General features: G+C 33.9%; 5 protein-coding genes and 1 long non-coding RNA gene across 6 annotated transcripts; 2 read left to right on the forward strand and 4 right to left on the reverse strand.

Annotated features, from left to right (window-relative positions):
* Positions 1-8,913: 8,913 nt before the first annotated feature.
* Positions 8,914-13,674, reverse strand: LOC116133648 (receptor-like protein 13). The gene is made up of 3 exons (XM_031419332.1): positions 13,524-13,674; positions 11,403-11,555; positions 8,914-11,187 (listed from the first exon to the last, which is right to left on the reverse strand). The coding sequence occupies exon 3, from the start codon at positions 10,866-10,868 to the stop codon at positions 9,012-9,014; it is 1,857 nt and encodes a 618-aa protein (XP_031275192.1). The 5' UTR covers positions 10,869-11,187; positions 11,403-11,555; positions 13,524-13,674; the 3' UTR covers positions 8,914-9,011.
* Positions 13,675-18,710: 5,036 nt separating this feature from the next.
* LOC116133688 (nuclear pore complex protein NUP107-like) lies at positions 18,711-22,275 on the reverse strand (the record flags this gene model as incomplete). Its single annotated transcript, XM_031419372.1, is given in 9 exon segments — positions 18,711-19,464; positions 19,604-19,764; positions 19,879-20,020; positions 20,759-20,957; positions 21,149-21,303; positions 21,411-21,585; positions 21,880-21,967; positions 21,970-22,067; positions 22,172-22,275. Coding segments are annotated over 9 exon segments (1,200 nt in total), but the record flags the coding sequence as incomplete, so codon positions are not given.
* Positions 22,276-24,622: 2,347 nt separating this feature from the next.
* Positions 24,623-27,159, reverse strand: LOC116133689. Its single transcript, XM_031419374.1, has 2 exons — positions 27,071-27,159; positions 24,623-26,961 (listed from the first exon to the last, which is right to left on the reverse strand). The coding sequence occupies exons 1-2, from the start codon at positions 27,081-27,083 to the stop codon at positions 24,623-24,625; spliced, it is 2,352 nt and encodes a 783-aa protein (XP_031275234.1). The 5' UTR covers positions 27,084-27,159.
* Positions 27,160-29,976: 2,817 nt separating this feature from the next.
* Positions 29,977-31,932, reverse strand: LOC116133690 (putative disease resistance protein At1g50180). The gene has a single exon (XM_031419375.1). It carries the CDS (start codon positions 31,930-31,932, stop codon positions 29,977-29,979), a length of 1,956 nt encoding a protein of 651 aa, XP_031275235.1.
* A 6,593-nt stretch (positions 31,933-38,525) lies between these two features.
* Positions 38,526-41,113, forward strand: LOC116133691 (probable disease resistance RPP8-like protein 2). The gene is made up of 2 exons (XM_031419376.1): positions 38,526-38,670; positions 40,224-41,113. The coding sequence occupies exons 1-2, from the start codon at positions 38,526-38,528 to the stop codon at positions 41,111-41,113; spliced, it is 1,035 nt and encodes a 344-aa protein (XP_031275236.1).
* A 127-nt stretch (positions 41,114-41,240) lies between these two features.
* On the forward strand, positions 41,241-41,817 carry LOC116133727. The gene is made up of 2 exons (XR_004128603.1): positions 41,241-41,283; positions 41,493-41,817. It is a non-coding gene; the product is annotated as an uncharacterized LOC116133727 (long non-coding RNA).
* Positions 41,818-72,089: the final 30,272 nt, after the last annotated feature.

A 72,089-nucleotide genomic window follows, 5' to 3' on the forward strand; every position in this document is an offset into this window, starting at 1 on the left:
TTCAATATTTAGATTTAAAAAAAAAAAACACCACCTTAGATTTATAAGTTACAAGAAAAATAAAAGTTGTATAATTCTATTTTTAATCGTGAATTAACTCATAAATGATGGAACAGGAGTAAAACGTTTTAAATTCATTGATTTTAAATATACCCTAAATAATGATGGAACATATAAAATAATCCTTTTAAATTCTCAAAATACAAAATATTGAATAATAAAGTAAAACCTTGTTGGTTCCATGATCACTTGAATACATACAGAGATTAATCCATTGATTTTCATTACTCAATCAGATGACGAACCCCTTGACCTATATATACTTATATTATTTAAGTTAAAGTCAAATACATGAATTATTAATTTGGGTATAACTAAGAGACTCACTCTAATTTTATTTTTCAGAAAAATCTCTGAGGGATCCAAAAATTTGGTCAATTTTGATGGACAGTTAATACAAAATCCCGAGAGAATGACGTTTGCAGTGACTCAACAAACCAATATTTGCCAAACCAAGATGCCTAAAACGGCCACTTCACCAAATTTGCACTATAAAAATCTTTTTGAATACTGCACAAGGCTCACGTTTGTGTATTATAAATATCCCCAGTTGCCCCCAATAAACCGCCTCAAGCTTTGGAATCACCGGTGTTGTTCTTGGTCCAACTACAAAACCAAAGCAGTCAAAACCGATTTACCCGTAACGACGAAACTGTTCCCTGATGGAGAGGTCTTCCGGGTCCAGGAAGCTAGAAGAGGTCTCCATATCAACCACCATTACGCCGTGACATCAGAGTATTGAAAAATCCACTGTGAGACTGTAACTTCAACTTAAACCCTAGAGGAAAGCTTAAAAAGCTCTTTGGCGGGGGTTTCGTTTTATATGCTAATAGGAGAGGATGAACTAAACGACATCGTTTATAGCTGGTTCTTCCATATAAAAACGCGGCGTTTTGCCCTCGACAGGTAAGTTTACAAATTTGGGTTATTTGTAACTTGAATTTTTATAATTTTGTAAATTATAGACTTAATAACAACAATCTCCATCACATATATTCAAAATAATTGAGTGAATATTTAAAAACATATTAGATTATAAATTTTAACGAGACATTAATGATTAACTATCGAAAAAGAGTTATGATATTTTTAAAATTTCAAGAGAAATTTCGTTCTTTGATTGAACCTTAAGATTGAGAAAACTCTTAAAATATATATAAAAAGTATGTTGTAATTTATCAATAATATTATTTTCTCTATTACCCTAAAATCAAAAGTTGAAATTCTTAATATTTAGTAAGTTAACTCTATGACAAAACAAGAAGTATTTAACTATTTAAAAAAAATGAAAATACGTGGTAAGTGATAGACTTCTAATAAATTGACACATGAAAACACGTGACGTATGCAAGTCTTCTTCAAAACACTGATCTATCTCCTGATATATCATCGGATAATTAGTCTTTTTCATTGGATAATTAAGTCTTTTAGGGAAATGGGTTGTTGAGAAAAGGCTATAAATTTAGGGTCTATTTAAACATTTTACAAGCAACACAATTGGGAGAAAAAGTTAATAAAAAATATCATTTCACCCCTCTTTATTTTGTTCTTTTTTTTCAGTCCCTATTAGTTTATTTTATTGTAATTACACAACTAAAATTATAACAAAATATAAATTATTTTAAGTTTTTTAAGTATGAACTAAGAATTACATATTAATCATAAATTTTGTACAAACTAATTATCATTAAGTTTATGAAGTTTGATGGTAAATTTATTGAATAATTAAACATGAAGTGCAATAAGTTATAACTATGTAAGACAAATTTTTTTTCAAATTAATTTGTTTGTATATCAAACAAATTATATTTGTTTCAAATCTAATTTGATAAGTTTTTATGGTGTATATATGTGGTCGGACTCCCTCTTTCTTTAAGCTAACTTTCCTTCATGTTTCTGATAACACCGTTGGCACGTGAAGCCTTTCTATCCATCGATATCCCGATCTAAGTAGAGACAAGTCGTCGACTACCAGTGTATGGACGTCAATCGCAATAATGGAAGATATGATCACCACGCATGACGTCTAAACATCAATATTCGATGGTCAGTTTCCCAAATCAAAGTATCAACACATGGAAAGTCTTCACGTGTNGATTAAACCTTAAGATTGAGAAACTCTTAAAATTTATATAAAAAGTATGCCATAATTTACCAATAATATTATTTTCTCCATTACCGTAAAATTGAAAGTTGAAATTCTCAATAGTTGATGAGTTAATTCTGAGACAAAACAAGAAGTATGTAAATATTTAAAAAAAAAATGAATATATAATAGAGGATTCAAAATATGTTGTAAGTGATAGACTTCTACTAAATTGACATAAAAACACGTGACCTATGCAAGTCCTTTTCAAAACACGGATCTATCTCATAATTTATCATTGGATAATTAGTCTTTTAGGAAAATGGTTTGTTGAGAAAAGGCTATAAATTTAGGGTCTATTTCATTCATTTTAGCAACACAATTGGGAGAAAAAATTAATAAAAAATTATCATTTCAGCCCTCTTTATTTTATTCTTTTTTTTTCAGTCCCTATTAGTTTATTTTATTGTAATTACACAACTAAAATTATAACAAAATATAAATTATTTTAAGTTTTTTTAAGTATGAACTAAGAATTATATATTAATCATAAATTTTGCACAAACTAATTATCATTAAGTTTATGAAGTTTGATGGTAAATTTATTTACTAATTAAACATGAAGTGTAATAAGTTATAACTATGTAAGACAATTTTTTCAAATTAATTTGTTTGTATATCAAATATTATTGGTAGAAGTTGTATTTGTTCCACATCTCTAATTTGATAAGCTCTTATGGTGTATATATGTGGTTCGACTCCCTCATTCTTTAAGCTAACTTTCCTTCATGTTTTCGAATATTACTGTTGGCACATAAAAGCTTTCTGTCCATTGATATCACGGTCTAAGTAGAGACAAGTCGTCGACTACCAGTGTATGGACGTCAATCGCATTGATGGAAGATATGGTCACCGCAAATGACGTCCAAACATTGATTTTCAACGATCGGTTTCCCAAATCAAAAGATCGATGAATGAAATCCTTCACATGCGAGTGGTGACATCGGAAACACGAAGGAACATTGTCATTCGTCAACTTTGTTCGGTATTAATGATTGATTCTAAAATTTTGAAAAAACAATATTTATATTTACGGAATAAAATAAGTTAATAATACATCCGTTTTATTTATAATAATTAATTTTATTTATATTTTTTTGAAATATATTAAATTATAGAGTGACTTATGTTTAATTAATTTATATTATTTCAAAAATATATTTGTATAATCATTTAACAGTAAGGATAATTTTGCCAAAAAGTATAAATCTTATTCCATTTCATTGTTGTTACAAGTGAACAATATAATCATATTTTAGTCTCTTTTACAGATTTTCATTCCCGTCCCCATCTCTATTTCGATTCTCATGCATTCTATAAAGTAAACACCAGTTGAGAGTCTTTTCCATTAGAAAAATAAAAATTATAAAAGAATGTCCAGAGCCTAGCAGGTTTAACTTAGCTTGCAGATATGAGCGAAGGAGACACGAGTCGCAACTTCATACAGTCTCATATCTAAGAAAAAAAACATAGATCGAGAATCCATGGCTATTGAAGCAATTATTTGGCTAGCAGGTTTGGAACCTCAATGATGCATTGAGAAATTCTATTTTTCCAATTACTGCCAACAATGGAGGCAACATACCTAGAGTTCACGGATAAGCTAGAAGATTCTCTAGAAATCTTGGAAGGTACAAAGGATGACAAAGGAAGTGCTTTGATAGTTGATGACTGGAAGATCAAGCTTCTACAGGCTGTTTATCTGGCAGAGGACGCCATGCACACCTTAGTCCGTACATCTAAGTATAAATTTGTTGAAAGTTTTTTTTTTAGGTCATTCAAGGTGCAATTTCGTTTCAGCAACGAGATGAAAAAGTGTTTGGATTAGCTTATTGACTCGGTGCAATTCGAGTTGCGCAAAAGAACTTCTAATGAAAACCCTGAACACAATTTCCAAGGGTACTATGATACTAGCATAAAACGTTGTGTATTTTTGGATGAAATAAATAATGAAGAAGATATTGCGATTCTGAAATTTCGAAATTAAGAAGATTAATTCTGACTAGTGAGAAGCTTATGATACCCGTGGTGGGTGTGGGAGGCTCTGGCAAGACAACTCTAGTGAAAAGAGTTTACAACCTTTCCACAACCGTGCTTGGGTTTATGTTATCTCCAGATTTTAAAGAAAAAAATCTTTTAGTTCAAATATAGAATTTAGCAGTGCTGCATGGTTAGGAGGATACAAAGGAAAAGAAAAAAAGGAGAAGAAAGAGAGGTTGGTGATGATAGCAGAAAAATGAAACAAGCAGCTGGTGGAATGAGTGAGCAAACTCAGCATGGAGCTGATGCAACAGGGGAAGAAAATCACTCAGCTTCCTTAGATGTACCCCATCCTTCAAATATTATGGCTTTGGCCTATCATGGCCTACCTTCTCCTCTAAGGCCATGTCTCATATATTTATGTCTTTTCCCCAGATCATATGAAATCCCATTAGAAGGTTACTTCTACTATGGATTGCTGAGGGATTGATGAAAGAATCGTGGGAAAAACCTGAACATCTAACGGAAAATTGTCTTAAAGAGTTGAGGGGTAGGAACTTGATCGAGGTAGCAAGTTGGAGGTTATATGGAAGCCCCTAAACATGTTTTATGCTAAGTATTGTATACGATACTTGTTAGAAATCAACCTTAATACTAATAAACAACCTTTTATCGTGATTCACTTGTTCGAGATTAAACAAGTTACGTTCATATTGAGCTTTTAATGAATCACATCGCAAACACCAAAAGAATCACTCTCAAGCACCTGTTCCTGCTTCTCTACCTTTGAAAGAAACACAACTTCCAATCGCATTTACAATAAGAGATGAAATAGAATCAAGAACCTAGCAGAGAGAATACAATCGCGAAAATACACAAAAGAGCAACTGTGCAAACTTGGGCGATTAAGCTTCTTTTATACCGTTGACCATCTGAGTGTTTTCAGCCGTTGGATTAGTCACAAATCAAGGGCCAAGATTGCAAAGGATTTAATAACCAAAACTGCAATTACAAATCAAACCTAGGTCTTCTGCAAATCTTCTCTTCTCAATTAAGTCGGTCTTCTTCAAATCTCCTCTCAATTAAGGTTTTCGCAATCTTCACTCAAATTTCCTCCAAATCTGATGGCTCGTTACCTCTTTCTCTCTTTAAACAAATGCATCTCCACCGTCCATATCCACCCACGCCACAAAAGCATCACCTCCTTCACCTCAACCCATCGTCCCGCCTCAATATCTCTCCGCAATCAATCCAACCAACCCGACCTCTCCGACCTTTCCACTTCTTCTGACTCCACCACCGACTCTTTGCTCTCCAATCTCGAGGACGCCAGCCACCTTCTCAAACCCAACTAACAAACAAACCCTAGAAACAGCCATCAGCCATGGCCACCACCACCACTTCTACCTCCTTGCCATCAGAAGGAGACGCTCTTTTCACCTTTAGAAAAGCTTATCAGATCCAGATAACGTCGTTCAAAGTTGGGATCCCACGCTTGTTAAGCCCTGCACTTGGTTCCACATCACTTGCAATCAAGACAGTCCATTTTTGGTAAGGTGGGTTTTTAATTTCTGATTTTAATGATGCTTAAATTGCTGATTAATGGGCTTCAACTGAGGCAATTTCCATTTCAATTACATATTACTGATGAGCGTAGATAAAGTTATGCAGGGATTTATGTTTAATTCAAAGGTCTGTCTGGAACATCTAGTTCGGCGGTAATATACGCTCACCCATGTCTGCGTTATGGCAGTCGAAGCTTGTAGCAAACTGAAGCCACAGATTGAGGAGCTGGAGAATATTCTGCTCGCCCAAAGGTTTTTGGCGAGAAAGAGAACTGAATCAGAGAATAGATTGGATGGCACATACAATTACAAGAAAATCGTTCATTATTTTTGATAAGAATCTCATTTTTATTTTCCGGGTAAACTCACTTGTTTAGCTCTCGTTTTCTATCTACAATAATCTCTAGAACACATAACCAAGAACCATAATTTTATAATTTTTGGTGGATTTGGCCCATAGATTTATGTGGTTTCTGTCTCATTTCGATTTTTCTTTTGCTGTGCTCCTAGTTTGTGTTGCTTTGTGACAGCTGCTTAGTTCTGATCTCTGGTGCTGCTTTGGTAGTGGTTTTGGTGCTGCGGGTTTTTTTTGTGTTGGCTGCTGGGTTCTTTGCTTATCCTTTGTGTAGTTGCTGCCGGTGTTTTTTTTTCCTGGTTTTATTTGCTTTGTTTTGCTCGTTTTGCTCCCCTGCTTTTGATATGCTTTGGTTGAGTTACTTGTAAAGGTTGAGTCTGGTACAATGAGGATGGGAGTACTTGGTACAGAGAAAGGGGGAAGGACTTGGCGAGACTGGATTTCACAAAGAACAGTCTTCAGTCTTTGCGATTGAAATCAGTGGATGACAATAATAAACTTCACAGCTCCATTTCCATCCATGTGAGTCACAATGCTGTTTAAACTTGTATTTGATCAGAATGTCATCAATCGATCTTGACATAGAAAACTTTACCAAAATCTCAGAGTCCTACATTGTCGGTCGGTCTCATGTATGCAGAAGACCCAATGCAGACACTAGAAGGGCTGGAAGTCTAGGGCTGTTCAAATCCGGTATCCTAGCCGAATGGCCTTATTTATGATCCGATCCGGATTTTCGGATCAGAATATACCTGATCCGAATCCGATCCGAAATATGTGGATATCCAGTTTTTTCGATATCCGATTTTTGGATCAGACAACTGGATATCCGAATCTATCCGAATTTTAGAAAAATTCTTATTAAAAATTTGTAAATCAAATAATTCTTCTAATAAAATTTGAAATTACAATGCACGATTATCAACAAATTAATCCACATTTGTTTATGCCAACTTAACACAGAATCTATTACCCAAATTACAATTACAAATTTAATAAAAAGACAAACAAAAAGCCAATTTTAATACTAATTATTTTTTTATCTTCATGCCAACTTCATCACACCGACTTTCACTCTGTTAGGGTATACATTTTCAGGAGTAGGATTCACATGTCACTTGTCCATCGGTTGTGTCGACGTATGAACGGCATTTGAAGTTCCACAAGTATACTATTATTTTCAACCGTAGATGACATCTATATATCAATACAACAAGAATATATCAATTAAACACTTTGAAATAAAAATCCACAAGGTAATCCCATTTTATTTTTAAGTGATACTTACATGATTTAGATGAATCTTCTAAGATTATCATTATGATATCAATAAATTGAATGCACCATAAAGATATAATTAGCACATTCTCAAATTAGTATACACAAAATAAATGTATATTAGGGAAAGGTTGTGTATGATTAATCTTCTAAGATTATCATTCTGATATCAATAAATTGAATGCACCTTAAAGATATAAATGTATATTAGGGTAATGTATATAAATTAAAATTGTATGGTTATTTGAAATTTGGAAGGGGTGTGCATAAAAATCAAAACGGTATAGTTTTAGTAAAATCCGGATCGGATACGGATATCCGCTTTTTTAGCAATCCCGATCCGGTATCCGATCCGAATATTCGGATTTTCTAAAATTGTGATCCGTATCCGATCCGAATTTTTGGATATCCGGTTTTTTCGGATAGGAGCGGAGCGGATTCGGATCGGATATCGGATTTTTTTGAACAGCCCTAGCTGGAACACCTAAAAGTGCTCAGGCTTTTCGCTAATTCCTACTCGGGGAAAAAGATGCATTGTCGTATTGGCAGCCGTATATTTCCCCAACTCCAGGTATTGAAGTTATGGATGCTAACAGAGTTGATAGAATGGACTATCGACAAAGGAGCCAAGCCTGCCCTATGAGATTTAGAGATTAGATGCTGCAAACAACTGGAGAAGTCAATTGGGTTGGAGAATATGACAACTTCTCTAAAGGAATTGATCTTAACTAGTACGAACAAGGATTTTGAAGATGGAATTAAAAGAAGCGTTGGCGAAAACGTAGTCGTTATTGAAAATGACTGGAACTTTCAACCTCTATTTGTGAGTAGTTTTCATCTTTTAAAGTTTATTGTCTTGTTCGTCTGACATTGTTCATATTATTGACTTTATCTTCTGTTTTCATCTTTTAAAGTTTATTCTTCTTCATCTGAAACCCGATGTGAGTTTCTGGGTTTCTTGTTCCCATCTCAGGATTAAACAATCACCGATGCAAGGAGTCTCTGTCGAAATGCAATGCTGTTTGAAGAATTCCATTAGATAAATTTCTTGACTAATTATACAAGTGTAAGTTTATAACTGCGTAAGCCAGATTTTTTCAAATTAAATTCTTAATTATTGATTATTAACCTTCATCTAAATCCTGTAATTATAATCAAGAGGATTGGGATAAGGATTTACACAGTGGAATCTAGGGTTTCTTCAATAAAATTATATTTCAAAGAGGATCCAGGAAATTAATTAATATAATAATTTGAGTAAATTAAACATGTTAGAAAGAGGATGAACAATTGATTTGGTATATTCCATAGCGAGATTAGATGTATAGTCAATTCAATTTAAACACATGATTTCAACGCCAAAAACAACATCATCACATCTTAGATTTCATAATTTTGTCACCCATCAGTCATACGAAAATATAATTCATTAATAAAAAATAAGATAAAATCTCTAAATTTTGTTGTCATCTAAAGTATTGCTCGGTAGGCTTTCTTCAAGCACTAACATTATTCATTAATAAATGCATTATTTGAAATTACAAAACATTTGGCATGAAGAGAACATCAAAACATGCAATTTTGCAAGATATTTACGTATAATCCGACTAACTATTTCATGATCAAATCACTTATGTAGATGATCTACAACAAAATAGTAACAGGATGTTGTGCACAACTCAACAATATAAAACCATCTACGACGCCAATAAGGGTTTATCAACAAAACTGCAACAATCCCTAAGAGCATAACTATGTAGGACACAACAAAACTGATATAGAAGACATTCATATCAATGAAATCATTGTCTTCTCCAATAATACTTGAATCTTTTGGTTGTGATTCAATTGCATTGCAACTTTTGGGCAATGGTTGTCCACAAAGAAATGGATTTCCCTCATAGCTACTTTCTTCAAAGGTTCCAAATTGTGCAATCCTATCAGGGAGTTTGCCTGATAAATTATTGTGTGCCACACTAAAAACAGCCAAATTATTTAACTCAACAAGCTGGGGAGGGATTTTCCCAATCAAATTGTTGTATGAAAGATCTAAACTCTCGATCTGCTTGAGATTTGAAAATGTCGATGGGATTGGTCCTGTCAAGTTGTTGTGAGAGAGGTTAAGTGTATGGATTCCGACAAGATTTCCAATTTGATAAGGAATCACACCAACTAACTTATTGTTGGAGAGATCAATTCCAGACATGTAGCTAAGAATTCTTCCTTGGTAAGAGTAAGATCTAGTCTTCGTTGTAAACTCTACAGTTTCTTCCTTTGTAAGAGGCACATTTTCAAGCTTTTCAAAAATAGCTACATAATCAGATGCAACAGTGACTGTTGTGATATTTAAACAATGAGGGATATGCCCAGAAAGCTTGTTGTGAGAAAGATCTATCAAACGTAATTGACTTAACTTACACAAACGAATCGGCACTTCACCTTGAAAATCGTTTTTACTCAAGATAAGGTAATTTAAATTCGAAAGTGTACCAATCCAATCGGGAATGTTGCTTTCAAAGTGATTATATCCAATATCTAGCGTTGTCAGAGAAGAACTATTGGATAATCCATCACTTAGTTCTCCCTGTAACTTATTTTTTGACAAATGAACTTGTTTAATTGAGGAAGGTGGAAAGCAAGACGGTAAACTCCCATTAATATTGTTCTCTGAAAGGTCTAATATTTCAAGACTTTCTAGTTGACAAAACTCCAATGGGATTGGACCTTCAAGATGATTCTTTGACATGATAATTTCCTCCAAAGATGACTGATTTCCTAACCACCTCGGTAATGTGCCAACAAGATGGTTACCACTTATATACAACCCTTCCAAGGAGCAATTGGACAAACCATCTGGGATCTTTCCAGTGAAATTATTGTTATCCAATTGTAAATATAACAAGCCTTTTAAGTTAAAATTTGCAGGGAATATCTGACCTTGCAAACTATTGTTTGACAATGCAAGGACTTTTAATGAGACGCAACCCATGGCCAAATGCTTAGGTATTCCTCCAGTCAACAAATTGTAAGACAGATCCAAATACCTTAACGACTTCATGTCACCAAACGAAGAGGGAATGCTACCATTTAAAGCATTTCTAGAAATGTTTAAAGTTTGTAGCATTGGTAGATAAGCTCCAAATTCCGTTGGAATATGCCCATGGAAGGAATTGATGGATATATCTAATGTTTGCAAAGACATGTGAGGATGAATTGGTAATTGCAAAGGCTCTAAAAGAGAATTATTAGCTAGAAAAAGCCTTTCGAGCTTGGTATTGTTGTTTAACAACCAAACTGGAAACTTTCCCTTCGAATTAAAGTCAGAGAGATCAACCACTTGTAAGTCATGCTGACTGTAGAGAAATTTGGGAAATGAACCATTATATCCACAATTGGATAATGAGATGTCATTTAATTGAAATTTTGGGGCCAGATATTGTGACTCAATTCCTGCATATATTTCATTACTATCACCATAGAACATCTTAAGCTTTGAGTGGTTAAAAAATGGTTCAAGGGAAACAGGGATTTGAAAATGATTGTCTGAAAGGCTTAATTCTTGGATGGATGTCAGCACCTTAAGGGGAGATAAGGAGATATTTCCGTAAAATTATTTGATGAGATATCTAGATATAGAAGGGAAGTCAAGTTTGCTAGAAACCAAGGCAAGGTACCCGTAAAATCATTGTATGAGATATCTAGATATTGAAGGGAAGTCAAGTTTGCAAGACAACAAGGCAAGGTGCCCGTTAAACCATTGTCCCACATGTATAAGTGCTGAAGATGAAGCATCTTACAAATTCCTGAAATAAAAAATGTTCCTTAATAGTTACTATATGAAGCACAAGGGTAATAATAGTCATGCAAATGTTACTTAATCAATATGCTTAATAATTATTGTAGTGCACAAATTTAATAAATATACTAGCTATGTGTGCTATTTCTTTTTTTTCTTTTTAATAGAATTATATACATAAATTATAAATTTTACTTGTAAGGAGAGAGAAAAGTTACTAACCTTTGTCAAATAGAGTGTCGCTGATGTTGAGGTTACTACTTGAAATTTCAATAAATTGAAGAGAAGTCATACCCTCAATCATTTGAAGAAAATTGTTGTTAAAAACAATGTTGTCAATAATTAAATTTGTCAGATTCTTGAACGAAGGCAACTCTGCAAAAGCACAAAAGTAATAAAATATTGTTCAATAATCTACACTAATTATTTTAATATTTTAAATTAGAAAAGAATATTCAATATGGTATAGGGACTAAACTAGAATAAAAATTCAGCAAGGTTAAATAAAATCGTAAATACAAATATATATGTATATTTCAAGGTTTTTAAAAGACTTTTGACAATTTCATGTGAGTACTTAATAATTGTAAGAGATCTTTGAGACATCTAAGACTTTACCGTCTTTTAAGTTGATCGTAAATCATAATCTTTCTTAATTAGTTTGATTTTGTTGCTTTAAACAAAAGGGTAATGTTGGTTGCAATTTCTTTTGTAATGTGTGGTTGGATATCCAGTAAAGAGGAGTCATACATTTTATCTAGTCTCCATCTTTCTTTGTTTCTTTAGTCTCAAAATCAACCTTTTTAGACTTTCTATGGGACCTCTCAAACTTTACCAAATCAAATAAACAATGCACCACTTTAAATTCTCAAAAAGGACATTTCAACTAAAATTTACATAATACGGCACTGCCCAGTAGCGGCTTGAAAAGCCCATGATTTTGGAAAATTGATTTGAGCTATAAGCACCTTGGCATTTTAGTGGACGGCCTCCTTGGAAAGTAAAACGGTTCTTTCTCATATCTCTTTCTTACATTTTCTTTCTACATTATATAAGATATTTTTCCTCATATTTTTTATGCATCGAATAATATATCTATGGGAGGCTCGTTACTTTTTTAATTAATAGATTTGGTACTTTAGTACAATAATAATGTTTATTTATGTACATGACATTATTAATTATTAATTATAAATTATAAATTTTACTTGTAAGGAGAAGGAGAATGAGAAGTTACTAACTTTGGTCAAATAGAGTGTCGTTGAAGCTGAGGTCACTATCCGAAATTTCAATAGATTGAAGAGAAGTCATACCCCCAATCATTTGAAGAAAGTTGTTGTAAAAAACCATGCCGAAAATAGTTAAATTTGTCAGATTCTTGAATGAAGGTAACTCTACAAAAGCACAAAAGTAATAAAATATTGTTCAATAATCTACACCAATTATTTTAATATTCTAAATTGGAAAAGAATATTCAATATGGTATAGGGACTAAACTAGAAAAAAAAAAAAAAAAATTCAGCAAGGTTAGATAAAATCTTAAATACAAATATGTATGTATATTTCAAAGTTTTAAAAAGGCTTTTGACAATTTCATGTGAGTATTTAAAAATTGTAAGAGATCTTTGAGACATCTGAGACTTTACGGTCTTTTAAGTTGATCATAAATCCTAATATTTCTTAATTAGTTTGATTTTGACATTTTGTTGCTTTTAACAGAAAGGTAATTTTGGTTACAATTTGCTTTGCAATTTCTTAAAGAGGAGTCCGTACTTTTTATTTAGTCTAAAAAACAAACAACACCTTTTTAGACTTTCATGGGACCACTTTATTCCCAAAAGGATATTTCAACTAAAATTTACCCATGAATTTTAGAACCAATTTCAATAAAATATTTTACTACTTTTATATCCTTATTTAAATATGATATAAGGGTTAACCTTAAAAAAAAAAAAAAAAAAAAAAAAAAAAAGGCTAAAAAGCATACTTTTATTTAATGCATCACGGCCAGTAGTGGCTTGAAAAGCCCATGATTTAGGAAAATTGATGGGGGCTCAAGCACCTTGGCAAATCAGATAGGGCCTCCTTAGAAAGTAAAACAGTTCTTTTTTCATATCTCTTTCTTATATTTTCTATTTGCAATATATAAGATATTTTTCCTCATATTTTATATGCATTGAATAATATATATATACTTCTTATGGGAGGCTTGTTACTTTTTTTATTAAAAGATTTGGTACTTTAGTGTAGTAATAATGTTTATAATTAAAAAATAACAATATATAAGACATTGTTATTTTTTTTATAAATTATAAATTTTACTTGTAAGGAGAAGTTACTAACCTTGGTCAAATAGAGTGTCGTTGATGCTGAGGTTACTATAATCAATTTCAATAGATTGAAGAGAAGTCATACCCCCAATCATTTGAAGAAAGTTGTTGTGAAAAACAGTATTATAAATATTTAAATCTGTCAGATTCTTGAACGAAGGCAACTCTACAAAAGCACAAAAGTAGATAAAATATTGTTCAATAATCTACACCAATTATTTGATATTCTAAATTGAAAAGGATATTCAATATGGTATAGGGGCTAACCTAGAAAAAAAATTCAGCAAGGTTAAATAAAATCTTAAATACAAAAATAAAAGAAGATAAAATTACATTAATAAAGAAAGAAGAGAAATAAAGTTGTATTAAATTAAATAAGTGTGAAAACAAGAAAATGTACATTTAAAGAGAAAAAGGTTAGACTAAAAAATAACTTTAATTAATACATCCTTAGTGTTTCGAAAAATAAATGATCTATAAATCAATTTTCAATTCATACAACTAATCAATTCTCATCAAATCCTTTAATAAAAAACAAAATTCAATTTTTTTTTCATTTTATTTTGTGGAAATTGTAAATAATATGGAATGAATCCTAAAAATTGTCTTTTGTCAATGAATGCATTAGACTAGAGTTTTAATTCCACTTTTCAGTTTTCTTGATCATTATTTACAAATTATGCAAACTTTTAGGTGACATAAATGCTCCAATGCTTCGAAGAAAGTTTATATGGAAAGTAGAATAATAGAAGATGAAGTCTACTACTATGTTGAAAAGGCAGAATAAATTTTAGGAAAGTTATTGTGTAATTATGACAATAATTTAGAGGCAAAACAAATTAATGTACTTATTTTCAATATTATTGTAACTTACCGTTAGTAGTAACTGCTCCACTAAAGTTGTTATACTCGAATTCAAGAGACTTTAGGGATGGGAATAAGCCCAATGTCTGTAAGAGACTGCTTCCATCACTAATGCTCACATTTCTTAGACTAAACCAAGTCAACTTCCTCAAACTTGTTTCACCTGTGTGTTTGTGAAAGTATTCCAACACAGATATTTTCAATGCTTTCTCATATTGAAAAATAAAGTTCTTTAAATTTATTTGATTTAATAATTAGAATAAAAATACCTAGTACGTGTGTGCTATTGTGTGTCTTATAAAGCAGAGCAATATTGGTAAGGGATAAGAAATGTAAGTTTAAATATCATTAACCATCAATAAATACCTTTGGAGAATACAATTTTTTTAATCTCATTTCCGCCCATGTACAACTCCTCTAAGTTGCTCAATGAGTCCAATTCTGGCAAGAGTTAAAACAGAGAGATTAAAACTAATAAAAAAGCATTTAAGAAGACTTTTAATTTCGTTGAAGGCAATGAGAAAGTCTTTTAATGATGAAAGACCAACTAGAGATATGATAAGATACTATTAAAACATTTTTATCATCAACACTTAATTAAAAACTTTCCTTAAGCCAACATTAATTACTTCTAGATATCCCTAGCCTTCAATATTGTCTTCCTAAATGAATATAAGTTTTATCCCTTTTGGCAAATCTCATTTCTGCTAACTACTCTACCTTCTTTGTGTTGGTCAAAGAGTTTAATTATAAAGTCAGCTAAAACCATGAGAAAATGAAGAAGATGTTTGGACTGAGTAAACTAAAGTTTCCGAAAGAACCTTATTTAGAGCTTTTAATTTACTTGACAAAGCAAAGAGAGAGAAAGAGTCTTCAATACAAAATAAATTGTTATACATGAGAGAAATTAAAGATGAGAAGCAAGCTTACCTTGAAGATCAACAATGCCTTTCAATCCAATGTCATGCACAGATAGTCTCGTTAATGATGAGAGAGTAGACACATATGATAATATGCTATTGTTGAACATGTTACTGCTTAAGCTCAAAGACTCCAANAGCTAAAACCATGAGAAAATGAAGAAGATGTTTGGACTGAGTAAACTAAAGTTTCCGAAAGAATCTTATTTAGAGCTTTTAATTTACTTGATTGCAATATCTCCAACTCTAGTTTGACAAAGCAAAGAGAGAGAAAGAGCCTTCAATACAAAATAAATTTTTATACATGAGAGAAATTAAAGATGAGAAGCAAGCTTACCTTGAAGATCAACAATGCCTTTCAATCCAATGTCATCCACAGATAGTCTCGTTAATGATGAGAGAGTAGACACATATGATAATATGCTATTGTTGAACATGTTACTGCTTAAGCTCAAAGACTCCAAGTTACTCAACCTTGAAACTGAAATCAGTCCAATAATAATAGTAATAATAATAACCGCACATAGTTTTGTGTATCAATCTAAATATAAAAATGATAATAAAAGTTATGTCATTTAAAAGAACATTACCATTAAAATGGTTTAGTTCTCTAAACCGATTATAATGTAGACTTAAATTCTTGAGAGATGAATGTTGGCTCAAACCTGATAAAACGTGGCTGTCATTGAACATATTGTTGCTAAGGTCGAGATCCATGAGATTAGTCAAGTGTGATAATCTTTCAAAACCTACAAGCAATTCTTGTTAATAAAGACATGGAAGTAAAATTTCATTATTTAAAAGTGAGGATGGAAAAAACTTCGTTCTCAACGCAACCGGCTATGAGATTGTAACTTAAGTCAAGTCTCTCCAATTCTTGGAAGGGAGAAAACAAAGAAACATTTAGATACCACTCTCCTAATTCTAGATTTCTTGTAGCTCCAAGAAAAAGAGTGATCACTCTACCCGTTGTGTTATTGCAAATAACACTTTCCCAATCACAACAGTTTGAATTTCCATTTCCCTCAAACCAATTTTGAAGACTGTTAGGATCATTGAAGAAATGTTTAAGTTGCAAGAGAGCAGATCTCTCTTGCTTCAAACACCCTTCAATCCTCCATGCTTGTAAAGAAATAAATATCAAAATCAACATCAACCACATCCTCACACATTTTAACCCCATCTCTTAATAACACACTAATGGCGTTGCTTCTATGACTACTAAGGGATTAGCTTTGTGCTATTTATAATATTATTGGATCTCAATATTGTATAGACTAAAAACATAGAAGTATTGCCTTTTCAGTGAACAACTTCGTTTGCTGTAGGACATAAAAGAGATCAATAAGGGCAAAATTAATGCTGGTCCCCACTGTTGTGGAAGGAAAATTCCCATTGACTGCAACTAGCTTGGAAAAATCAAATTACGTGGTTTGAGATTGCTTCCATTACATGGTTTGAGACTGCTTCCTCTACCATATCTAACAACTTCATTTGCTGTAGGACATAGAAGAGGTCAATAAAGGCAAAATTAATGCTGGCCCCCACTGTTGTGGAAGGAAAATTCCCATTGACTGCAACTAGCTTGGAAAAATCAAATTACGCGGTTTGAGACTGCTTCCTCTACAGTAACTAATTTAATTAGTAATATTATATTGTTAAATAAATTATATAAAACATTTTATTTTTATATTGTCATATAGTGTGTTGTTGTTTAGTGAATCAATTTCTTTATACTTAATAATTTTAATTTATATACATCTAGATAGTATATATGAAAAGGCATGGGCACATAACCACTTTTGAAATGAAGTTAATTTTTAACCAATTTTGAAGATAAATTACAAAAACAATACTTCATAATATTTTTTATGAGTCAAGGTCAACCAAAGTAACAAGTTTCTTAGAAAACCTCTATACATTATTGCTAGAAATCTTTTTCTACCTAATTGTTTTCTTCAATTATAATTGATGAACAATTCAATTTAGGTTTTTAATCCTATTACATTGGACAGATTAGTATTCATGAGATAGATCGCTGCTTTTTTCCAAAGATTTATTATAAGTTTATATCCTTGTTTCCATTGTGTATGAAGTAAGCTCAAATTATCTTATTCCCTCTTACTTAATTTTATTGTTTTTTGTTCTTGGAGGTATTAGCTCTTACAATTTTCAATTTCTAAATGGTTTTTTATTCTTGTACGACCAAGTTGTGGAAAAAATGTTTAAGTTGTGGAAAAACCAATTGTCACGGTCATAACATCTATTTTATGAAGACTTACTCAAATACCATTGACTCTTGAAACTTGATGCAATTTCCATACTTGATTTTCCATAACATCATAAAACAAGCACAGTTGCAACCACATGCATGCTTGCCAGAAATGTAGCCTCAGTAGTATTCTTTGCCTTTAAAGCCAGCTGCCATCACAGGACCAAGAATGCCACCATCATTTAGGTCATGAGACCCGAGTCCATCACCCTCTACTGCCAAACAGCGAAGCACAACCTCGATGCAGTAATTGTTGCTCGATGAAATAGAAACATTCACCTGAACATAAAAATTTAATCACAGACAAAGGAAAATATATCATAGAGTGGACTTCCAGAAACATTGATACGTAACCAATAAAAATAAAAATAAACATTCACTGTGCTACAGAGTACTTGTCGAACTCCACTCCTGCAAGTCTTCCGACAACAAGATGGTCTTTTTTCCATTCTTGCCCTCTTTAAGGTTCATGTGTGACTATTAAAAATATGAATTTAAGCCCCGTGACTATAGTTCTCCAACAATACCACTCATGTATTATCCTAGCGACAAAGACACACAAGAAAGGCTACTGGGTAGAAGAAATAAAAGATTAGATAACTAAAAGAAGATCCTATTCTTAACATATTTTCAAACATGCCATATTTTAAAAATTCTACATCTCTTTCTCTCCCTTAATCTTCTCATTAAATTATTTTCCTATTATTTTCTCTAGAATACTTACTTAAGGGCAAAATTAGTGTTGGCCTCCACTGTTGTGGAAGGAAAATTCCCATTGACTGCAATTAGCTTAGAAAAATCAAATTGCTCAGTTTGAGACTGCTTGCTCTACCGTAACTAATTTAATTAACTAATTTTATTTTTATATTGTCATATAGTGTGTTGTTCAATGAATCAATTTCTTCATACTTAAATTTTAATTTATATACATCCAGATAATATACATGAAAAGGTATAGGTGCATAACCACTTTTGAAATGAAGTTAATTATTAATCATTTTTAAAGATAAATTACAAAAACAATACTTGGTAATATTTTTTATGAGTCAAGGTCAACCAAAGTAACAAGTTTCTTATAATGTTCTCAAAGAAACATATCTGTACAAAGCACTAATAATATATCCATAAAGTTCATAGAACAAAATAGGGCATGAGGAGCATAAATCCACCTCAATCAAAAGAATATCTTGTCAATTTAATATCTCTCCATGTCTGAGCATGTGCTTGTTAAGTGTACATGAATAGAGATAGACAATGTTACTCATGTGCTTTGTAATATTTTTTATGGGTCAAGGACAACATCTATTTCGTGAACATTGACTCAAACATCTTGACTCTTGAAATTTAATGCGATTTCCATACTTGATTTTCCAATGGGACAAGAAGTCTACAAAAAAATTTTAATGTAGGGCCAAGTCATGGAAAAAAGGTTCAAGTTGTGGAAAACCAATTCTCACGGCTCATAAACTTCTATTTCATGAACATTGACTCAAACATCTTAACTCTTAAAACTTAATGTGATTTTCATACTTGATTTTCCAATGGGGCAAGAAGTCTACACAAAAATTTTAAGGTAGGGCCAAATCATGGAAAAAAGCCATACTTGATTTTCCAATGGGGCAAGAAGTCGACACAAAAATTTTAAGGTATGACCAAATCATGGAAAAAAGGTTCAAGTTGTGGAAAACCAATGGTCACAGCTCATCAACATCTATTTCATGAACACTGACTCAAACATTTTGACTCTCGAAACTTAATGCGATTTCAATACTTGATTTTCCAATGGGGCAAGAAGTCTACAAATGTGTAAGTCATAGAAGTCATAAATTACTCCAAATTTCAATCAACTCATCATGGCTTTCAGGTTCATTACCCGGCTCCACAAGTGAAACAGAAACCTACAAGAGAGTGAATAATCAAAATGCTGAAAGTTGTTGATATAGAAAAAAACAGAGAATATCTATGAAAATGTTTCTATATATTAAAATAGACAAATCACACATGAATAAGGGACTTCTTTGAGTGAAAAAGCTGTACCTGCATACAGCGAAAAATGATTTCTGGAAGACAGCACCTACGACAAAGTCCCCGTATAATATATGTCGCTGGACCTTCCTAAGAACCATCTTCACTTGAATACCAAGCATCCAATCGACATATCTCCATTGTAACTCCTGGTTGGAACCGAACAAGCTCCCCTGCATTAAATGATTACAAGTTCAATAAGCACTTAAATAATACCATCATAAAACAAGCACAGTTGCAACCAAATGCATGCTTGCCAGAAATGTAGCCTCAGTAGTATTCTTTACCTTTAAAGCCAGCTGCCATCACAGTACCAAGAATGCCACCATCATTTAGGTCATGAGACCCAAGTCCATCACCCTCTACTGCCAAACAGCGAAGCACAACCTCGATGCAGTAATTGTTGCTCGATGAAATAGAAACATTCACCTGAACATAAAAATTTAATCACGGACAAAGGGAAATATATCATGAAGTAGACCTCCAGAAACATTGATACATAAAACAATAAAAATAAAAATAAACATTCATTATGCTACAGAGTACTTGTCAAACTCCACTCCTGCAATTCTTGCGAAAACAAGATGGTTTTTTCTCCGTTCTTGCCCTCTTTAAGGTTCATGTGTGACTATTAAAAATATGAATTTGTGCCCCGTGATTATAGTTCTCCAATAATAATACTCATGTATTATCCTAGCAACAAAGCCACACAAGAAGGCTGCTGGGTAGAAGAAATAAAAGATTAGATAACTAAAAGATCCTATTCTTAACATATTTTCAAAATTCTACATCTTTTTTTCTCTCTTAATCTTCTCATTAAATTGATTTTCTCTAGAATACCTACTTAAAGAAGATCTAGTTGCAATAAATAAGATCATCACATTAAGGTTGTGCTGATCCATCATTAAGTAAGCAAATCCCTTTTCTTTTTGCCCGGGAACTTTAATCTGTAACTAATAATTAATAATAATAAACACAGTTTACATCCAGAACTTGAACATTGCATGACAGAAATCCAAAGCCATCCTTCATATAGAAATATTCAATTAACACCTGAACTCAAAGAAACGTATCTGTACAATTGTACCCAAATATCCTAATCATTATGCTAGGCATATAAGTATTTCTTTTTCCAATTTTTATTTTACACAACAATAATAAACATACCATTAATCAGCGATTTAGCACAACTTCCTCACTCACTATAGAATAAAGAGCACTCATTACTGCAGCACATATGGTGGCATCAGGACACATACATTCGCCAGTAGGCAGGCAGAGAATTGCAGCATCATGCAATTCAAGGAATAATGGTTCAGTTGATTCATATATATGGTCTTCAAGGGAAACCAACCATGGATTTTCTCTTCCCGTATTAAGAATTTAAATCATCAAATATCAAAGAACTAATAATATATCCATAAAGTTCATAGAACAAAATAGGGCATGAGGAGCATAAGTCCACCACAATCAAAACAATATCTTGTCAATTTAATATCTCTCCATGTCTGAGCATGTGCTTGTTAAGTGTACATGAATAGAGATAGACAATGTTACTCACGTTGAAGCAATACTAAGGATAAATTCAGTGTCTCTTGGGCTGCTGCAACGGCTCTTTGTTTTTCCTCAAATGAGAGTTCAGGGACATCAGCATTCTCTAATTCAATTTTAAGCCAGTTCTGATACGTTGCATCACAGCAATAGTACTCCCTCTACATAAATTAGAAAATACATATTTTTATTCATAGGTAAATAATCAGATCACAGATGCTAACCAAATTTCAAAATATAAACAGCACACATACAAAATGAAGCATACCCAGTCCTGGAACTCTTTTAGATTCTCAGAAACATAACACTTAAGTGTATCAGGAGTTTCTGAAAGCTGCTTCAAAGGTTCAGCAAGGAAACTAAGTAATGCATATGCACCTATAGGCATTGCTGGCACTCTCAACACAGAAATTAAAGCAAACTCCCTGAATAATATGTTGTATCTGAAAGTGAATAAACATGCACTAAGGGTTTATTCTAATTTGAGCTTTTCAAGCATGCATAACCAAAATGCACTAGAGAGAACCTTCTGAACCAGGGGAGAAACAAAAACGAACAACTTTAAATGATTCATCACTATGAGTGTTGAAGATTTGAATGCAATAAGAATAACAATCTTTTTCAAACCAGTAAGCACTGCCACAACCTAATACTGGCCATTTTAATGAAACTATTGCAACTACTCAAAGTTTCGAGATTATTAAACACTAATACTACAAACATAGGACTAGAATTACCTGCGCATCAATGCTCGCATAAGAAGTTTAGCACTGATATCTGCAACATCAGCAATGGTGGATGGAGGTGTAAAGCATAACCATTGATTACCATAGCCTTTTGAAGACTCTGCAGCCGATGCTGCTCTGCAACATCAGTTACTTTGTCATATTTCCCAAGTTTGATTTCCCGAGATCTTGACAAAACCCTCTTAGATTATATCATAAATACATCAACTCTTCATCAAAATCCTCATTGACTTTGCCACTACCTCGAGAAAGAAAACATATGCTTCAGAAAACATATAACTACCTCTCAATAATTTCTTCAAAACTGCCTTTTGAATCATCTCCTGGAGAAAATGGCAAATACTCCATAGCAGAGAGGAAGATTTTATATTTCACATGCACACNGATTCAGATACATTCCGGCATGATCTTTCAAACCTTAAAATCAGATCTTGTATAGGCATTAACCCTGCACAACACAAATTCAAGTAAATGTATACTGAAAAATGCTACTCTGAGCTATGGGCAGGGTGAAAAACCACAAACAATGTGAAAGTGAGCAGTTGAGAGCAAAAAGAATATAATTTTAACCACAGCATCTCCTGCATAAAAACAAATGTGCTTCTTTGAATAATTTCCTTATACTCTCTACAATTGTCTACCATTCAATCAAAAATAGAAACACCAGTACAGGAACTTATAAACTTAATATAAATATATATCCTCAGGAGATTAGGATTTAAATTATCTAAAGCCTGCTGTTGATAAAATATCCCCTCCCCTAAAACAAATGAATAAACCAGAAATAAAAAGGTTTTTCAGAGAGTTTTTCGCAGAAAAATTAAAGGAAGACCAACACGAAAATGTTTATGAAAAGAAGGAAAAAAATATGCAGTCTAAAAAAGCTCAAAAGATAAATGTCAATCTGCATAAACATTTTCTGCAATCAGTCCAGCATTTCCTAGAACTCACACAATAAGTTTTAGTGTAATAGTTTAACAGACTATTTAACAGCGCGGGTTCATTGATCTTCGAAACTGAAAGTTGTTGGTGAGGGGATATGCTTGAAGCTGAGTGCCTTTTCCTGCACATGCGGCATGCTTGAAAATGATTACAAAACAAAGTACAGAGAGTTAAGAAAAACTTTTTAAATTCTAAACCTCAAAAATTCCACCTCTTCCCCTGACCAATTATAGAACAGTCAAAAGAAAAGAGAGAGACCAAACAAAATATGGAATATACTAGTAAAAAAAAAGACAAATTCACAACTACATACTACAAGACAACCAATGAATAAGCTGAGACAAAGCAAAAATAAACATTTTCCCATAAATCATGCCCCGATTTCAACCCATTCTTTTTTTCTATTTTTTTTCTATTCGTTCGCTTTAATTTGAGGATTTCGTTTCCGGTTTTTCCAATTATCACTCTTGGAGGCTTCAACTTTCATCCTTTGCCTTTCTTTAAGAGTGTTATGACAAAGGAACAGTCCATGGTGATCGAAGCAAAGAAGAAGTAGAACACTAAAGCTGAAACCGCGAACGTTGTTTTCTTCTACAGCTGAACGAACTTAAATTTTATACAACTCAACTCAAAAAAATAATCTACACTCTCCCAAAAAAAAAAAAAAAAAAGATTATTAAAAAATTTTACCCGTAACGACGAAACTGTTCCCTGATGGAGAGATCTTCCGGGTCCAGGAAGCTACAAATGATTGGAGCCCTACGTTAAAGCCTATTTAAGAGGGATAATCCTCCCAAGGCTTTATTGACTGAGGATTCAGACCTATCTCAAATTCTATTATAGTCTCACAGCTTAAGTCTGTACTCTAATAACAGGCATAACTCAACATATAAGTTTGAACTAGACATATTCTATCATAATATCAGAACTCAGGTATGTCCTCTGATAACAAGCATAACTCAATATATGAGTTTAACTGTAAGAAGGGTGTTAAAATCCTACACCAACTAGACATGTTCAAACCTATTAATTTATAAAAAGGTTAATTCTCTTATTTAACGAGGCTTTTTTACGTGAGGAGTCAAACCCACCTCAAATTTTATCAAGAGTTCTCCGATGTCAACCTCCAGTATGCCGAGACGAAAAGACAGCGTCTCAGAGTTTCAAAAAAACCGACTGTAACTTCAACTTAAACCCTATAGGAAAGCTTAAAGAGCTCTTGCCGGGGTTTTCGTTTTATTAGCAAAAGCCAAACAGAAGACAATGAACTCAAACGACAGCGTTTAAAGGTGGTTTTACTATATAAAAACGCACCGTTTTGCCTGGGAGAGGTAAGTTTACAAATTTGGGCTCTTTGTAACTTGAATTTTTATAATTTTGTAAATTATAGACTTAATAACAATAATCTCCGTAAGATATAATCAAAATAATTAAGTGAATATTTAAAAACCCATTATATTATAAATTTTAACCATACATTAATGGTTTACTAATGTAGAAGAGTTATGTTATTTTTGAAATTTCAAGAGAAATTTAGTCCTTTGATTAAACCTTAAGGTCAAGAAAACCCCTAAAATTATAACATAATATAATTTGACTTGCCCCTCATGAGTTAGCCTTTTAGTTTTGAGTTCTATCCAAACGCGTTTGTCAAGTTATTATAACGGTGTAAAACAAATTCTTTCAAATTAATTTATTTATACATCAAATATTACACCAAAAATAAAACCAAAAATGCAGAAATTATTAATATCTTATCTGTATATCTTACAATGATTTAGTAGCATAAAAACTATTTCAAAATCAGAAAAGGTCTCCCACGGTTATGAGATATCTGATATTGTTCGGTCATGCCAAAATGAGCCATAAGAAACCATATATGAGAAAGAAGCTCTCCCCCTCGTCTAAGGTGATGAGCATGTTCACTTCCTCTACCTTGACTTGCCGCATAACATACCATTTCAACCCAAACATCTCTAACTATCTTCCACTTATCTGATATTTTCATTAACTCTGATGCAAGCTTGTGCGCATAATAGAATACGGATTTGATTGCATCTTCTTTCACTTCAACGCTGAGTTCAAGTAAATCTATCCAAGCTGGAATTCTTTTGTCGTCATTATTGTCGCCATTATCTCCAGTGCTGTGTTCAGTTTCGTCTGATGGATCGAAACGTTTAATGGAGATACTGTGTTTCTTGAAATATTCGCTGACCTCAGAAAGAGTATCCCGACGCCTGAGTACACCTCCCACTCCAACTGGCAACAGTAAAGGATTCTGAACAAGGAGAAACATCATATATTTTGACAACACCATGCCCATTTCAGCAACAGTACTGTTATTTTCAGTTTCGAAGACTCCTGAGTATTTGTCCTGATAATAACAAAGTTCTGTTGCAATGTGCCAGATAAGGATACTTTCGTCAAAGTCCATCTCAACACTCCATTTAAGCATACTATGGTTTTCAAGTGCACGGCTTCCCCTTGTCATCCTGAGGTTTCCTCTATTCTCCTTAAATTCATCAACATCCTTCTTGACATGGTTGAAGATCAGCTCTTGCAATTCTCCGACATTCGTTTCGCTTCCTCTATGTTCGTTAACTCGATCATGCTCCCTCTTCACATGATTGAATATCAGCTCTTGCAATTTTGTAAGATTCGTGTCGCTTCCTCTATTCTCCTTGAATTGTTCATATTCCAACTTGACATGGTTGAAAATCAGCTCTTGCAATTCTTCGGTCACCTGTGTATAGGACGTTTTATATCGACGATTTTCTAGTAGTTTATCCCTGTACTGGTTCATTTTCAGTAGTAGTTTATCCACAAACCGTTGTTTTTTCAGTAGTCTGACCATCTGACAGAGCCCCGGGATTTTACAGTCAGATTTTTCTTTGATGCAAAGACTTGTAAAACTGTACTGCCCAATGGAATTTGACCACCGTGGTAGTGAAAGCATTGGTTCCAAAAGATACATGGGTTGGAGGATGGTATTGCTCTTCTTCCGCCTAATGAACCAATGTCTAGATTGATCAGAGAAGAACAGAACAAGAGCAGCATATATATCCAGAACGATAGCTATACCCAGCAACAAGAAGGCTAACCAGACATCAAACCTGGAATATTTCTGCTTGTCAAGAAAACAGAAAATGAGCAACACGAGGCTGGTGAGACAAGTAGTGATAACCCGGCGAATTAGACCCCAACGAGTATGAATTACGATGGCCTTGGTGTATAGCAGATCATACATGAATCCTAGTTCGATGGCGATCACACTGAAAACATCTTTATGAGACATATCCTTTAATAAAGGCTCAATGCTTTCTCGCTCGATGTCGCTGGTGCTCAAATCTGCAAAGAGACACTTGAATATATGAAATAAAGCATAGGCTAATATGATCTTTTGATCAAAATTGAATTCTTTTCCAGACTCAGGCATGTTTATTTTAAAAGCGGGAGCATCTATCATGAAGTCTCTTTCCACTTTGTATCCCTCGGCAAGATACAACGGGTACTCATCCAAGAATTTGGGGTAATTGGAATCAGCAGCAGCCGAAGAGAGCACCGATTCTCTAAGTTGATTACTGCTTGCTGACCAGAGAGTCCATGTCCTCTCTCCATACTTGATAAACCCAACAATAATCATTGGTATTGCAAGAATTGAAATCCGCGACCCATTCCATGCAGTTAGAAAGATCAGTACTGTGGTTAGTGTTTGGAAAAGTAATTGAAATGCGTGCCTCAGGTACAACTCGTTGTCTTCTAAAGAGTATGCTGTAATAGTATCAGGGCCACCCAAATGCAACAGAAAAAACGGTGCCCAAAACGCAGCAATCTCGCCATTGGAATCAGGAACACCACCATTGTCGTAGATTTCTCCAATGTTATTTAAGAGTACGCCAAGGGCCATAGTTGCTACAGCATCCGCCAGCAAGTAGGCAGACCAGACCACAACTTTAATCCAAGTTTTGGGAATGTACTTCCTGCGGTTGCCCAGAAAAATTAGAAGCATTTGTGAGGCGAGGCTGAGGAAAACCAATGACCTTAGCTCCCATTCCTTCCACACTTTTCTTATTCCTGGAGGAAAAACCTCCATCATCATCCTCTTCTTCATCAAGATCAAGCCGCTAACAACTGAAAATGTACATGAAAATTAATTAAAATGTGTACAATGTCATGGCAAAGTTCATATATATAGAAAAATAAAAAGGAAAAGCAAGTAGAAGATCAGTTACACATGCACCTGTGAGTATCATCGGAGAGATTTCGGTTCTTGGACTAGTTTTCAGGAGAGATAAAGAAAGTTTATCATCGGAGAGATTTTTTTATCAGTTGGCGCAAGAGTTGAAGTTTCCAGGATGCTGCTCAGAAAATGGGTTGGAGCCGTTGGATGATTAAGTCACTTTGAAATAATCAAGGCGCTGTTTCTTGATTTGGCGCAAGTGTTGAAGTTTCTGGGGTGCTGCTCAGAAAATGGGTTGTGGTCGTTGGACGATGACTTCTTGAAGATGATTTGTTCGAATCAATTTGAAATAATAAAGTTCTGTGAGTTTCTTGATATGTCATTGTGGGTTTTTGGCGCAAATATTGAAGTTTCCCGGATGATAAATGTATATTAATTTTATGGTCAAAATGGCTAATGTTTCTACACAAGACCAGCCTGCTGACAACTTTACTAAAGCTCTTGACAATAAAGCTCATTCTCATTTGCTTGTATCTTTCACCGTCTAACTTTTTTTTTCCCGGGGGTAATTTACTGTTAGGGCTCCTTTGGATCAGGTTGAAATTAAAAAAAAAAGGGTAATATTGGTTTAATTGACCAAATTACTGTGTTTGACATTTTTATACAAAAACATTATTGAAAAATAAGATAACAAACAGTGTCAAAAATGGGGTAAATCATCGGGAATAATATTACCTTGGAGGAGGGTGGTATTAAAATATTACTTCGGTAATGCAAATTTCTGTCCAATTTTGCCCCAAAACAGTGGACAATGTGGATGAAAATATCCTTGACTTTATTAATAATTACAAAACACCTAATTTATAAAATGATAAAAACACCCCCACCACTACAGTGCCAGATTCCGGCTACCACCGCTGGAATCTGGTTGAAATTTGTCGTTGCAACTCAGACTGGTTAAATCTGGCCGGTGGAGTGTCGATCTACGGCCAGATCTAATCGTCAACGATCGTAAAAGACTAGATCTGGTCGTCGTTGACCATCAATGACGGCATTTCTTTGAGTTTCTTGGTATGTCATTGCTGGTTTTTGGCGCAAATATTGAAGTTTCCCGGATGCTGCTCAGAAAATGGGTTGGAGTCGTTGATAAATGGATATTAATTTTATGGTCATTTTCGCTTCATATAACTCAGAACACACGCAATTGGTTAGCGTAAGTAAACCGACCCAACCACTACTTGAGAATATGAAATATAAATAAATTAAAAATATTATATATTTAAAGAAAAAGACACTGGCTATTTATATTTCTGAAATAAAATAAGTTCACAAAATAAGTCAACATCGCTGCTGTCCGTCAACTTTGACCGGTTTTAAAATTTTGAAAAAAAAATTATTTAAATAAAAAATAATATTTATATTTATGAATTAAAATAAGTTAATGATATATCAGTATTATTTATAATAATTAATTTTAATTTAATGGACTGATTTATGTTTAATTAGTTAATATAAATTTCATTATGGAGTGATTTATGTTTAAAGTTTAAACCAAAAATGGATTATGCGAATGGTAAAAGCTTGAGGTCAAATGTTTATCGAATCACAAGAACAGNTTTTTTTAGTTCCCTCTTTTTTTTCTTATAAAAATTTATACTGTTTTTTGGCAGAAGAGTTGAAGTTTCTCTCGCCCTGCTCAGAAAATGGGTTGGAGTCGTTGACCGATGACTTTCTTGGAGATGATTGGTCTAAGTCATTCCTTTAGACAACTCTGCTTTCTATAGAAAAAAGAAAAACATGGCTACCTTACAGGAAAATAAATTCATAAAAGAACAAATATTTAATAGAAACAAATTAATTTGAAAAATATGCCTTACACAACTAAAATGGGCTTCCACATGATTGCATTTCGACCGAGACTCTTCACATTGTTGATTGTTTAATCCTGAGAGGGAAACAAGAAAATCAGAAACTCACTTCGGTTTTCAGATGAAGAAGAAAATGGACAACAAAAGATTAAGGCAATAATATGAACAATGTTAGATGAACAAGGCAATAAACTTTAAAAGATGAAAACTATGAAAATTGCTCACAAAAAGAGGTTGAAAGTTCCGGTCGCTTTCAATAACGACTACGTTTTTTGGCCAACGCTTCTTTTAATTCCATCTACGAAATCCTTCTTCATACTAGTTAAAGGTCAATTCCTTCAAGGAAGTCACACTCTCCAACCAAATTGGGATGTCTAGACGTTTGCAGCATCTAATCTCTAATTTTGTAAGGCAGGCATGGCTCCTTTGTCGATAGTCCATTCTATCAACTCCGTTAGCATCCATAACTTCAAAACCTGGAGTTTGGGAAATGCATGACAATATATTTTTTTCCCTGAGTAGAGATTAGCGAAAAGCCTGAAGACTTTCAGGTGTTCCAACCCTTCTAGTGGCTGCATTGGGTCTTCTGATAGTTGTGACCCTCACAATGTAAGTATTATGAGATTTCGGTTAAGTTTTACTATGTCAAGTCGATTGATCACAAATACAAGTTTGACAGCATTGTGTGATTCAACATGGATGGAAGATGGAGGTTTGAAGGTTTATTATTGTCATCGACTGATTTCAACCGCAAAGAGTGAAGACTGGTCAGTTTCGAAATCCAGTGAGCTATTTTTGTAATTGAGTTTGTGTGGCATGTCAGTCCCAATTTCCTAAGACCCCTCAATCTATTCAACCAGTTGATTGTGCGCCTGCTATCGCCTATGAGAAAGCCCGATAAGATTTGAAGGTTAGATGGAAACTCATTGTCAGTTATCGCAATTTCAAGAAAAATGCCGTTCATATAGAGATGCCGAAGGTTCTTTGCCTTCCAGATGGAATTAGGCAAAGTGGTTATTAAAGTGTGCTTCACATCTAAACTCTCTAGGCAGCGAAGATCACCTACTGACTTTGGAATTGAGTTTAGGAAAGTTCGTCTCAGACCAACGTACCTTGATCACCTTCAAGATCAAGCACTGTGAGCAATCCAAAACCTCTAGTGGTTACCTTGTTGAGGAACTTTCCTACTGCATCTGAAGGTTTATCTTTCTTTTCTTGGTTAAAGGATATATAAGAACATAGATGTTGAGTTTCTCTTTCTGAAAAAGAATTCTTCTCAATGTCTACACATTCTATAAGCCTCCGGATGTTAAAGTAGGGTGATCTCGGCGTAGAATATGAGCTAGAATGGACATGAAAATATCCCATTCTCTCAGCAATTGGAAAGAGAGTATCATACAGAGTACTTGTCACAAAACATGTTTTAGGGCTTCCATCTAACCTCCAACTTGCTACCTCGATCAAGTTCCTATCCATCAGCTCTTTAAGACAACTTTCAGCCAGATCTTCAGGATCAAGATCGATTCCCACCGGATCTTCAGGATTCGCATATAGGCCTTCAAGCGGTCTCATCAATCCCTCAGCAATCCATAGTAGAAGCAACCTTCTAATGGGGATTTGATATGATCGGGGGAAAAGACATAAATATATGAGACATGGCCTTAGAGGAGAAGGTAGGCCATGATAGGCCAAAGCCATAATATTTGAAGGATGGGGTACATCTAAGGAAGCTGAGTGATTTTCTTCCCCTGTTGCATCAGTTCCATGCTGAGTTTGCTCACTCATTCCACCAGCTATTTGTTTTATTTCCCCGCTATCATCACTAACCACTCTTTCTTCTTCATTTTCCTTCTGCTCTGTATCCTCAATCACCCCTAACCAAGCATCAATGCTAAATTTTATACTAGACAGAAAGCCAGCCAGCACACATATTGCAATAGGCAGACCCCCACATTTTTGCAAGATTTTCTCCCGAATCTGTCCCTGATCAGAAAATACTTGGCTTCTGGGGTCTCTTCTGACCTTTTTCAAAAACAAACTCCAACTCTCATCCTCGGTTAGTAGACTTACACGGAGAAGAGGAATGGTTGGATCAATATGGTTGGCTACATCAGGATCACGTATGGTTAGGATCACCCTGCTTCCATTCGATGAGTTTGGAAAGACCACTTGGAGTTTCTCCCATATAGCAGGTGCATGGATATCATCCAAGACAATTAAGAACTTCTGCGTGTTTAATAAATTACGAAGCTTCTCCTGCAATTTCTCCAGTGGCAATTTCTCTTCATCTTTAACCTCAGTCACCTGCTTCAATATCTGAACTAAAAGATTTTTCTCTTTAAAATCTGGAGAAACACTAACCCAAGCACGGTTGTGGAAAATTTTCTTTATCTCTGAATGGTTGTAAACTCTTTTCACTAGAGTTGTCTTGCCAGAGCCTGCCACACCAACCGCTGATATAAGAAGTTTGTCACTAGTCAAAATTAATCTACTTAATTCCGAAACCTCGTAATGGAAACCTACAATATCTTCACCATAGAAATGATGAGAAGATGTTTGCAAGTGGTGCTTTTCATTTAGAACTTCAGAAAATTTTATTCTGATATCATAGTTGGCCATTAACCAATTTAACTTGTGTGCAGCGATTTCATCAGAAGCTCTTGTGCGCAACTCAACGGGCATAGAGTCGGTTAGCTGACCCGTACATTTTTTCATCTCGTTGCTGAAACGAAATTGCATATTTGATGACCTCAAGAAAAGCAGGAAAAACTTGATGAAAATCTTCTGTTTCTGCAATTCTTTAGTTAGGAAGAAGGCTTTCATGGCGTCCTCTGCCAGATAAACAGCTTGCAGAAGCTTGATCTTCCCATCATCAACTGTGAGAGCCGTTCCTTTGTCATCCTCTGAACCTTCTAAGATTTTCAGAGAATCTTGTAGCTTATCCATGAACAGTCTCAATGCTGTATCGGCTATAGGACCAGTTGGCAAAGTAGAATATGTCCATGCATCATTTAGGTTTGTTACCGCAAGCCAAATGGTTGCTTCAATAGCCATGGATTCTCGATCTCCGTTTCTCTTTCCTGTCTGTTGTTTTTTTTTTTTTTTTTATCAGATATGAGACTCTAAAAAGACGTCGTGGTCTGTGTAACTCCTTCGCTAATATTTGCAATTTGGTCAGAGCTGGTGGGCGAAGGACAGATGCATTGGTCTTCGTTGATTTAATGATATATAATATTTTGGTGAAGTCATCGTGACTTTATCTAAATGTACTGAAAACGTTCATTAAATTCCCCTTTATGGCTGCCCTTTTTTTTTTTCTTCTATAGAAAACAGAGTTGACTAAAGGATGGCTCCCCACCCATTCTAATGACTTAAACCAATCATCTCCAAGAAAGTCATCCTGCAACGGCTCCAACCCATTTCGGAGCAGCATCCGAGAAACTTCAAAACTTGCGCCTAATCAAGAAACAGAGCTTTTATTATTTCAAATTGATTTAACCATCAAACGACGCCAACCCATATTCTGAGCAGCATCCTGGAAACTTCAACTCTTGCGCCAAAAACCACCAATATTATATCAACAAACTCACATAGTTTATTATTTCAAAATTACTCTTGAGTAAAACTTCTGTCATTTTGACTTCATGACTTGGAATTGGGAGATAAGAGCTTGATCAAAGCATTTTTGTTCTCATGTAAAATTATATGTTTTTTTAAGGAAAAAACTATTTAATAAAGAATATAATTATAAATAAGAATAAAATTATAAAAGTTCTATTAAAAATTGAAATATGAATCGTATTAAAAATAAATTGTCTCTTATATTACTTATAAATATAAAGATAAAAATCAATTCACGGTTATGAAAAAATGTGAAAGTACAAAGTATTTGATGTAAGGGACTAAGGGTTATTAAACATCATGGATAGAGTGTATTAAAAACTGATATTGTTTCCACTCTTAGGCTATAAGAGAATGAGAACCCAAAGTTATTAAACATCATGGGTAAAAGTGTCTTTTGAAACTAGGATTGTTTCCACTCTAAGTACTAGATTGAACATCAAGCTTATAATTAAATGATTATTTGCAGAAAATTTATAAAAGATTTCAAATAAAATTAAATCAAGTTATGACACTTAAAACAGGTTTTCGAAAATAAAATGCTGAAACCTTTTGTTTTTCAAAAAACAAATGCCATATGTTTCCGGAAAACAATTCTACAATATGTTGCCCATGCAAAACAGTTTTCTGATGGAGAGATCTTCCGGGTCTAGGAAGCTAGAAAAGGTCTCCGTTTCAACCTCCATTTCGCCTTGATGAAGCAACAACATTTCAGAGTTTTCAAAAGCCCTGTGACAGTGTTGTACTGTCAGCTTAAACCCTCGAAAAAGCCTAAAGCTGTTGGCTGGGGTTTCGTTATTTGCTAAAAGAAGATGATCAACCGAAACGGCGGCATACAGTGACAAGATTTGAAATAACAAAACCGAGAAATAACGGTTTCGTTATTTCTCGAAACCGTTGTTTCGAGAAATAGAAGATAAGAAGTGTGTCTACATTTGTAAGTGACAAGATTTAGGTTTGTAAGCAAGAACTGACACACTGTAAGCTCCTTTCTTTGAAGAAAATAAATTACAATAAGCTTCTGGTAATGAGTTTCTTGAATTCTCTCTCTAACTTTGTTTAATGAGTACTATAGGGAGGTTGAGATTAATTACCAGTACTAACAAAAATAGAACTTTATTGCCTTTAAAAATTATATAAATAGATAAAGAGTTTAAAGACAAACACTGTTTACACCATTATTGTTACTATATTATGTTGAAAAAAAATTTGGCAACCAGATTTCGGCACCGGTGACCGGTTTCCGACAGGTCATTCCAGCCATTGTGTCTGCATTATCCGAGAGATTATAAAAATTTTAAAATAAGTAAATTTTAGATCTTATTTAATATTTTATATAAGCTTATATTTATTGTGGATAAGGGCATATGAGATAATTTGATTAATGTGTTCTTTAAAAATTTAAGTGATTAGATTTAAGTTACAAATGTTTACTTTTCTAACAAGTGATTTTATTTGAAAATAACTGATAATTTGTATTTAAAAAAAAAAAAAAAAAAAATCAAAAGACTTAAAACTAAATAGATTAAGTGAAAAGTGAGAAAAACAAACAACACCTTAGTTAAAATATCAGCAATTCTCAGATTCAATGAAACATATTGCAAGATCAATTTCTTAAAATGGTTTTTCATTGATTTAAATGTTCTTTTGATACTCTCATCATTGTAAATCTTCTGTAACGGTTCTCTCTTAGAACCATATTCCACCACTGGAATGTGAAAATGTGAACGGTCTCCATTGAGGATTAGTTCAGGTAGCTCCTCCATTCTATATTTTGTATTGGAAGTACTAGTTTTTGACAGATTGCTTATCTTACCCAGTAATTTTTCCAGATTTTTCAAGAAGGAAGATTCAAGTGCACGTAAGCTGTTGGTTTCTCTTTCTGAATTGCAATGAAGTTGTCTATGGCATCTTCTGCCAAGTAAACAGCTTGCACAAGCTTAGAATTTGAGCTGCCATTACTTGAATCACTTTTCAAGAGTTCCTCTACTTCTGATAGTTTCTTAATGGACCGACGAAGTTGAGTCACCTCCATTGGCTGAATGATTTGACTACCCTTAGCAAGACTTCTTAGCTTCTCCTTCAAGAGAAAAATGGGTACTTCCGCTGCCATAGATTCTGAAGTCTGGACTTCCTTGTTTGATTTTTTCTGACAAATTTAAGCAACCAAATTCATTAGTAACAGCTGATGTAGAACAAGAAAACAGAGGGATAAAGTAACAGACAAGGAAAACAGAATAGGTGCAGAAAGAAATTTAATTCATACCAGCATTTAGACTCACCCTAAAAGTTACTTAATAGGTGTATAGCGGGAAGATTCTAATCAGAATAGTTTAATAACATAAAAAACTATACATTGTTTATAATTCCCTTGTATCTCTGATATTAACTTTGAATTGCCTCAAATACCTAGACATGATTGGGATGAACTTGAATTAAGTCTGAAAATAAATCAATAATAGTAAATGTCAATAGTCACAAAAGAAGAACCTAAGGAAGTGTTAAATTTTCTCAGTTTTCTCCCACCAAACACTTAAACATTAATTTACATATAATTACTTGAGGGAAATCCAGAAAAACACCATATCTACTACTTCATTGCACAAAAAACATCCGCCCTTAAAATTTAGAAACAGATATCCAAATGTAATATTGACCTCACCATTATATCTCTCAACCAGTGAAGGTCAGTATGCTATAGATCATGTAATCAATCATTGTCCCATACGCCATAGCACATTATTTTTTTTTAATTTAGATCAGATATTCAAAGGTGTCAAAGAACTTAATGACTATCTAAGAGATCATAATGGTGGTGAAATGAAGATATTGATAATAAAAGTTACCATGAAGATGACATGAATACAGTTTGTAAGGTGGGATCACTTGCCTTGATTTCTCCTTTGTTTAAGAAAACTCCACAGAGGAAGTAGCTGATGACATTGCCTGTGCTTGAAGGTCTTGTCAATCTATGTGCCTGCGTCTTCAACAGTGGCTTCTTGGTTACGTGGGAGCTTCCACTTCTGGTATTTTGGCCTTGCTGTTACAAAACTCAAGCTTCTTTTGCTTTATCAGCCATCTTGGCTCCAACATAAAGCAAACAGAGGGTGTTTCACTTGGTTAAGACAATGAATATATTCAAATCAGGTAATACATTATTTTCTCTTTTGTTTATGTAATAAACTATCTGATTAGTGATTTTTAAAATGAATATTTACCTTACATGAATTCATTGATTTGCTAAAGGACTGATGCATAGAATACTTTTCCCATTTACAAGACAAGAATAGGGTGCTAATAGTAGAAAACAAGTAAAAGAAAAGAAAAGTAGATTCTTAACTGCAAAACCTAGTTGAAACTTGATATTATTATGTTATCCAAATATAATAATAATATGAACATGAAATCCTTCATGTTGATCTACATATGTGGAATCCAACAGCCTTTCTTTGCGGCAACAATCTCTTTTGTTTATTTCAAATCAATGATTCAATTGTTGATTGCAGATAGCATTGAAATAGAGCGCCTAAACTATTAAATGTAGATATTAAACCCATCTATGATCCAAGGCCTCAGAACTTGTCTAAGCTTATCGACAAATTCCTGATGTTTACACCTTGTAGCTCCATGGATGAATTAACAATGCTATTAGCAAAATTAGGGTTGCAATCGAGTCGAGTATTGAAAAGCTCAACCTCAACTCGGTTGGAATAGTCGAAGCTCGAGTTCGAGCTCGACCGAACTTCAATTGTTGAGCTCGAGCTTGAATCGATTATAACTAAGTCCAAATCGAGCTCGAGCTCAACTTAGTTGTAATCGAGTCAAAATGTTGAATATGAAAAAGTGAATTAGGAATTTGAGGTTTGGAATTTTTAGTTATTAATTATTTTAATTTTTATATAATTAAAATATTATATAATATGTTGAACTCGAGTAAGTTCACGAGTTGCTCGAGTATGTTCACAAACTGCTCCAAGTCAAATATTATTAAGCTCAAACTCGACTCAACTCAACATGCAAGCTACTTGAGCTCGAGCTTGACTTGAATAAAGCCCAAGCAACTCATGAGCAGCTCAGCTCGTTTGCAGGCCTAAACTACAGAACCAAGGGTCTGATAGCTAAACTGTGAGTTAAGGAAACTATACATTTCGAGGTTTTCAAAATTTGAAACTCAAAGACTTACAAATATTCATACCACCATCAATAAGTAACCTCAATGCCTTTAAAGTCATCATCGATAGAAACAATGTTGAGACAAACCAATAGATTTTAACCTCAATGCCTTTAAACAAAATTCATAAATGAAGGAATTATATCCTGCAGACAGTCCTTAACTTGGAATATAAACAAAATTTGTTTTGTTGTGATTCTTGGTATCAACTTAATTCCAAAAAGGTAAGCAGGACACCTAATGCATATTCTGCCCAAAATCTATTGGTTTGTCTCAACCTTGTTTAAAGGCAAGTCAAACCATTAGTAAGAAAGCCTTCCCAATTTGGGGTGGTAGAACTTTCAACATCCGGAACTCCACTTACTGTAGCCAAAAGTTAAATGTCGTATAACAAATCCAAGACATAATATCCTCCACTGCATTCTCCAAAGACATCCCAAGGCGTATTTTAAATCTAAATCTTGTACCAAAATATTTATCTTCAGAGGCTTTGCCATAGTCTCCATTATCATTAAAATCTGGAGAATTTNAAAAGCGGGAGCATCTATCATGAAGTCTCTTTCCACTTTGTATCCCTCGGCAAGATACAACGGGTATTCATCCAAGAATTTGGGGTAATTGGAATCAGCAGCAGCCGAAGAGAGCACCAATTCTCTGAGTTGATTACTGCTTACTGACCAGAGAGTCCATGTCCTCTCTCCATACTAGATAAACCCAACAATAATCATTGGTATTGCAAGAACTGAAATCCGCGAGCCATTCCATGCAATTAGAAAGATCAATACTGTGGTTAGTGTTTGGAAAAGTAACTGAAATGCGTGCCTTAGGTACAACTCGTTGTCTTCTAAAGAGTATGCTGTAATAGTATCAGGGCCACCCAAATGCAACAGAAAAAACGGTGCCCAAAACGCAGCAATCTCACCATTGGAATCAAGAACACCACCATTGTCGTAGATTTCTCCAATGTTATTTAAGAGTACGCCAAGGGCCATAGTTGCTACAGCATCCGCCAGCAAGTAGGCAGACCAGACCACAACTTTAATCCAAGTTTTGGGAATGTACTTCCTGCGGTTGGCCAGAAAAATCAGAAGCATTTGTGATGCGAGGCTGAGGAAAACCAATGACCTTAACTCCCAATCCTTCCACAGTTTTCTTATTCCTGGAGGAAAAACCTCCATCATCATCATCAAGGCGCTGTTTCTTGATTTGGCGCAAGTGTTTAAGTTTCTGGGGTGCTGCTCAGAAAATGGGTTGTGGTCGTTGGACGATAACTTCTTGAAGATGATATATCAGTATCATTTATAATAATTAATTTTAATTTAATGGACTGATTTATGTTTAGTTAGTTAATATAAATTTCATTATGAAGTGATTTATGTTTAAACCAACAATGGATTGTGCGAATGGTAAAAACTTGAGGTCAAATGTTTGTCGAATCACAAGAATGATTGTTAATATTGCTAGTCACGGACCGTAAGATTTGTCCTATTTCAGAAACTTTGTTGGAGTCAAGGGACTAGTCAAGATGTATGTAAGCTGGTCCGGACACTTCCAATAAAAAAAAAAAAGAAAATTGTATATGTATAATCATTTATGCATATATATTTTTTACTTATGTTAAGGATAATTTTACCCAAAAAGTATAAATTTCATCACTATTTATTATTAAAAGTAAACGACGTATGTGGAGTTTCTTGTGCATTATATGAAGTAATCACAACCGTAAAGTCTTTCCATCAAAAGTAATAAAAAATTAAAAATTATAAAAGAATGTTCAGAGCCCGCTATATTACAGTTATAAGCGAAGTAGACACATGAGTCGAAACTTTATACAGTCTACGGAGATCGAGAATCCATGGCTATTGAAGCAATCATTTGGCTTGCGGTTAGGAACCTACATGATGCATGGATATATTCTAATTTTCCAATTAGTCCAACAGTGGAGACAACATTCGGACAGGTCATGGAGAAGCTCGTAGATTCCCTAAAAATCTTGGGAGGTACAGAGGCTGACAAAGGAAGTGATCTGACAGTTGATGACTGGAAGATCAAGTTTCTGCAACTGTTTATCTGGCAGACGATGCCATACACACCTTCTTTCTAAGCACAAATTTGCAGAGACAGAAAGTTTTCATTAAGTTTCCTTNAATAATAGAAGTTGCCTTTACCTCATGTCAACATCGCTGGCCATCTCTAAATTGAATAAATTGAAACTTATGTCCCTTTTTTAAATTTTATGAAAAAAATTGTACCTACATCAAAAGATCGAAAGATGGAAAGCCTTCACGTGCCGATAATGACAATGGAAACGTTAAGGAATGTTATCGTCCACAACTTTTGTTAGTGTTGATATGTTCTAAAATTTTGAAAAAAAAATTATTTAAATAAAAAATGATATTTATATTTATGAAATAAAATAAGTTAATAATATATCAATTTTATTTAAAATAATTAATTTAAATTTAAATTATATTTAACTAGTTTATATTAATTTCATATCATGATAAAAATATATATGTACAATCATTTAAAGTTAAGGGTAATTTTATTAAAAAGTAAAATTTTATTCCATTTCATCATTGTTACAAGTAAACAATATAATCATATTTTATTCGTTTTACAAACAAATCTTGCAAAGATTTATGTGATAGAAAATGAATGAAAGAGTGAATATAAAAAGTCAAACTTATCTTATTTATTCTCCTATTCATTTTCTGTCATATCAGTTTGTATAAAAACCTTTATAAGATTTTTTTTTTTTATGTCTAGCATGATTGTTATTTTTATTACATTCCCATACCCATACCCATTTTTATTTCCACACACATGCATTCTGCAAAGTGAACACCACTTTGGAGTCTTTTACATTGAAAACATTAAAAAATAAAAAAATCATAAAAGAATGTCCAGAGCCCACCAGGTTTTGTTGGAGTTGTCGACTACTTCAGCATTAATGGGTAACGGAGACGCCCGTAGGCGGTTTTGGGCTTTTCCATGTATAACCGCTGTAGGATTCCTTTTAAGTTATTAATTCCTTTTTGGGTTGGGCTTAGGAATATGAATTCTTGTAAAACTAGGTTTAATCTCTTAAACCTAGTATATAAACATATTTTTCTCTTGTTATGGAAGTGAGAACAATTCATTCATTGTAAACGAGAGAAGTGAGGCATATTGCAATAATATTGACTCAGCTGGACGTAGCCTACATTGGGTGAACCAGGGTAAATCGCGCGTATTACATTCTTTGTTTACTGTTTGTTTTGTTTAATTATTATTATTTTGTTCCTGTTGCTTCTCTATTTCGTTCAGGTTTGACTACATCGCAGATCTGAGCAAAGGAGCCACATGAGTCGCAAGTATTGAGAAAAAAAAAAAACAGAAAAGAGAAACGGAGATTGATAGTCCATGGCTATTGAAGAAGCAATCATTTACCATGCGGCTGAGAACTTAGTTGATGCATGGGTATGTTCTTATTGTCCAGTTAATTCAAGAGTGGATACAGAATTCAGACAGTTCATGTAGAAGCTTAGAGATACTCTAAAAATCTTGGAAGGTACAGAGGATGACAAAGGAAGTGCTCTGACAGTTGACAACTGGACGATCAAGTTTCTGCAAGCTGTTTATCTGGCAGAGGAGGCCATACACACCTTCTTCCTAAGTACAAGTTTGCATAAACAGAAAGTTTCTATTAAGTTTCCTTCTTTCTTGAGGTCATCCACGGTGCAATTTCGTTTCAGCAATGAGATGAAAAAAAGTTTGGATCAGCTCACTGACTGGGTATCCGTCGAGCTGCGCAAAAGAACTTCTGATATTATCATAAAATGTTGTGAATTTTTTGATGAAAAAAAGCAGTGCTTGCAAACAGTTTTTCATCAGATAAATAATGAAGAAGATATTTTTTGTTTCGATTCTGAAATTTCGGAATTAAGTAGATTAATTTTGACTAGTGAGAAGCTTCTGATATCAGTGGTGGGTGTTGCAGGCTCTGGCAAGACAACTCTAGTGAAAAGAGTTTACAACCATTCAGAGATAAAGAAAATTTTCCACAACCGTGCTTGGATTTGTGTTTCTCCAAATTTTAAAGAGAAAAATCTATTAGTTCAGATATTGAAGCAGGTGACTGAGGTTAGAGATGAAGAGAAATTGCCACTCGAGAAGTTGCAGGAGAAGCCTTGTATTAATTTATTAAACACTCAGAGGTACTTAATTGTCTTGGATGATGTCCACGCACCTGCTATATGGGAGAAACTCCAAGTGGTCTTTCCAATCTCATCAAATGGTAGCAGGGTCATCCTAACTAGCCGTGACAATAATATAGCAACTCATATTGATCCAACAATTCCTCTTCTCCGAGTAAATCCACTGACTGAGGACGAAAGTCGGAGTTTGTTTTCGAAAAGGGCCAGAAGAGAAACAGGAGACGAAGTGTTTTCTCAGGGATAGATTCGGGAGAAAATCTTGCGAAAATGTGGGGGTCTACCTATTGCAGTATCCGTGCTGACTCGCTTTTTGTCTAATATAGAATTTAGCACTGCTGCATGGTTAGGGGCGATTGAGAATACAAAGTGANCGTCGTGGTTATTGAAAATGACTGGAACTTTCAACCTCTATTTGTGAGTAGTTTTCATCTTTTTATTGCCTTGTTCATCTGACATTGTTCATATTATTGATTTTTCTTTTCATCTGCTGATTCTTTTCTTTCAAAGAAGTTTCAAAGGCAATCTTTTTTTTTTTTTTCATTTTCCTCTTTATCTGAAATTTGTTTTTTCCTTTTGTTTCCCGAAGTGAATTTATGAGGTTAAATTTATTGTTTCCATCTCAGGATTAAACAGTCATTGATGCAAGGAGTCTCGGTCCAAATGCAATGCTGTGGAAACCCATTTTAGTTGGCAACATTTGTTGTATGCAATTGGAAATCTTAAGTGCTCTGCTTTTAATTTCTTTCTTCCATTTTATGTGTGAAAGAAATGGGGGAGAGCTCCTTACTCGTGTTTGTTTTTTTATGGATCATTTTGACATGACTAAGCAGTTTCAGATATCTAAAAGCCATGGGAAACCTTATCTGATTGTGACATAGTTTTTTGCTTCTGCCAACTGCAGATGTTGTAATTTTTGCTTCTTATAATATATGTTTATTTCCTTTGGAACTTCAATCCAAATCTTAGTTTAGCAGCCGCATTAGCGACAAAATTACCAAATGCACGGCGGTTTTACTTTTTGGCTTATTTCCCAGCGAATGGCAAATGATTTAAACCTAATCAGGGGAATGCATATTGGCTGGGTAGTAGTTTGATGGTGAAGGAATAGTAACTCGGTTGTGTGAGAATTAAAATATATAAGGGTATTCAATTTAGTCGCTGGATTTCGCACTGGTGAAATGGGCGGCAGCAATGAAAATTGTATAGGAGAAACTTTAACCGTATCATTTAGATTCATTGCATAATATGAGATTCATGGATGAGGTTCTGTTTTGATGAATATGGGATTTTGAATATGGTTTTCTGATTAATGTCCACCAGAGTCTTCAGCAGTGGTGGTGGTGCACGAAACCAATGACAGTTATGTATTTTCTCAATAATTAGATGCCTGAATCATCCATCCAACTCAACGGGCATGGAGTCGACTAGCTGACCCGAACATTTTGTCATCTCCTTGCTGAAACGAAACTGCATATTTGATGACCTCAAGAAAAGCGGGAAAAACTTGATGAAAATATTCTGTTTCTGCAATTCTTTAGTTCGGAAGAAGGTTTTTATGGCATCCTCTGCCAGATAAACAGCTTGCAGAAGTTTGATCTTCCCATCATCAAACCGTGACAGCCCTTCCTTTGTCATCATCTGAACCTTCTAAGATTTTCAGAGAATGTTGTAGCCTAACCGTGAACTGTCTCAGTGTTGTATGGGCTATAAGACCAGTTGGCAAAGTAGAATATGTCCATGCATCATGAAGGTTTGTTACCGCAAGCCAAATGGTTGCTTCTATAGCCATGGATTCCCGATCTCCGTTTCTTTCTTTATTTATTTATTTTTTTTTAATCAGATATGAGACTCTAAAAAGAAATCATGGTTCGTGTATGAGTGTCTCCTTCGCTAATATCCGAAATTTAGTCAAAGCTGGTGGGCTCAGGACATTTTTTTTTTTTCAATTTTAAGTTTTAATGTTTTTAATGGAGGAGGAAAGATGTATTGATGTAATAATGTTCTAAGCTCGTCTTCACCAACCCACAATGAAGACAGCAAATAGAAGAAAAAAAAATGCGGCAATCTTAAATCAAGTTATGACACTTAAACAGGTTTTAGAAAATAAAATGCTGCAATCTTCTGTTTTCCAAAAACAAATGCCATATGTTTTCGGAAAACAATTATACAATATGTTGCCTATACAAAACAAAATGTGCTTCAATAATTCTTTCCCGTAATCCTCTTATACATGACATCAACAGAGTTAAATACAATTTGGTCCGTGAGATTTGAGGTATATATATCGAGCAAGAGTCATTTAGGCCCACAAGTGCAAGCCTCGCCCATGGGCTTTAATCTTCTCATGCAAGTTTGGAATCACGGCCTAATGGAACCAGTCAGAGCAGCTATATAGAAAAGGCAACAACACTATGACTAAAATAAACCCAAAAAGAGTGAACGGGTATCACCATCACAGAGAGAGCAAGATGAAACAGATTGTTTGTGTTTGTACTTTTGCTTGTTTTCAGGTTTGGGAAACAGAGTATGGAACTTACTGAATTACTACAACAAGAACAATGACTTCAAATAACAGCCAGTTTCAAGCTTTGTACCATGTATACTAATTGCCTAAGTCACGAATTAGATTCTCAATATAGTAACATGACAAATTAAACATCATCCTGTCTCTATAGAGACACTAACTATCTATCTATGAATCTCAATTTGCTCTAGTTCTTGCTCAATTAGGTTACCTTCTACTTTAAGTCCTTCAACCTCTTTACCCACAGCAAAAGTTAATTCTTGATTTTCTTGGTTTTGGTTTACCAAGTACTGAAGATAGTAGGAAGTGATGGTAGAGTTTGAAGAAAGCAGTTGAAAAAGCATTAAATTAAACTCCATAATAGTGCATACCATAGAAATATGATAATGAGAAACAAATAGGCTATCAAGAAATGTGAGGGTGGTAAAACGAATAACACTAGGATTGACAAAGCTAAGAGAAGATAAAATTTTTCAGGACACACAAAGATGAGACGACTGGTAGTAAGAGAGAGTGTGATAGGTGTGAAGAGGAAAGTTAGTAATAAAAGAAGAGTAAGAATAAGTAACATGATAAATAGAAATTGATATTGAAGAATGTTTTCCGCTTGGAGTTTCATTAATAGAAAGAAAATAAAAATATTTAGCAGAGGTGGGAAGAAAAGCCTCAAATCAATGGAGAAATGCATGGTTGTCCATCTTTGAGTAAAGAAGCAAAAGGGGTTTGGTTTATGAGTAATGCTATAGTCATCGGGAGTAATACACCGAATTTGTGCACAGAATGATATAGCGAAATCTTGACCGTCGATTAATATTAAATTATAATTAATCAACGGTCAGGATTATGTCATGTCATTCAATGCATAAATTCGGTGTATTACTCCTAGTGTCTCTATTATTTTCCTTGGTTTATATAAGCAGATATGTCGTTAAGAATGGGGAAATTACGAAGCAAAAGCACCCATTTCTCTGCATTTTAATTCTTAAGAAGAAACTGCAGGATGTTCATATATTAAAATACTAAAATCAAGATTATTAATATTTTATTTAATCTAAATGGCAGAATGAGTGATGAATAGTTGATTTGGGCATGCATGTACTGTAGTCTGTAGGGATACTCTAGGCTGTAGCCTGAAAATAACTCTAAAGTCAACCTTTGGCATTTTAGAGACACGTAATATACTCAGATGTGTTACCAACGAATAATTCAGAATTCAAACTTGATTGCATAATTAATTTAATTAAACTTCTCTTTGTGGTCACCACAGATTGCTCAAATAAGGAAATATTATAAAATAATAAATAAAAAGTTTGAATGACACAGAGTTAGCGTAAGAGGTTGATGAGTTGTTAGTATTTCGTTAGCATTTTAATATAATAAATAAATATATATCTAATAGCTCATTTGTTGTTTATTTTATTAATCCATACATTAGGTATACATTAGACATACAATGTTAATAAATATATATCAAAAGTATGTATATATAATGTGTATCTATCCAATCGTGGATAGTTCAAATGATTAGACAAATTAAGAATAATGTAAATAAATACACAGTCTTAGGTTTGATTTTCTATTTAAACACACATGATTTAAATGGACATTGTGTAGCCTAATATGATAATTTGAGGTTAAAGAAAGCTTTCATGACTACATATGCTCAAATTGGCTTCTTTGAAAAGCTTTTAATTAAATGATTACTGGCAGCAAATTTATGAAAAGATTTCAAATAATATTAAATCAAGTTATGACACTTAAATGGAATTTAGAAAATAAAATGCTGCAATCTTTTGTTTCCCAAAACAAATGCCATAAGTTTCCGGAAAACAATTCTACAATCTGTTGCCTATAAAAAATAATTTTCCGATGAAGAGATCTTCCCGGTCCAGGAAGCTAGAAGAGGTCTCCATTTCAAGCTCCATTTGGCTGTGATGAAACATCAGCGTTTCAGAGTTTTCAAAACCCCCGTGATAGTGTTGTACTTTCAGCTTAAAACTTGGAAAAGGCCTAAAGGCTCTTGGCGGGGGTTACGTTATTTGCTAAAAGAATATGATAAACCGAGACGGCAGCATACAATGCTTGCTATTTCTAACAAGAGTAATACTATAATTATCGAAGGATGCATACCAAATGATGTGACATAATCTTGACCGTTTATTTATTATAAGTTAATATTAATTGACGGTCATGATTTTATCATGTTATTCGGTTCATGAATTTAATATATAATTTTTTATAACTCTATCATTTTCTTTTTAACAAAATACATTGTTTGGTCTCGTCTGTAACCCCAATAGGATTAGGGAGTTGTCAACTTGTCAGATATGCGAAATGGCTTGGTGTCCATGGGCCTAGTTTTCTGATGAAGGGCCTGACAAAAAATTACTCTTAAGTAAAACTTTTTAATGAGATTTTGGTAATGAGTTAGAGCTTTTGTAATGAGATTCTCTCTCTTACTTTGTTAAATGTATTAGTTTTGAGTTTAGTTTTATTGGTTTAAGCCGTTAATGGATCAACTCGTTTGTAATTCATTTTATAATTAGTAGTGTTTAGTTTCATTTTATAAACCGCTTGATCTGTTTAATTATTTGACTCTTTCATTAAATATTTTTTTATTAATTTTAGTTTACAATTTTTTAAATGAGCATAACAAATAAGATGAATATTTTTATCATTTATTTTCTTTTTTAAGATTGTTACTCAATGGCAAAAAGGTCTCATTCTCTCAAATCCTAACATGAGGAGTGCTAGCTGGCAGCCACCATCTCCCAGTACACTAGTCGGGCCAGTCGCTAGGCTCCTCTTGGCCACGTGGCTGAGTTTGTTTTCTATACCATAGACAAACAGTATTGCTATTTGCACTAATCACTTTTTTATCCTTTAACCATATTTAAAAATTCACACGAAATTTATAAAATTTTACTTTTACACCCAACCAACTTTATAAAAGTTTCTTAATCACCCCAAATAGATTTTGACCAAAATTCTGATTTCATGGTTAAAATTAACAAAAAGACACTGACTGGAGAGAGTTGAGAGTCATTATTAGTACTATAGGGAGGTTGAGATTAATTACCAGTACTAACAAAAATAGAACTTTATTGTCTTTAAAAATCATATAAATAGATAGAGTGTTTAAAGACAAACACTTTTTACACTATTATTGTTACTATATCATGTTGGAAAACTTTTTGGCCACCGGATTGCGACACCACTGATCGGTTGCTGGCAGCCCATTCTAGCCATTATGTCCGTATTATCCAAGATATTATAAAAATTTTAAAATAAATAAATTTTAGATCTCATTTAATATTTTATATAAGCTTATATTTATTACAGATAAGGGTATATTAGGTAATTTGATTAATGTCTTCTTTAAAAATTTAAGTGTTTAGATTTAAGTTACAAAATTTTAGTGTCCGTTTGGTTCATTATTCTGATACTTTTTAGAATAATATTTTGAAAAAAGTAAAATTGGGTGGGTATTATAATGTAAGATTTGAAAATAAACAAAAACATCCCCCTATGTTTGTTTATTTACAAAACACCCCCATAATAAAATATTAAAAATTAACAAAAACACCTCCAATCCACTCATTAAATACAGATAGTCGGCTACCACCGCTGGAGGGTGGCCGGAGTCGCCGTATCGACACACAATCTGTTGGATTTGGTCGGTTGTGCGTCAATATGGCTTTTTCTAGCCAGATCTATGGCTAGATCTAGCCATTGATGGCCAGATTTGGCTGCATTTGGTCGTCAACGACGGCCAAAGATGCGGCCTTCGTTGATGATTGGTTACGACCAAAGATCTGGCCGTACATCTGGCATTTTCTAGCCAGATCCACTGTGGATCTGGTCGGAAAATTCTAGATCGGCGCACTACCAGCTAGATTCAGCCGGTAGTGCGCTATTATACCAGATTCTGGCCAATTTCCAGCGGTGGTGGCCGGAATCTGGTAAATGTAGGTTGCTGGGGTGTTTTTGCCAATTTCTAAAACTTTTTTTTTTTTGCGGTGTTTAGTTAAATTAACAAATTTAAGGGGTTTAAAAGAAATTGAATAATATAGAATAATATTTTGAGAATAAGAGAATAAATGTGTATTTTGGATAGAATGGGAAATAGAATACTGAAAAATTCTCTACCAAACGGAGCTTACTTTTCTAACAAGTGATTAAAATCGAAAATAAGTGATAATTTGTGTGTATATATATATATATATCAAAAGATTGAAACTATATAGATTAAGTGAAAAGTGAGAAAAACAAACAACCCCTTGGTCAGAATATCAACAATTCATACATTCAATGAAACATATTGCAAGATCAATTTCTTAAGATGGTTTCTCATTGATTTTGATGTTCTTTTGAACTAATTTTTTCCGTTGTTATTTCCTTTGACGGCTGTTATATATTTCCTTTATTTTAATCAAAGAAAATAATATATAATTAGTTATTTGGTATCAATAAGCTAAAAATCCCTTCAAAAAGGTGGAGAAAAATATCCTTAGTTCTACTTTTACTTTTTATATAAAACTATTAAATAAAGAAATTCTACAAACAGATTTAATAGAATGATTCACAAGTTTAATTTTGAGAAAAATCTAAATTTTAGCAAACAAAAGTTTTTGAAATGCTTATATGAGACTAAGGTGGCATTTGGTAACATGTCTGATAACTATATAATGTTGATTACTGAATAACTCTGAATGAATAAGACTAAATTAAATATTTATGATATGTTTGTTTGTAATTTTTGAAAATTTTGATTATAAGTATCAAGTGTTTGTTTTTACAAATTTTAATATTGTTCTTGGAAAAGTCTAATACTTCAAGACTTTCTAGTTGACAAAACTCCAATGGGTTTGGACCTTCAAGATGATTCTTTAACATTATAATGTCTATCAAAGATATGATTTATTTCCTAACCCTTCAACAAGATGGTTATCACTTATACACAAGGCTTCCAACGAGCAATTAGACAAACTATTTGGGATCCAATTGTAATATTGACAAGCTAGTGAGGTTAAAGTTATCTTAGAATATCTGATCTTGCAAACTATTATTTGACAATGCAAGGTGTTGTAATGAGATGCAACCCATGGCCATATGCTCAAGTATTCCTCCAGTCAACAAATTGTTAGACAAATCCAAATACTCCAATGACTTCATGTTACCAAACAAAGAGGGAATTCCACCATATAAAGCGTTTCTATAAAAGTTTAAAGAGTATAGCATTGGTAGATAAGCTCCAATTTTCATTGGCATATGCCCATGGAAGGAATTGATGGATATATCTAATTTTTTCATTGACATGTGAGGATGAATTGGTAATTGCAAAGGCCCTAAAAGAGAATTATAAACTAGATAAAGGCTTTATAGCTTGGTATTGTTGTTTAACAACCAAACTGGAAACTTTCCCTTCAAATTAATGTTAGCGAGACCAACCAGTTGTAAGTCACGCTGATTGTAGAGGAATTTGGGAAATGAACCACAATATCCATAAACGAATAATAAGATTGAATTTAATTGAAATTTTGGGGCCAAATATTGTGACTCATTTCCTTCATATATTTCTGTATTCTCACCATCAAAAGGTATTAGCTTTGAGTGGTTAAAAAATGGTTCAAGGGAAATAGGGATATGAAAATGATTGTCTGAAAGAATTAAGTATTGGATGGATATCAGCACTTTAAGGAGAGATAAGGAGATATTTCCCGTAAAATGATTTGATGAGATATCTAAAAATTGAAGGGATGCCAAGTTTGCCAAACACCAAGGCAAGGTACCCGTAAAATGATTTGATGAGATATCTAGATATTGAAGGGAAGTCAAGTTTGCAAGACACCAAGGCAAGGTACCTGTTAAATCGTTGGCCCAGATCTCTAAGTGCCGAAGATGAAGCATCTTACAAATTCCTGAAATAAAAAATGTTCCTTAATATTTACTATATGAAGCACAAGGCTAATTATAGTCATGCAAATGTTACTTAATCAATATGCTTAATAATTGTTATAGTGTACAAATTTAATAAATATACTAACTATGTACACTATTTCTTTTTTTTTTTTTCTTTTTTAATAGAATTATATATATAAATTATAATTTTTACTTGTAAGAATAGGGAAAAGTTACTAACCTTGGTCAAATTTAGTGTCGTTGACATTGAGATTACTTTTTCTAATGTTAATATATTGAAGAGAAGTCATACCCCCAATCATTTCAAAAAAGTAGTTGTGCAAAATAGTGTCGTAAATAAATAAATTTGTCAGATTCTTGAATGAAGGCAACTCTACAAAACCACAAAAGTAAATTAAATATTGTTCAATAATCTACATCAATTATTATAATATTCTAAATTGAAAAGAACATTCAATATGGTATAGGGGCAAACTAGAAAAAATTTTAGCAGGGTTAAATAAAATCTTAAATACAAAAATAAAAGAAGATAAAATTACACTAACAAAGAAAGAAGAGTAATAAAGTTGTTTTCAGTTTAATAAGTGTGAAAACAATAAAATGTATGTTTAAAGAGAAAAATGTTAGATTAACTTTAATTAATACATCCTTAGTGTTTCGAAAAATAAATGATCTATAAATCTATAAATCAATTTTCAATTCATACAACTAATCAATTCTCATCAAATGCTTCAATAAAAAACAAAATTCTTTTTTTTTTTTTAATTTGGGGGAGAGAGGAGATGTGATTTGATATTTGAGAGTTGGAGATTACGTGAAATTGTATCAATTTTCAACGGAAAAATAGCCGCCAATTGTGTTTTAAATAAGCATGGTTGATTGGACACGGTGAGATTGATGGGAATTGATAAATTATGAATATATTAAAATACTCTTAAAAAAAAAATCTTGGGTATTGATAAGAATTAAAAAATTATAAATATGTTTTAATATTTTAAAAAATAATTTGAGGCCCTCTTTTTTACCCCTTTTTTGGGGGGCCCTAGGCAGGGGCCTCACCTGCCTAGGGGTTAAGCCGGGCCTGAGTACACTAGTCGGGCCAGTCGCTAGGCTCCTCTTGGCCACGTGGCTGAGTTTGTTTTCTATACTATAAACAAACAGTATTGCTATTTGTACTAAGCACTTTTTTATCCTTTAACCAAATTTTAATAATTCACACGAAATTTATAAAATTTTACGTTTACACCCAACCAACTTTATAAACGTTTCTTAATCACCCCAAATAGATTTTAATCAAAATTCTGATTTCATGGTTAAAAGTAACAAAAAGACACTAACTGGAGAGAGTTGAGAGTAGAGGTGGGCAAGGGACCGGTCCCTTGCAGGCCCAGGCCTGAGCCCGTTTGGGACTGGTTCCTTGGGACTGGTCCCAAATGGGACCAGTCACTCATGGGCTTGGGACCATGAGAAAAACCAAGACCCAGATCAGGCCCTAGGCCTAGTCGGGACTGGTCCCATGGGCCCAGGATCGGTCCTAGGACCGGTCCCATGGGCTTGGATAATTTCATTTTCCCTCCTCAATTTTTTTTTTATATTTTGGGGGCAAAACAAAATTTTATAGGGGGTTTTTAGTATTTTTTAGGGGTAAAATTTATAAATTTTATAAATTTTTTGGACCTAGAAGATTTTTTTTTTTTATAAATTTTGTAAAATTTCATTTTAACCCTCGTAATTTATATTTATTTTAAAATCAATAGGGGGTTTTATGTAATTTGACAGGGGACTATATTGAAAAAATATAAAAAAATTTGGGCCCAGGCCGGGTCTTGGAGGAGGGCCCAGTGGAGGGGCCGGACCCTCCTCCTTAGGCCTGGTCCCGTTTTGGGACTAGGCCTCCTAGGACCGGGTTTTGGAGCTGGGCTTTTGAGCCCGGTCCCAAATGCCCAGCTCTAGTTGAGAGTCATTATTGGTACTGTAGGGAGGTTGAGATTATTTACCAGTACTGACAAAAATAGAACTTTATTGTCTTTAAAAATCATATAAATAGATAGAGCGTTTAAAGACAAACACTTTTTACACTATTATTGTTACTATATCATGTTGGAAAACTTTTTGGCCACTGGATTGCGACACCACTGACCGGTTGCTGGCAGCCCATTCTAGCCATTGTGTCCGTATTATCCAAGATATTATAAAAATTTTAAAATAAATAAATTTTAGATCTCATTTAATATTTTATATAAGCTTATATTTATTGCAGATAAGGGTATATGAGGTAATTTGATTAATGTCTTCTTTAAAAATTTAAGTGTTTAGATTTAAGTTATAAAATTTTAGGGTCCGTTTGGTTCATTATTCTGATACTTTTTAGAATAATATTTTGAAAAGAGTAAAATTGGGTGGGTATTACGATGTAAGATTTGAAAATAAACAAAATATCTCCCTATGTTTGTTTATTTACAAAACACCCCTATAATAAAATATTAAAAATTAACAAAAACGCCCCCAACCCACTCATTAAATATGAACAGTCAGCTACCATCGCTGGAGGGTGGCCGGAGACGCCGTATTGACGCACAATCTGTTGGATCTGGTCGGTCGTGCATCGATATGGCCTTTTCCAGTTAGATCTATGGCTAGATCTAGCCAATGACGGCCAAATCTGGCTGCATTTGATCGTCAACGACGGCCAAAGATACGGCTTTCGTTGATGACTGGTTACGACCAAAGATCTGGTCGTAGATCTGGCATTTTCCGACTAGATCCGCTGTGGATCTGGTCGAAAAATGCTAGATCGGTGCACTACCAGCTAGATTCAGCCAGTAGTGCGCTATTATACCAGATTCTGGCCAATTTCCAGTGGTGGTGGTCGGAATTTGGTAAATGTGGGTTATTGGGGTGTTTTTGTCAATTTCTAAAACTTTTTTTTTGCGGTGTCTAGTTAAATTAACAAATTTAGGAGGTTTAAAAGAAATTAAATAATATAAAATAATATTTTGAGAATAAGAGGATAAATGTGTATTTTGGATAGGATAGGAAATAGAATACTAAAAAATTCTCTACCAAACGGAGCCTACTTTTCTAACAAGTGATTTTATTTGAAAATAAGTGATAATTTGTATATATATATATATATCAAAAGACTGAAACTATATAGATTAAGTGAAAAGTGAGAAAAACAAACAACCCCTTGGTCAGAATATCAACAATTCATACATTCAATGAAACATATTGCAAGATCAATTTCTTAAGATGGTTTCTTATTGATTTAGATGTTCTTTTGAACTAATTTTTTCCGTTGTTATTTCCTTTGACAGCTGTTATATATTTCCTTTATTTTAATCAAAGAAAATAATATATAATTAGTTATTTGGTATCGATAAGCTAAAAATCCCTTCAAAAAGGTGGAGAAAAATATCCTTAGTTCTACTTTTACTTTTATATAAAACTATTAAATAAAGAAATTTTACAAACAGATTTAATAGAATGATTCACAAGTTTAATTTTGAGAAAAATCTAAATTTTAGCAAACAAAAGTTTTTGAAATGCTTATACGAGACTAAGGTGGCGTTTGGTATCATGTCTGATAACTATATAATGTTGATTACTGAATAACTCTGAATGAATAAGACTAAATTAAATATTTATGATATGTTTGTTTGTAATTTTTGAAAATTTGATTATAAGTATTAAGTGTTTGTTTTTAAAAATTTTAATATTTTTCTTGGAAAGGTCTAATACTTCAAGACTTTCTAGTTGACAAAACTCCAATGGGTTTAGACCTTCAAGATGATTCTTTAACATTATAATATCTATCAAAGATATCATTTATTTCCTAACCCTTCAACAAGATGGTTATCACTGATACGCAAGGCTTCCAACGAGCAATTAGACAAACTATTTGGGATCCAATTGTAATATTGACAAGCTAGTGAGGTTAAAGTTATCTTAGAATATCTGATCTTGCAAACTATTATTTGACAATGCAAGGTGTTGTAATGAGATGCAACCCATGGCCATATGCTCAGGTATTCCTCCAGTCAACAAATTGTTAGACAAATCCAAATACTCCAATGACTTCATGTTACCAAACGAAGAGGGAATTCCACCACATAAAGTGTTTCTATAAAAGTTTAAAGAGTATAACATTGGTAGATAAGCTCCAATTTTCATTGGAATATGCCCATGAAGGAATTGATGGATATATCTAATTTTTTTATTGACATGTGAGGATGAATTGGTAATTGCAAAGACCCTAAAAGAGAATTATTAACTAGATAAAGGCTTTCTAGCTTGGTATTGTTGTTTAACAACCAGTTGTAAGTCACGCTGACTATGGAGGAATTTGGGAAATGAACCACAATATCCATAAACGAATAATAAGATGGAATTTAATTGACATTTTGGGGCCAAATATTGTGACTCATTTCCTTCATATATTTCGGTATTCTCACCATCAAAAAGTATTAGCTTTAAGTGGTTAAAAAATGGTTCAAGGGAAATAGGGATATGAAAATGATTGTCTAAAAGAATTAAGTATTGGATGGATGTCAGCACCTTAAGGAGAGATAAGGAGATATTTCCCGTAAAATCATTTGATGAGATATCTAAAAATTGATGGGATGCCAAGTTTGCCAGACACAAAGGCAAGGTACCTGTAAAATGATTTGATGAGATATCTAGATATTGAAGGGAAGTCAAGTTTGCAAGACACCAAGGCAAGGTACCCGTTAAATCGTTGGCCCAGATCTCTAAGTGCTGAAGATGAAGCATCTTACAAATTCTTGAAATAAAAAATGTTCCTTAATAGTTACCATACGAAGCACAAGGCTAATTATAGTCATGCAAATGTTACTTAATCAATATGCTTAATAATTATTATAGTGTACAAATTTAATAAATATACTAACTATGTGCACTATTTCTTTTTCTTTTTTTTCCTTTTTAATAGAATTATATATATAAATTATAATTTTCACTTGTAAGAAGAGGGAAAAGTTACTGACCTTGGTCAAATATAGTGTCGTTGACATTGAGATTACTTTTTCTAATGTTAATATATTGAAGAGAAGTCATACCCCCGATCATTTCAAAAAAGTAGTTGTGAAAAATAGTGTCGTAAATAAATAAATTTGTCAGATTCTTGAATGAAGGCAACTCTACAAAACCACAAAAGTAAATTAAATATTGTTCAATAATCTATATCAATTATTATTATATTCTAAATTGAAAAGAACATTCAATATGGTATAGGGGCTAAACTAGAAAAAAATTTAGTAGGGTTAAATAAAATCTTAAATACAAAAATAAAAGAAGATAAAATTGCACTAACAAAGAAAGAAGAGAAATAAAGTTGTTTTCAGTTTAATAAGTGTGAAAACAATAAAATGTATGTTTAAAGAGAAAAATGTTAGACTATCTTTAATTAATACATCCTTAGTGTTTCGAAAAATAAATGATCTATAAATCTATAAATCAATTTTCAATTCATACAACTAATCAATTCTCATCAAATCTTTTAATAAAAAACAAAATTCTTTTTTTTTTTTTTTTTTTTTTTGTGGAAATTGTAAATAATATGGAATGAATCCTAAAAAATGTCTTTTGTCAATGAATGCATTAGACTAGAGTTTTAATTCCACTTTTCAGTTCTCTTGATCATTATTTATAAATTATGCAAACTCTCAGGTGACGTAAATGCTCCGATGCTTCAAAGAAAGTTTATATGGAAAGTAGAATAATAGAAGTTGAAGTTGAAAAGGCAGAACAAATTTTAGAAAAAGTTATTGTGTAATTATGACAATAATTTAAAGGCAGAACAAATTAATGTACTTACTTTCAATATTATTGTAACTTACCGATAGTAGTAACTGCTCCACTAAAGTTGTTATACAAGAATTCAACATACTTTAGGGATGGGAATAAGCTCAATGTCTGTACGAGACTGCTTCCATCACTAACACTCACATTTCTTAGACTAAACCAAATCAACTTCCTCAAACTTGTTTCACCTGTGTGTTTGTGAAAAGATTCAAACACAAATATTTTCAATGCTTTCTGATATTGAAAAACAAACTTCTTTAAATTTATTTGATTTAATAATTAGAATAAAGATACCTAGTATGTGTGTGCTATTGTGTGTCTCATAAAGCAGAGCAATATTGGTAAAGGATGAGAAATGTAAGTTTAAATATTATTAACCATCAATAAATACCTTTGGAGAATACAATTTTTTAAGTCTCATTTCTGCCCATGTACAACTCATCTAAGTTGCTCAAGGAGTCCAATTCTGGCAAGAGTTAAAATACAGTGATTAAAACTAATCAAAAAAAATTTAAGAAGACTCTTAATTTTGTTGAAGGCAATGACAAAGTCCTTTAATGATGAAAGACCAAGTAGAGATATGATAAGATGCTATTAAAACATTTTTATCACCAAAAACTTAATTAACAACTTTCCTTAAGCCAACATTAATTACTTCTAGATATCCATAGGCTTCAATATTGTCTTCCTAAATGAATATAAGTTTTATACCTTTTGGCAAATCTCATTTTTGCTCAACTACTCTACCTTCTTTGTGTTGGTCAAAGAGTTTAATTATAGAGTTAGCTAAAACCATGAGAAAATGAAGAAGATGTTTGGATTGAGTAAACTGAAGTTTCCGAAAGAATCTTATTTAGAGCTTTTAATTACTTGATTACAATATCTCCAACTCTAGTTTGACAAAGCAAAGAGAGAGAGCCTTCAGTATAGAATAAAATGTTATGCATTAGAGAAATTAAATTGAGAAACAAGCTCACCTTGAAGATCAACGATGCCTTTTAATCCAATGTCATACAGATCTAGTACCTTTAGTTATGAGAGAGTGGACAAATATGATAATATGCTACTGTTGAACATGTTATGGCTAAAGCTCAGATGCTCCAAGTTACTCAACCTTGAAACTGAAATCAATCCAATAATAATATTAATAATAATAACCGTACATAGCTTTGTGTATTAATCTAAGTATAAAAATCGTTTAAAAGAACATTGCCATTAAAATGGTTTAGTTCTCTAAACATATCATTGTAAGCTACCTTAAATACTTGAGAGATGAATGTTCGCTGAAACCTGATAAAATGTGGCTGTCATTGAACATATTGGAACTAAGGTTGAGATCCATGAGATTATTCATGTGTGATAATCTTTCAAAACCTACAAAGCAATTCTTGTTAATAAAGACATAGAAGTAAAATTTCATTATTTAAAGTAAGGATGGAAAAACCTTCATTCTAAACGCAACCGGCTATAAGATTGTCACTTAAATAAAGTGTCTCCAGTTCTTGGAAGGAAGAAAATAAAGAAACATTTAGATACCACCCTCCTAATTCTTGATTTCTTATAGAGTGAAGATCGAGAGAGATCACTCTACCCGTTGTGATACTGCAAAGAACACTTTCCCAGTAACAAAAGCCTAAATTTCCATGTTCCTCAACCCAATTTTGAAGACTGTTATGATCATTGAAGAAATGTTTAAGTTGCAAGAGAGCAGATCTCTCTTGCTTCAAAAACCCCTCAATCCTCCATCGTTGTAAAGAAATAAACATCGAAATCAACATCAGCCACACCGTCACTCATTTTAACCTCATCTCTTTGTTGGATGATGGCTTGAAACGCTGTCGTATTTGCACTTAAATGGAACGACATCGCTTTGATCTAAACGACAGAAACAATCCTGAGCGTTGATGAAAAGAAGATCCAACGGCTGAAATTCAACTCTAATGTCAACCATATAAAAGCGGAATTATTTTGGCAGTTTATGCTATTCGATTCATTTTTCATTTTATACAAGTCTCTCTCTTCTTCGCTAAACACCATCTTTGAGCCTTTAGGGTTTTCAATTTGGGTTGAGTGAATCCTGTAACTTGTTGATTGAGTGACTGGGTCAAGTCATTCTGGGTGTATTGTATACGCTGTATTTTAGGGATTCGAAGGGTGTAATCTCTAGGCTGAGTTACGGGATGAAGAAGGGGGTTTTGAGGGATTTGTGTTGCTGTGTGTGTAATCTGTAATCTTGACAGTATTAGTGCAGTGAGCTCGTGTGATTCTCGAGTTCAATGTGGACGTAGCTTGCTCAAATATAGAGCAAGTGAACCACGGTAAATCTGGTTGTTCTTGTATGTGTTTGGTGTGATTCTTGTTCTTGATCTGTTGCTGTTTTGGTTGATTCTTTCTGTGAGTAGTTATAACAGTGGTATCAGAGCCATTTCTTGGAAGATTAGGGTTTCTTGTTGCGAAATTAGGGTTTCGTGAAATTAGAGTTTCGAAAATTAGGGTTTCTGGAAATTGGGGTTTTTCGAAACTATGATTCCTTCTAGTCTCCAATAGGATCTAGGGAGTCAAATCTTGGTTAAGTTCAAAAGGTATATAGGCTGGAAACCAGTAACCGCCTTAAAAACTGGTTGGCAGTAATTGGCAAATTCTGGTGTAACAACGCCACGTACCTTCGTAAGTGCTAAGTTCTAAGAGGTATATAGGTTGGAAACCAGTAACCGCCTTAAAAACTGCCTGGCAGTAATTGGCAAATTATGGTGTAACAAAGCCACGTACCTTCTTAGATCCTTTGTTGTTTTCTTTATTTTGATTATATTGTAATGAGTACCACTCGTATGGAGATCTCCCAATATGATGGGAAGATCGATTTTGGGAGTTGGAAGAAAAGATGAAAGCATTGCTTTCTCACAACAAGGTTGCCATCGCACTGGAAGAGGACTCCGAAAAATGGCCAGAGGAGAAGTTGAAAAAGAAAGAGGAGATCAATGAGGAGGCATACAATCTGATAATCATGAATCTGTCTGACAGCGTCCCCCGAAAGGTAGATGGAATTGAATGACCGATTGAACTCTGGGGTAAACTCACTACCTTGTATGCTTTGCAATCTACCCCCAACCTAGCTTTTCTAAAGGGGGCTTTATTCTCTTATAAAATGGATAGTGCTAAGAGTCTAGTGAAACTTAGTATGAGTTTCTAAAATGACCTTGGTTCCTAAAAGGGACAGATCAACTTAGGAGAACCAGCCTAGCTATATTCTATGAATTCCCTGACTGAAGACTACCAAGTAGTCAAGAATGCCCTACGTACTCCAGGTACTGTACCAAATCTTGACCTAATAACAGCAGGACTTAGGGCTAGAGAATAGAATTGAAAACTCAGAAACAGAATGGCACAAATCTGTTTGTTAAGAGTAGACCAAAACTAGTCACACTGGCAAGGGAAATCAGAATAATCAGGGGGCTAGAAATAAGAAAAAATGAAGAGGGCAGTAACAGCATAGAGGAGAGTCCAGAAAATGTTTCTTTTGTAATAAAACTGGGCATATTAAAGAACTTTTTTGAGTGATTAAAAAGCAAAAATAAGGGATACTGAGAATAACCTAGCTACTACTAGAAACCTGTTAGAAGAGCCTGAAGTCCTACTGTGTCAATGAATGACACTGGTGAAGAGTGGGTCTGGACTCTGGCTGTTCATTTCACATGAGTCCTGGAGAGACTGGTTCCAAGATTTTGAAAATGTTGAAATATGAAATTGTTTACATGGAAACAATAATGCTTGCAAAGTAAAGGGGTAGGCTCAGTGACTCTAAGGGTTAACCACTGGAAAAGTGGTAAAACTACTAACTAGGTCGATACAACCAGAACTTACAAGAAACTTGATATCCCTTGGCACCTAGATGAATCAGGATGTTGTTACACAGAACATGGATGCTTGAACATATATAGGGATAACAACTTGATACGGACAGGAGAGAAAAGAAATGGCCTTTATATTCTTTGTGGGAATCATTCCCAAAACTGTTTTAACTCTGTGATTACTTCTACTAACTTGTCCAATACAGAAAGTGGCATCTTGATTAGGCCACATGAGTCAAAGGGGCATGGACATTTTGAAGAATAAAGGGCAGTTTGGTAAGGCACAAGACCACATCCCTCAATTCTGTGAGAATTGTGTTTTAGGGAAACGCATAGAAATAGTTTCACCAAAGGGACTCACCTGCCACTAGTCCACTAGAATACATTCACTTGACCTTTGGGGACCTGGAAAAGTGAAGTCTTATAGAGGGAATAATTACTTCATGTCTCTGGTGGATGACTACAGCCGCAAGGTATGGGTGTATTATTGAAAACCAAAGATCAGGCCCTAGCTAGGTTAAGGATTGGAAAACCTTATAGAGAACCAAATGGGAAAAAAGGTGAGGTTCTTAGAACAGACATGGGCTGAATTCTGTAATCAAGAATTTGATAAGTTTTGTAGTGACCAAAGGGTTTTAAGACTAGGACAGTGACCTATACCCCACAACAGAATGGATGTGGCAGAACGAATGAATAGAACCCTCCTTGATAAGGTTAGGTGCCTGTTAATACCTCCAAACTTCCCCACCTCATTTGTGGGGAGAACTCTTACAACAGCTGCTTACCTGGTAATAGAAGCCTCTCTACTGCAATAAACTTAAAGAGCCCTAGGAAATATGGACAAGTAGAGTCCCACTTTAACCACTTGAGAGTTTTTGGGTATCCACCTATGCACACACCACGAGGTAAATTGGAACCAGGTCACCAAGTGCATTATTCCTGGGGTATCAAGAAGGGACCAAAGGCTATAGACTCTGATAGAGATACTTCAGGGGTTAAAACATTGTGAGCAGAGATGTCATATTCAATGAGGGAGTTTTTCCTTTGTAGAAACTAGAACCAAAACTCCCCATGTCAAGAACAGATGATCCTTTCACCCAACCTGAAGTTACACCAATTGGGTGGAGATTCCTGTCCAAAACTAACCACCAAGAAACTGAGCTGTTACTGAACATGGAAAAACTGACAAACTGATCCAGAACATGGGGATGAGATAGAAACAATAGATGACACTGAGATCCAACCTGAACACTTGCAAGACTACCAGCTTGCAAGAGACAGAACCAGAAAGACAGTAGGGCACCCATGGAGATTCCTATGCTGACCTAATATACACTGCCCTCCTTGCAGTACTGAAGTACAAAGAAGAGAACTAAAACCTATAAGGAAGCCATGCAGACAAAAGAAAGTGACCAATGGAAGGCTGCAATGGAAGCTGAAATGAAATCCTTGGAGTAACAGAACCTAAAGCTTTACCAAAGCCTAAGGATCAGAAACTTGTACCAAGTGGCTGTTCAAACTAAGGAAGTATCACTGATAAGGATCCCCTCAGGTATAAGGCCTGACTTGTAGACAAGAGTTCACCCAAAGAGAGGGAATTGACTTCAATGAAGTCTTTTCCCCAATAGTTAAGTACAAACCATAAGTTGAGCTGTCCATAGTAGCTCACCAGGATCTAGAGCTTGAACAATTAGATGTCCAACTGTATTCCTTCATGGAGATCTTGAGGAAGAGATCTACATGAGCCAACCCTTAGGTTTCATAGATAAAAGGGGCCCTAATCATGTCTGCCTACTATTGAAATCCTTATATGGTCTAAAGCAATCCCCTAGGCAATGGTATAAGAGTTTGTACACCTTATAGTAAGATATTAGGATTCACTAGAGTAAGTATGACAGTTGTTTCTACTTTGCTGTTTTAGATGAAATACCTATTTACTTACTGGCTGTATGATGATATATGTTACTAATAGTAAATCAAAGCCTCTGATCTGTGAGTTAAAGAAGAAACTGAATGGCAGAATTGAAATTAAAAGAAAAAAAAAAAAAAAAAAATAAAGAAATAGCATGAAATATAATCAAAAAAAAAAAAAAAAAAAAAAAAAGAAAGATCAGCTATGGGGATGCCTAATTGGTGTCAAGAGTTAGATCAATTGCAAATTGCGATGTAGAAACATTGTGACTATATTTTTATTAAGCACGTAATTTTCAAAAAATTATAAAAAATAAAAAAAAACCATTAAATTTATAAAAATAATTTAAAAAATAAAAAATTTTGTATCTATAGCCAACTTGTATTTAACCTTTGCTAACTGACAATTTTATCGTTTATATATCTGGTTGCATAATGGTTTAGTATATAAATATTTGAACCTGTCTATGTGGTGCCAAAAATGTTCTTCAATGGCTTTTAGCAATTCATCACCATATTTTCACATTAAGGCAAGGTCTCCAATGCTCAATAAATAGCTGATTTTGTGCTATAGTTCTAATTACGTAAGTCTACTTGATCGACCTAACTCATTCGGGTCTATGGCTGGTTTATATGTGATTTGGACTCTTGATGTATTGGCTATCGATACCTGCATGCAACATATGTTAGGTGCCTGCTCCCTATTCATTTTGTGTATCATTCGCTGAGTAGATTCTAATGTCCAATCTCTCTGGTATGTGGGGGAACATTTGGATAGACCCTGATTGGTAGCCTCAATTATGACTTAGTCTGGGATTCTTTAGATATATTGGAGATCTGGAAGTATTCTATAAAAGATCGTCCTGCAGCTTGAGTCATAGTGATGTCTATGTGAGCTTTCTGTAATTGTTCGGGATACATGGGTGTCAGTGGGAGTCCTTAGGGTACTGCTAGAAAGCTTCATATCGGAGCCTTCGGCTACTGCATTATTACAAATTCTTAGCCTTGGGGCAATTGCGATCGCATGCTGTCGATTAAAGTCCTTGGAGCAATTACATCTTCCATTTATATCTTTCATTTTCTGTTCCAACTTTGATTCACGATTTTTATATGACCAATTGATTGATTTTAAGGGCCGAGTCATTGAACCTATTGTAGCTGTTATGGTCTGGTCTTATTATATGTATTTTATATTCATTTTAGGCTAATATTGGCGTGCAAGTGATCGTTGCTAATGTGAAGCATAAATCTATAGAATGAACTGAGACTCCTAATAGTACTTTTCTCCACGTTCTCTATGTTCTTCAGCTAGTCAAAGTGCATATACGATTTGTACGTCTAAAAGATCTCTTGTACTTTCCCTTGATGTCGATAGGCAAAAGCACATAGATGTTCGCATTTTTTATCACTTTTGTGATTTAACTGTTATTCCTGACTCAACTATTGGGGGTGGAGATAAATACTCATATAAGTGTTTCTGCATTCGCTGTTTAGGCTACCTAGAGTCAGCAACGTGGTAGCTCACCCAAATTAACTCGAAGTCCAAAACTAAAAAAAAAAAAAAAAAAAAAATAATTAAAAGAAGAGAAGATACGAAATGATTGTTACAATTTGTGAAGGTCAAGCATTGCTTGAACCATATCCATTCAGTAAGCAACATAACAAGAGAACAATGAGGACTCACTAAGAGCAAGTTGCATCTAGCACAGGGGTTGTTTTTCAACCCATCAAGGTGGAGATTGTTGGATGATGGCTTGAAACGCTGTCGTATTTGCACTTAAATGGAACGATGTCGCTTTGATCTAAACGACAGAAACAATCCTGAGCGTTGTATAAAAAGAAGATCACGGCTGAATCAACCCTAATGTCAACCATAAAAGCAATTATTTTGGCAGTTATGCAAGTCGATTCATTTTCATTTAACAAGTCTCTCTCTTCTTCGTTAACACCCATCTTTAGCCTTTAGGGTTTTCATATTTGGTGAGTGAATTCTGTAACTTGTTGATTGAGTGATGGGTCAGGTCATTCTGGGTGTATTGTATAGCGCTGTATTTTAGTGATTCAGAAGGGTGTAATCTCTAGGGAGTTATGGGTTGAGAAAGGGGGTTTTGAGGATTTGTGTTGCTGTGTTATAATCTGAATCTTGACAGTATTAGTGCAGTGAGCTCGTGTGATTCTCGAGTTCAACGTGGACGTAGCTGCTCAAATAAGAGCAAGTGAACCACGGTAAATCTGGTTGTTCTTGTATGTGTTTGGTGTGATTCTTGTTCTTGATCTGTTGCTGTTTTGGTTGATTCTCTTTCTATGAGTAGTTATAACACTCGTTATACACACTAATCGCGCTACTTCTATAACTGTCAAGAGATTAGCTTTGTGCTATTTTATAATATTATTAGATCTAAATAATATGTATTGCCTTTTCACAAAACTAATACTTTGTAATATTTTTTATGAGTCAAGGTCAACCAAAGTAACAAGTTTCTTGGAATCTCTTATACATTATTGCTAGAAGTCTTTTACACCAATTGTTTTCTTCAATTATAATTGATAACAATTCAATTAGTTTTTAATCTATTACATTGGACAAATTAGTGTACATGAGATCCGCTCATTTTTTTCAAAGATTTATTATGAGTTATATCCTTTTTGGAAAACTTATTTAAGGATTCGGGTAGAGATACAACCGATATGGAGAATAGAAGAATGTTATTAGAAATAAAAGATTTTTAGTTATATGGTTTAGTTTCTTTTAGCATTCATTGTTTCAACAAGTATTACATAAGCCATGATGAGATTATTAAAATCATCCTATCATCATTAAAAAACCATGCAATACTTTCTAATAATTATAACTCTCTTAAATTTAACATTCCTAAATGAGTGTTTAATATATAACCTAAAAATTAAAAAGTTATTATATCCTTGTTTCTTGTACAAGTAAGCAATACTTTATTTCTTTTTATTCTTGTGGGTATTGCTCTCACAATTTTCAATTTCTAGATGGCTTTTTATTTTGTAGGCCAGTTGTGAAAACCAATGTCGACAACCATAACATCTATTTGTAACACTGACTCAAACATCTTAACTCTTGAAACTTAATGTGATTTCCATCTTGATTTTCCAATGGGCAAGAAGTCTAACAAAATTTAATGTAGGGCCAATCATGGAAACAAGGTTAAAGTTGTGAAAACCAATTGTCACGCTCATAAACATCTATTTATGAACACTGACTCAAACACTTGACTTTGAAACCTAATAATTTCCATACCTATTTTCCAATAGAGCAAGAAGTCTACACAAAAATTTTAATGTAGGGCCAAGTCGTGGAAAAAATGCTCAAGTTGTGGAAAACTAATTGTTACGTCTCATAAACATATATTTCATGAACACACTCAAACATCTGACTCTTGAACATCTGTGAATCATGATATTTCCATACTTCATTTTCCAATGGGGCAAGAAGTCTACACAAAAATTTTAATGTAAGCCAAGTCATGGAAAAAAATGTTCAGTTGTGGAAAACTAATTGACATGACTCATAACATCTATTTCTGAGCACAGACTCAAACATCATGACTCTTGAAACTTAATGCAATTTCATACTTGATTTTCCATAGGGCAAGAAGTCTACACAAAAATTATTTAATGTAGAGCCAAGTCATGGAATAAAGGTTGAAAACCAATTATCACGGCTCAAAGACATCAATTTTATGAAAGCAAATCTGACACAAGAATAGACTTTGACATAATCATTTTACTTATTTTAATTATTAAAACTATGTAATTCAATGTAGTATTACTCATATATAGCATATGATGAATAATATGGTGTTATATTTGTTCAATTGTTAAACAATAAAATTATTATATCATTTATACCAAAAAAAAAAAAAAAAACTTATTATATCTATAATTTATACAAGTGCTCCAAGTAAAAGAATATATTGACAAGACCCATCCCAACCTTCTCTATCTAATAGGATCCAAGCATTCCTATAAGACTTAAGAACCAAGATAAGTCGTGTATGAGTATAAAAAAACTAAAATCTTTTTGAACTTTCATAAATCTCCTTAGTACCAAATCCATTTTCTAAAGATATATTGGGTTTCAGGCCTACAAACAAAACATATGGAAATATGCATATAATAAGTCTATGGGTAATAGACCCTCATGTAGTGAAAGACAGAATATGTGACATTACACACTGAATGGATTGATGTCGCATGAGCCCAACCTCAATTGTGGAAAGTCACTGCTTCGCACAACCCCTATGGTCAACTGGGAGGGGAAAATTTTAAAAGGGTGAGCTAAAAATACTAAGTGAGTGGATGATTTCGTAAAACATTTTTCGAAAAATCATAAAGTATGAAAATAAGTACTTATAAACTGTTTACTTTATTAATTCATTTTTGATATAGTAAAACTGATAACATATAAATGATTTGACATCGTACACTAATAACTGTTCTAATATTGTAAAGCCAAGAACTGATCTAATACTATAAAACTAATAGTTGATACTGAAGTTCTCACCACAACTAGTACCCAGGGGAATATTTGTCATACCTAGTGGGTGACGCACACACAGGCAGAGTAGGGAAAAATATGTCATACTTGGAAAGCTCTAACATCGCACGGACAAAGCAACTAAAGCTGTCATACTTGGCGAGAAGCTCATTGCTCAGACAGAGCAGCTAATCTTGTCTTACGCATGCATACAATCAATATGTGAGATTTGTAAATATGTATCTAAAAATCTCTAAATTTGATCTCTAAAGAATGGGTACTTCGTAGGGTGGTTTTCAAACCACTATAAATCTTATGTTTAGTCTAATACATTATTTTCATCAGAATGTTGGCCTTTTTAACTATTATAACATTATAATAATAATTTATGATATACTATTATGGGGCTAAAATGTAAATAAAGAACATGAGATTACTTTTATATTAATTGTACTAAGGATTCAAATAAAACTTTACAATTAATTATTAAATACAAATTGCAACTCACGAACTAGGGATGGGCATGGGCCAGTGACCACTGTCTCCGGGCGAGCCTGACCCGCCCCTAGGACGAGGATGTTGGGGAATCCCCAGGCCAAGCCCCACGAGGATTTTCATTTTCAAGACTTAAAATTTAAATAGAAATAATGAAAATAGAAATTATGGTAATTAAATGACAAATGCTAATGTAAATTAATATGTTATAACATAACTAGATGACTTAAAAATTAAAATAAATAAAGTTATTGTGTAATTAATAGAAAGCCCAGCTCCATCTCCATCTCCAAATTTCAGATTCAGCACCTGCCACTGTCTTTGAATCCTTAATTCCATGGCAGCGTGTGTGTTGCCACACCTCACCAATGTCACATTCCACCATTCTTTCTCTATCATCATCTTCAGGCCCACATTCATCCTGGTCTTGTTCATCCTCAAAAGGCCATTCCTTTACGAAGTGTCTGCTATCAAGAACTACTTGGCTTGCCCAACCCACTAGTTTTGATCGAGTCTTTCAAAAGCACATTCCTGTACAAAAAACACTACTTCACTGCTAACATCAGCTCCAGGCTCAAAGGCTTCAAGTTCTTCACCATTACAAGGCTCATGAATTGTGTATTCTAATAACCGAGTGCTTGGATTCACTGGACGATGCACAATATGATCTCCAACAATTACGTTGTTCATAGATTTCAATACATAATCAAGTAAACCAGTGTCGTCAATTTGCTTCCTAGCTAGCTGCTTCTCTTGCTTCCTTCGACTCATCCCACTGCGACCAAACTTCTCCGTTTTCTTTTCTAACAATACATTCACAATCACTTCTGCTGCAGATTCTAGTCTTCCTGCAGACCATCTACATTCCATATTAGCAATCAAACTAGTGAATTTTATTTTTTTGTTTTTTCAAGATGCATGTGGACTAAACACTAGTCTCATAAAACACCATCACTATGCTTAAAACACCATTGCCTGGTTGTGATGACGGTGCATATCAGTGTTCAAGGCTTTACTTCCTTTCGAGAAAGAGGAAAAAAAGAGGGCGCGTGTTTAATTATTTTGTATATGATTTAGTTGGTAATTTTCTTTCTGCTTTGTTGGGTCAAAATATCCAGTTGAAGATGATGTGCCGCCCCGTCAGTCGGTATGGGGCTGTTAGTTGATATAGTATTATTGCTGAAATTAATTTCAGCAACTAGTGAATATAAATGTAAATTAAAGTCAATTAAGTTGTAACATTACTGGGAAACCAGTAACGTTTTTCGTGGTATGAGATTTGGGAAATACGCATCATTTCGTCGTCCCTTTGCCTCATCTCTGGCTAAGAAATATGGTCCTCTTATGCAAATACAGCTCGGCCAAATTTTCCACCATTGTTGTCTCTTCACCTGAAGATGCTTATGAAGTACTGAAAACTCATGATCTTTGCTTTGCTCATAGACCTTTGGCCTAATTGAACGTGAATAAAATAATTTGTATTATATATCATGAAATCCAAAGAAACAAAAATAATTTAATTTTATAAATTAATAATTTGATTTGTTATAATAAAAATAATATAAAATATATTAATAGTTAAGGTTTTAAGGGGTATGATTGGAATTTAAAATTTAAATAGGAATATTTGTGGAGACCAAAATGTATTTAACTTGGTTTTGTCTACACAAAACAATGGCATGGGTGTTATTCAATGAGAATCCGAAGTCATTTTGTTTTGTCAAAAGTTGTCCAGATAACTATTAACAAGAGCCTGGGCTTCCAACATACACATCCGACGTTTTATCCAACAACACAATGGCGGTGCTACTACGTTGTTCATGCTTCTTTACACGGCCAACCGCCCTCCCATCTCCACCGTCTGATCATTTCTCCGACAAACCCATGTGCCCGTTTAGTTATTCTTTTACACCAGAAATTTTGCAGCTTTTCGTTCATGCTAGAAGCTTTAGTAGTTCAAGCTATGTTTGTTAACTTAAACTGGTTGTAATGTGTGTGTTGATCTGAATGTTGTTAGTTTGGGTGAATTCTTGCATATTCTTTCTGGGTTTTTTGTGTTTAGTGAATGCGAATGGAAAATGAAGTTGATTTGGGATTGCTACTGTAGAAAGCTCAATTGGGTTAGTTTTATTTGTTGTTTTGTTTTGTTTGTTCGTCGTGAGATTGGATAAAAGATAGGGAGGTTAAAGACAAGTTTTTTGAGGCTGGGGTTGAGTGTATTGTTGTTGCTTTAGTTCAATTATCTATTTATACTATAAAAATGTGTTCTTTTATGTCCAATTATCAAAGGACATGGCAGATTTTGGAATTTTTATATGGCTTTTGTGATAAATTTGAGGTTTTTTCAAATGAAAATTTGGATTTCTTAATATAATGATATGTTGGAATATATTTCAGTGCTTTGCTTCCATTTTCTAATGATATGTCAAGTAGCACACACAAATCATACTTTTGCCGTGTGATTTGTGATCCTAGTATGCATTTGTTGTCTTGGAAAAATGTGAAATGCTGAAAGTGTTCAAGGAAAAAGGTTAAGTGAGTATAATCTGCATAAGATGATTGAGTTGTTGGTCATAGAGGAGGATTACTTCGTGATGGATTCATATGATATGCGAAGTGTCCTTGGAAAACAGAATTTGTTCTGTAGTATATAGCATTCTGCTAGCATAATGCCAATGCATTTCAAGTCCTTATATTGGTTTTACATCCTTATACAATATCTGAGGTTAATTCTTTGTATTGAATCAGGGAAGTTGGTTTCTGTTCTATTCAAAAAGAAAAAGACGGCATCATTTTTAGGAAATGCTTCCAGAGTTATTCATCAAAGATCTGATGGACTCCATGATTTGGAAGGAAATCAGGATTTCAGTAAAATGCCACCACCTCATGAAATTTTTTTGGACAAATTATCAGCAGATCAGGTACGATGGTGAGTTCCTCAGTGTTTGCAACTAAATGCTGTTTTTTTTCTGCCTCTTATCTTTTTGTTTGTTTATGTCAAAACTGGTGTTAAAAGAACTCCCTTTGATGAAACGTAAGGAATCACAATCTCCCTGATTTCAAATCTTAAAATCTGCTGTGAGGGGCACCTTTATGTCTTCCTTTTTTGCTTAGTTCTAAAATGAGCATATATTGCTAAACTTTTGCTGGAAAACCGAATAAAAAACCTGTACACAATGCTGCTTTCTAAGGCTTTGATACTCGTTATTATTAGAATGTAGTAGTTGTTCATATAACAATTTTGTTTCTAAAGTCCATATCATTTTTATCAAAGCACAAATCTATTATAATTAGTTCTCGGTCTCTGCCTTGTATTAAATTCGAGCCACATCTGCATGGCTAATAGGAGGATCAGAGGTTTCTGTTTTGACTGTGATTGTATTTATAAGTTATTTTACTTCAGTTTCTGATCTGATTAATATAATTATTGTCTCAGCAAAGAAAGTTGCTACTGAAATCAATGGCAACGGCAATGATTGTGTTTATAAGGAAGTGCTCTGACAGTTGATGACGGGACGATCAAGCTTCTACAAGCTGTTTATCTGGCAGAGGTCGTCATAGACACTTTATAGATTTTCTGAAACAGAAAGTTTTTTTTTTTAAGTTTCCTTCTTTCTTAAGGTCAACCAACTTGCAATTTCGTTTCAGCAACGAGATAAAAAAAATGTTTGGATCAGTTGACCAACTTGGTGCCCATTGAGGTGTGAAAAAGAACTTATGATGAACATTTTCGAATGGTTCTATGGTATTACTGAAAAACGTTAGGAAGTTTTGGATGATGTAAAGCAACAGTACTTGCAAACAGCTTTTCATCAGATAAATAATGAAGAAGATATTGTTGGTTTTGATTCTCAAATTTCGGAATCAAGAAGATTAATTTTGACTAGCGAGAAGCTTCTAATATCGGTGGTGGGTGTGGGAGGCTCTGGCAAGATAACTCTAGCGAAAAGAGTTTACAACCATTTAGAGATAAGGAAAATTTTCCACAACCATGCTTGGGTTTGTGTTTCACCGGATTTTAAAGAGAAAAATCTTTTAGTTCAAATATTGAAGCAGGTGACTGAGGCTAGAGATGAAGAGATATTGCAACAGAAGCTTCGTAATTTATTAAACACGCAGTGGTACTTAACTGTCTTGGATGATGTCCATGGACCTGCTATACGGGAGAAACTCCAAGTGGTCTTTCCAAACTCATCAAATGGTAGCAGGGTCATCCTAACTATCCGTGACCCTGATATAGCAACTCATATTGATCCAGAAACTCCAAGTGGTCTTTCCAAACTCATCAAATGGTAGTAGGGTCATCCTTACTATCCGTGACCCTCATATAGCAACTCATATTGATCCAGCCATTCCTCTTCTCCGAGTAAATCACTGAGTACAAAAGTTGGAGTTCGTTTTTGAAAAAGGCCAAAAGAGAACCAGGAGACGAAGTGTTTTCTTGCGAACAGATTCGGGAGAAAATCTCGCGAAAATGTGGGGGTCTACCTATTTGAGTAAGTGTTCTGGCTGGCTTTTTGTCTAATATAGAATTTAGCACAGCTGCATGGTTAGGGGTGATTGAGGATCCAAAGGGAAAGAAAAAAGGCGAAGAAAGGGCGGTTAATACTAGCAAGCAAAGAAAACAACAGAAAGCTAGAATAAGTGATCATTTTCAGTAAGAAGCTAATGTAGCAGGGGAAGAAAATCACTCAGCTTTCTTAGAGGAGCCCAGTCCAAATATTTTGGCTTTGGGCTATCATGGCCTACCTTATCCTCTGAGTCCATGCCTCATTAGGCAAATAACCTTTAGATGTGAAGCACTCTTTATTAACCACTTTGCCTAATTCTATCTGGAAGGCAAAGAACCTTCGACATCTCTATACGAACAACATTTTTCTTAAAGTTGTGATAACTGACAATGGGTATCCAATCAACCTTCAGACCTTACGGGGCGTAGTAGTAGGCGATACTAGGCATACAGTTAACTGGTTGAAAAGGTTGAGGTGTATAAGGAAATTGGGATTGACATGCCACACAAACTCAATTCCAGAAATAGCTGATTGGATTTAACAACAGAACAGTCTTCAGTCTTTGCAGTTGAAATCAATGGATGACAATAATAAACCTTCACACCTCCATTTCCATCCATGTTGAGTCACACAATGCTGTCAAACTTGTATTTGGTCGGAACGATCAATCGACTTGACATAGAAAAACTTAACCAAAATCTGAGAGTCCTTGCATTGTCAAGGTCTCATCTATCAGAAGACCTAATGCAGACACTAGAAGGGCTGGAACACCTTAAAGTGCTTAGGCTTTTCTCTAATTCCTACTCGGGGAAAAAGATGCATTATCGTATTGGTAGCCGTACATTTCCCCAACTCCAGGTATTGAAGTTATGGATGCTAACATAGTTGATAGAATGGACTATCAACAAAGGAGCCATGCCTGCCTTACGAGATTTAGAGATTAGATTAATATAATAATTTGAGTAAATTAAACTTGTTAGAAAGAGGATTAGTTACTTTTTAAATGAAATAACAATTAACAATTGATTTTGTATAATGCATCACCAGATTAGATGTATAGTCAATTCAATTTAAACACATGATTTCAACGCCAAAAACAACATCACATCTTAGATTTCATAATTTTATAGCCCATTAGTTATACGAATATATAATTCATTAATAAAAAATAAGATGAAATCTCTAAATTTTGTTGTCATCTAAGGTATTGCTCGGTAGGCTTTCTTCAAGCACTAACATTATTCATTAATAAATGCATTATTTGAAATTACAAAACATTTGGCACCCTGAAGAGAACGTCAAAACATGCAATTTTGCATGATATTTACATATAATCTGACTAACTATTTCATGATCAAATCACTTATAGAGATGATCTACAACAAAATAGTAACAGGATGTTGTTCACAACTCAACAATATAAAACCATCTACGACGCCAATAAGGGTTTATCAACCAAACTGCAACAATCTTTAAGAGCATAATTATGGAGGACGCAACAAAACTGATATAGGAGATATTCATATCAATGAAATATTGTCTTCTCTAGTAATACTTGAATCTTTTGGTCGTGATTCAATTGCATTGCAATTTTTGGGCAATGGTTGTCCACAAAAAAATGGATTTCCCTCATAATTACTTTCTTCAAAGGTTCCAAATTGTACAATCCTATCAGGGAG

Source organism: Pistacia vera, unplaced genomic scaffold, assembly GCF_008641045.1.
Source record: "Pistacia vera cultivar Batoury unplaced genomic scaffold, PisVer_v2 Contig272, whole genome shotgun sequence".
NCBI classification, from domain to species: Eukaryota; Viridiplantae; Streptophyta; class Magnoliopsida; order Sapindales; family Anacardiaceae; genus Pistacia; species Pistacia vera.

Bases quoted from the DNA above. Each gene is read 5' to 3' on its own strand.
- LOC116133690 (XM_031419375.1), bottom strand. From the start codon at position 31,932: ATGGCTATTGAAGCAACCATTTGGCTTGCGGTAACAAACCTAAATGAT.
- LOC116133648 (XM_031419332.1), bottom strand. From the start codon at position 10,868: ATGTTCTATGGTGATAGTAATGAAATATATGCAGGAATTGAGTCACAA.
- LOC116133691 (XM_031419376.1), top strand. From the start codon at position 38,526: ATGGCTATTGAAGCAATCATTTGGCTTGCGGTTAGGAACCTACATGAT. The intron at 38,671-40,223 runs GTACAGAGGCTG...AAATCTTGGAAG, and splicing joins TTCCCTAAAAATCTTGGGAG to GTACAGAGGATGACAAAGGA.